The sequence below is a fragment of the Suncus etruscus genome, chromosome 14, assembly GCF_024139225.1.
Source record: "Suncus etruscus isolate mSunEtr1 chromosome 14, mSunEtr1.pri.cur, whole genome shotgun sequence".
NCBI lineage: Eukaryota > Metazoa > Chordata > Mammalia > Eulipotyphla > Soricidae > Suncus > Suncus etruscus.
The window spans coordinates 91,128,829-91,189,776 of NC_064861.1; the positions used below are offsets into that span (position 1 = coordinate 91,128,829).

General features: G+C 53.5%; 3 protein-coding genes and 1 long non-coding RNA gene across 5 annotated transcripts in view; 2 read left to right on the top strand and 2 right to left on the bottom strand.

Annotated features, from left to right (window-relative positions):
• LOC126028593 (C5a anaphylatoxin chemotactic receptor 1-like) overlaps window positions 1-9,175 on the top strand; it is a 334,324-nt gene extending 325,149 nt beyond the window's left edge. The window contains exon 3 of the mRNA XM_049787543.1: window positions 8,276-9,175. Within this exon, the coding sequence (XP_049643500.1) occupies window positions 8,276-8,974 (699 nt within the window). The 3' untranslated portion in view covers window positions 8,975-9,175. The remainder of the gene's footprint in view (window positions 1-8,275) is intronic.
• Window positions 9,176-23,624: 14,449 nt separating this feature from the next.
• On the top strand, window positions 23,625-40,707 carry DHX34 (DExH-box helicase 34). Its single transcript, XM_049787241.1, has 17 exons — window positions 23,625-23,686; window positions 26,092-27,051; window positions 29,049-29,360; window positions 30,169-30,429; window positions 30,700-30,802; window positions 32,683-32,900; window positions 34,169-34,343; window positions 34,767-34,960; window positions 35,462-35,563; window positions 36,642-36,881; window positions 36,984-37,157; window positions 37,391-37,505; window positions 37,854-37,960; window positions 38,848-39,150; window positions 39,872-40,048; window positions 40,178-40,313; window positions 40,545-40,707. Exons 2-17 carry the CDS (start codon window positions 26,341-26,343, stop codon window positions 40,676-40,678), a joined length of 3,462 nt encoding a protein of 1,153 aa, XP_049643198.1. The 5' UTR covers window positions 23,625-23,686; window positions 26,092-26,340; the 3' UTR covers window positions 40,679-40,707.
• A 5,064-nt stretch (window positions 40,708-45,771) lies between these two features.
• Window positions 45,772-60,509, bottom strand: MEIS3 (Meis homeobox 3). 2 transcript variants are annotated; one of them, XM_049787291.1, is made up of 13 exons: window positions 60,214-60,509; window positions 56,314-56,477; window positions 55,761-55,920; window positions 55,609-55,659; window positions 54,294-54,344; window positions 54,036-54,137; window positions 52,168-52,279; window positions 51,887-52,035; window positions 49,128-49,204; window positions 48,934-48,992; window positions 48,732-48,818; window positions 47,734-47,803; window positions 45,772-46,219 (listed from the first exon to the last, which is right to left on the bottom strand). In XM_049787291.1, exons 1-12 carry the CDS (start codon window positions 60,223-60,225, stop codon window positions 47,754-47,756), a joined length of 1,074 nt encoding a protein of 357 aa, XP_049643248.1. In that variant the 5' UTR covers window positions 60,226-60,509; the 3' UTR covers window positions 45,772-46,219; window positions 47,734-47,753. The 2 variants fall into 2 exon arrangements, with proteins under 2 accessions (XP_049643248.1, XP_049643247.1); XM_049787290.1 differs by having other exon boundaries at window positions 54,036-54,188.
• LOC126028292 (uncharacterized) lies at window positions 50,493-51,662 on the bottom strand. The gene is made up of 4 exons (XR_007502414.1): window positions 51,646-51,662; window positions 51,440-51,479; window positions 50,585-50,626; window positions 50,493-50,542 (listed from the first exon to the last, which is right to left on the bottom strand). It is a non-coding gene; the product is annotated as an uncharacterized LOC126028292 (long non-coding RNA).
• Window positions 60,510-60,948: the final 439 nt, after the last annotated feature.

Below are 60,948 nucleotides of genomic sequence, written 5' to 3' on the forward strand. Positions count from 1 at the left end.
GACAGGAGACAAGACGGCAGAAAAGGGTGAGTCCAGGGCTGCATGCTTGGGGGGGGCCTGATGGACCCTTCTCCTCTCACTCTCTCTGTCTCTCTCTCTTTCTCCACACCAGTTGTGCTCAGGGATCACTCCTGGTGGGGCTCAGGGGTCCCTATGGGATGCTGGGGATCAAAGCTGGGTCAGCTGCATGCAATTCCTGGGTCCTCCCCACTGTGCTATGTCTCGTGCTCAGTTCTCTCATTTCTGGGCCCCTTCTGGACCCCTTTTTTCCTCCCCACTCCCCCTCTACTCAAATTCTTCCATCCTCTTTTCCCTGACTAGAGTTATAAACCGCCCAGCTCTGCACCCCTCTCCCCCATGGATCTCAGACATTTTGTGGGGGTTCTTAAACCTTCCCAGAAGACCTGACTCCCTTCCTCAATCAGAGAGAGCCAGAGTGCTCCCCTGGTTTTGGGGGGCCAGAGCCATGGAAGTGGCAGGTAAAACTAGGGTCCATGGAAAAAGACCAGCTGAGGCCAGAGAGTCAGCTCAGTTAAGCGGGGACAAAACTTGCCTTGCTCAAGCCAGAGCTGCAGGGTTTGATTCTGGCACCATACTGTCCCCTGTAACCAGTGCCAGGAGTCATTCCTGAGCACCACCCAGGGTGACAGGGTAGCCCCCAAACCAACATGGATAATATAGGACAGGCAAGTTACTGAACTGGTGGTGGGGTGCTGGGGTCCCTTCTCCAGCTTCTGCCTTGCTTCACCTGGTAAAAGGAAATGGAACCGGAATGGGGGTGATTCCGTTACTTCCTTTCCCAGTTGTGAAAGGTCAAACGTGTGTGTTTGTGTGTGCTTGTGTGTATGTGTATATATAATTGTGTGTGATTATGTTCTGTGCATGTATGTGTGTCTTTGTGTGAGTGTGTGGTTACAGCTGGCTTCAATGTCTTTGTTTCCCTAAAAACAGTCCCAATCAGCAAAGTTTCGGACTCTGGTCAGTGCCAGCAGACGCAATTGTGGGCACAGATTGTGGGCTGTGGGACTTTCCAGAAATAGAAGTCTGGGAACCCATAGGATGAGAAATTGGCTCTGGGGCCATGTTGATATTCTTGCTTGATTTCTGTCTCTTGTGTAATATCTGAGGATACTTTAGTCTCGAGCCCCAGCTCTCTCTGTGCTCCCCAGCAAGTGATCTTTCACACGCAAAAGGAAGGGTCGGAAATGAGTCAAGAGCTGGAACAGATCTTTTGTGCAGGGCCCCGGGTTCAATCCCCAGCTCCTCACACCCTCCAGCCACTGGATATGGACTGAACTAAAATATGGCACAAATGAAGCCATTGGAAAACCCCAACTCCAAGAAATAGCTGCTTTCCACCTGCTTTCAGCCAGAGTCTGGGCTTCCAGAACTGTCAAAGCTGAAGCGAGGCAGGAGCTTTTCACTGTATTTCATTATTTTTGTTATTTTATTTATTGTTTATTTTAATTTGTATTTACTTTATTAAAATTTTAATTAATTAATTTTTATTTGGGGCCACAACCAGTGACTCTCAGGGTTACTCCTGGCTCTACTCTCAGAAATCACTCCTGGCAGGCTGTGAGGGCCATAGGGGATGTCAGGTATCAAACCCAGATCAGCCGAGTGCAATGAAAACTCCCTACCCACTATGCTATTGCCCGGCCAACAATTTTTTAATTTGTTCTTTTAGTTTATTTTTTGGTTTAGATGGGACCTCACAAAGCTGTTTTCCAGAATCACTCCTGGATATGTGGGGTGTCAAAGAATAAACCCTCGTTGGCCATGTGCAAGGCAAGCACCTTACCTATTGTGCTATCTCTCCAGCCTGTTATTATTATTTTTATTAGCATTGTTGTTGTTATTGTTGTTTCCCATACTTAGCCTTGCTTAGTGCTGGCTTGTGCTCTGGGGATCGAACCCAGTTCTTCCCCGTGTCAGAAGAGCACCCTACCGATGCAAGTCTCTCTGGCCCATACCTTATTATTAATATTTTGGGGGACCACCATCAGCAGAACTTGGGGGAAATGGCCTCACCACAGTGCTGGGGATCAAACCCAGGCCTACTGTGTGTAAATCACATGCTCACCCTTTGAGCCATCTCTCCCACCCTTTGCAAAAGATTCAACTTCGGGCCGGGAGGGTGGCGCTACAGGTAAGGTGTTTGCCTTGCAAGCGCTACCATAGGAGGGACCGTGGTTTGATCCCTCGGCGACCCATATGGTCCCCCCAAGCCAGGAGCGACTTCTGAGCGCATAGCCAGGAGTAACCCCTGAGCATCAAACGGGCGTGGCCCAAAAACCAAAAAAAAAAAAGATTCAACTTCTCTGACACTTCAGTTTTCATTTTTCTTTTCATGTGTGAGGGACAACACCCGACAGTGCTCAGGAGTTACTCCTGACTCTGCATTTAGGAATCCCTCCTGGCGGTGCACAGGGGACCATATGGGATGCCAGGGATGGAACCTAGGTCAGCCATGTCCAAGGCAAGCATCTTCCCCATTGTGCTATCACTCGGGCCCCCTCCCCTTCATTCCTTCATCTATGTAGCAGACACTTCCTAGGATGGCTGTGTGGCTTGAAGGAAAGACTCTAGGGAAGGGGCTCAGAGGGAAGAGACCACCTGGGCCCTGCTATACTCCCCACTCCACACCACTGCCCCGCACTCTGGCTTCTGTGTCTGCCCAGGGCACCCACTTGCACCCAGGGTCCATCCCTCATCCTCTTCTTCCCACCTGCACTCCTGGAACTCCTTCTCTAAAGCCCAGAGAATGTGCAAGAATCCGGAAGGAGAAGCCAGTTGGGCTGCCGATTGTTGTGACATCAACATGGGGATTAGGAAATGAGGCCTCCACCCCCCAATCTTTGCTGCACAGACAGTTGCTATGACTACTTTGGTTTTGGCTTTTGTCTTGGGGCCACACCCAGTGATGCTCACAGCTTCCTGTTGGCTCTCCACTCAGGGATCCCTCCTGGTGATGCTCAGGGGACCATACAGGATGGAACCCACCTGCAAAGCAAGCACCCTCTGCAGTGTACTATTGCCCCAGCACCCCAGTGTGTTTGGAAAGGGGCCATGGGGAGCCAGGGATGGAACCTGGAACCCAGAATCTCACACATACAAGGCACAGCTGCTCTGCCTCCGAACTCTAGCCCAGCCCCTTGGTCTTGTGTCTAAGCAAATGCATACAGCATACTTCACACTAGAGAAAAGAGGCTTTTCCGCTGTCCCACCCCCCAAAGGCTGGGCCCACTCATCTTTGCCTTCTCTATTTCACTAGACCTTGCAACTCTTTCCACATCAGCACACCTACAGCTTCCTTTTTTTGGGGGGGGTGGGGAGGGAGACCCCACACCCAGCGATGCTCAGAGTTTCTCCTAATTCTGCATTTAGGAATCACTCCTGTCAGGCTCAGGGGACACAATGGGATGCTGAAGATCAAATTCCAGTAAGCTGCAGCAAGGCAAGGCAGAGCAAATGCCCTTCCTGCTGTCCTGTAGCTCTGGCCTTTCCATTTCCTCCTCCTTTCGAACAGTTATATAGTATTCCCCTCCCTAGCCTGGAATGAGCCTCAGAGTATGTCCAGCCCATTCCTGGCCAGCTGCATTTATGATCATTTGAAGCTTTCCTTACAGAGCCACAACAGCAATGCTTTGCCAGTCTGCTGTCCCCAGGGCCACTCCTAGAAACCTCAAACTGTTTCCTTTGGTTTGGTTCTGGGGGGCCATGTCAGCCAGGCAAAGAGCTAAGGGAGTCCATGGCAGGAAGCGCTGAGGCAACTGTGACTGGAGTCAAAGATGCTGAGTCTTTCCACATCTGATGTGGATGTGACGCGTCCCCACAGCGCTGAGTCACCCGGCCGAGGGTGGGGGCAGTGGAAGCATCAAAGACCCAGGCAAAATCATGACAGTCTGGGGCCCTTCTGCTGCGCTGGATATTAACCATTTAGTGACTGGAGCTGGAGAATTCTTGGTGACAGGGACACGTCCCAGGGAAACTGATGATGAGGCTGGGAGCCTCAGCCCAGCATTGACCAAAGGAAACCTTTCACCCACTTTAACTTTTCTTTTGGGGGGGTCCACGCCACTAAAGGGTCACTCTGGCTCTGTGCTAAGAAATCACTCCTGGCAGGCTCAAGGGACCCTAGGGGATGCTGGGTATCGAATCTGGGTCAGCCACGTACAAGGCGTCACTCCAGCCCCTCACCCACTTTAACTTTCCCTTGAAATTTCTCCTTCTTCTAGAAAAAATGGAGACTAGAGTCTCCCCCACCCCCCGCCATGGGATAGCCATCTCTCCCTCCAAATTTGCTCAGCCTGCCTGTCTATCTGTCTCTTTCTCTGTTCATTGCTCTCATCTACAGGCACCGAGTCACATTTCCAACTCACATGCTTGCTGTGGGACCTTCATAGATGTGGGAGGATTGGGGGGGGGGAGGTGTTAGCAGCTGTTCTGTGGTGGTGGGGTTATGTTTGGGTTGGAATCCCTACCCTGCTAACACGGAAGTACCATGCATGGGCTAGCTTTGGTCTGGTTGCATTAGAGAACTTCTCTGAATTTCCTCAGGAAAGTGGATGCACGAATGGCATATGAAGAAAATGAGAGACCACACAATTCTATGTAGGAGAAACAGCTTTCCATATTTTATTTTTTTGTTATTTGTTTTTGTTTTGGGGTCACACCTCATGATGCTCAGGGGTTATTCCTGGCTGTGCAAGGCAAATGCCCTACTGCTGTGCTTTCGCTCTGGCCCATGTTCTAAAATTTAATGTGCAGAATAAGGGAAATAGATGAGGGATTTAGCCAGTCACAGTTTATTTTATGGCATGAAAAGAATGCTCTCCTATGTTAAATTACAGCATGACTCTGTTATAAAAGGAAAAACAAAAACAGATCACATGCTACTGATGAGTGGATACATTTTAAGTAAGAATCCAGAATTTAAAAGGGAAAATAAGGGACTGGAGAAATAGCATGGAGGTAGGGTGTTTGACTTGCATGCAGAAGGTTGGTGGTTCAAATCTCAGCATCCCATATAGTCCCCTGAGCCTGCCAAGAGTGATTTCTGAGCATAGAGTCAGGAGTAACCCCTGAACGTTGTCCGGTGTGACCCAAAAACAAACGAGAGAGAGAGAGAGAGAGAGAGAGAGAGAGAGAGAGAGAGAGAGAGAGAGAGAGAGAGAGAGAGAGAGAGAGAGAGAGAGAGAGAGAGAGAGAGAGAGAGAATCTGCAAGGAGCTGGGTTTTCCTATTTTCTGAGGGAATAGGTTTTGTTTTAGGGACTAATACAGATAACTGATTTCCTATGGTCTGACTAATAAATAGTTTTTAGGGAAAAAAAAATCAAACTTATCTGAAAAAGATGCATATCTACCTGGTGAAGTTTTTCTCAATAGCTCAATGCTGTTTCCTGGACAAAACTTTGGGTGTAAGTTCTGAAGCAAAAATTAGTTAGCAAATGCTCAAAGTCTTTTAGAGATGTCCAAAAGACAGAACATCCCTTTCGATTTAAAACTGCAAGGGCATATAGAAAACCAAGAGAAATAAAGTTGTTTTTGGTGCTGAGTTTTCCAGGTAAAGAGAAATTTAATCAAGCCTATATTGGCCTGTAGTAATCCTTACGTTAGGAAATAAAATGGTTTTACTATATACATAAGATACAGCATAAGGGAGATTCATATCAAGGCCAAAGAAATGTTTGCTATTAAGCATAAGAAATATCACCTTTCACTAACAAAAATCTTGGTCAGCCATTCACTATGAGGGGAGACGTCTCAGTGGGCCATTTGATGAGATTCATTAGATTATAGTGGTGATACAGAAGGGCGCCTCCACTTCCCGGTGCCTTGGGGGTCCCTAGACTCTCTCTGCACCCGGGTATACAGGGATCAGGGAACTGAGCAGCCTCCTGCACTGGCGCACACATGGATGCTGCTCTGCACATGCGTACTTGTCATCTCCAGGCTCCTATCCCAAGCTGGCTCACCGATTCGCCTGCATATTCGGCAAAGGGATGCTGGCAAATGTCCCGTTAAAAACCATTTTTGGTTGGGGGCGTGCTGGAGGGTCTCACCTTGTGGTGCTCTGGGTCACGTGCAGTATTTGGCTAAACCCAGGACCCAAAGATCTGAAGACCCCTTTGTATTTTATTGTGTGTTTACTTGTGTGTCTTTGTTTGGGGCCACACTCGGTGATGCTCAGAGGTTACTCCTGACTTTGCGCTCAGGATTCAGCCCTAGCTGGACTTGGTGGGGAGGGTTGGGGACCCTATGAGATGTCCTGGGAATGGAAGCCAGGTTGACCACATGCAAGGCAAGCACCCTCCCCTCTGTACTATCTCTCTGGGGGTTCCCCTAATTTTTCTATAACCCTCAGCTGTCTCATCCTTCCATCCCTCCCACAGAAAACCATATTTTCTTTCTTTTCTTTCCTTTTTTCCTTCCTCCCTTCTTCCTTCCTTCCTTCCTTCTTTCCTTCCTTCCTTCTGTCTTTCCTTCCTTCCTCCCTTCTTCCTTCCTTCTTCCTTCATCTTTCCTTCCTTCCTTCCTCCCTTCTTTCTTCCTTCCTTCTTTCCTTCCTTCCTTCCTTTCTTTCTTTCTCTCTCTGTTTTGGGGCCACACCTGATGTCATTCAGGGCTTCCTCCTGGCTCTACACCCAGGGATCACTCTCCAGGTAGCTCAAGGATTCCACTGGGATGCTGGCAATTGAACCCCCATCACCCACATACAAAGAAAACACCCTCCCCAAAGCACTAACCATTGCCCCGGGGACTCCAACCTCTTCCTTGCATGGCCCGAGACCCCACCTTACTCTGCTATCTGCACACTCATTCCCTGGGCATCTCAAAAGCTGTGGGGGCTCCCCTTCCCCAGATATGACTCTCATCCTCTTTCTCTCCTGCCTCTCTCATGGCCATCAGGACTTTCTGAACACCAGAGATATGGACTACCGTGACTACAACAAAGTAAGTGTGGATGGGTCAGTGGACAACCCACCCCACTCCACCCAATCTCAAGGCCCACGAGGTGGAAGCTGGGGTCATCTTCATGGTCTTCTTTGTGGTGAGCGTGTCAAGCAACATGCTGGTCCTGTGGGGTGTAAAATAAAAATTAAATAATATAATTCCACAGGAAGGGTGAGTAAGGCCACCCCAATCACCATGTTTCGAACCCCTCAGGTGAACGGGTCTGATGTAGCAGGGTTGTAGTGGAGAAATAATGCACAGCAGTCAGAAAAGATATTCATTGGAGTCAGCTCACTTCACTCCCCCCCCCTTTACTCTTGATGGCAGTGACCTTTCTCTGCCATGTGCTCCCCTATCTGCTATGTGGTCTCTCTGCAGAGCTCTGTCTCTAGCCCCCAGGCTGATCCTTTCTTTATTATCTAGAACCCCACCCACCAGGATGAGGAAGGTCCTTGTAATCCAGGTGGGATTAACCTATTTTAAGAAGAGTTTAGGGAAAAAGAAAGAAAGTTACTCTCTTTCCTTCCTTCCTTCCTTCCTTCCTTCCTTCCTTCCTTCCTTCCTTCCATCCTTCCTTCCTTCCTTCCTCCTTTGCTCCCTCCCTCCTTCCTTCTTCCTTCCTTCCTTCCTTCCTTCTCTCTCCTTTCCTTTTCACTTTTGGGCCACATGTGGCAGTACTCAAGTTTTTCTCCTAGCTCTGTACCCAGGGATCACTCCCACAGTAGCTCAAGGAACCCACAGGATGCCACAAATCGAATCCACATCAGCCATATAGAGCACCCTCCCACAGCACTAACTCTTTGGCCCTTAGCCCCAGTGATTTTAATCTCTTCCTTGCATGTACTGATACCCCAGATGGCTCTGCCATCTGCACCCTCATTCCCTGGGACATCTCCAAATCCCTAAGACTCCCCCTCCCCACTCTGACACTCATCCTACTTCTCACCTGACTCTTCTTGTGGCCCACAGAACCTCACCTCACCTGATTACAGTCACTATGACAACATGACTTGGGAAGAAGGGCCAGTGGATGGCCCACATTCCCAGCCCAGTCTCAAGGCCCAGCAGGTGGTGGCTGTGGTCATCTACGTGGTCGTCTTTGTGGTGGGTGTGCCGGGCAACCTGCTGGTACTGTGGGTGACTGGCTCAGAGGCCCGGCGGGCCATTAACGCCATCTGGTTCCTCAACCTGGCTGTGGCCGACCTCCTCTCCTGCCTGGCGGTGCCCATCTTCATCGCAAGCATCCTCATGCATGACAACTGGATCTTAAGTGACACGGCCTGTCGCATCCTGCCCTCCCTCGTCCTCTTCAACCTCTACGCCAGCATCCTGCTCCTCACCACCATCAGCGCCGACCGCTTCCTCATTGTCTTCCAACCCATTTGGTGCCAGAACTACCGCGTGGCCCGGCTGGCCTGGCTGGCTAGTGGCGTGGCCTGGATCCTGGCTCTGGTGCTCACCATCCCGTCCTTCAAGTTCCGACGAGTGCATAAGGACATCTCTTCCCCAATGCCCACATGTGTTGTGGACTATGGGGAAAATAGAACGCAGGCCCATAATGCTGTCGCGGTCACACGCCTGGTCCTGAGTTTTGTGGGGCCCCTGGTCACGCTGAGCGTCTGCTACACTTTGCTCCTGCTTCGGACCTGGCGCCGGCGAGCTACACGCTCCACCAAGACTCTCAAGGTGGTGGTGGCCGTGGTGGCCAGCTTCTTCATCTTTTGGCTGCCCTACCAGATTTCTGGCATGGTTTTGGTCTTGTCCACCAGAGGGTCCTCTGCCTACAAGCGCGCCAAGCCCCTGGACGTGCTGTGGGTGGCCCTGGCTTACATCAACTGCTGTATCAACCCCATTATCTATGTGGCCGCTGCCCGGGGCTTCCACACCAGGGTCCTCAAGTCCCTGCCTGCCCGGCTGCATCAACTGCTGACTGAAGACATGGATGCGGAGAGCAAATCCCACTCAATGTCCACGGTAGATTCCATGGTCCATAAGAGCCAGACTCATGTGTGAGGGACACCAAGGCCCTCTGCCCTGTGCCCTGTTCCATACTCTGTCCAGGACACTCTAATCTGTGATTTCTGCTGCCATTGGCCACTTCTGCTCCTGTTCTTCCTTTTCTTTCGTCTCCTTTTACCCCTTCTCCTCCCCCTCCTTTTTCCCCTTCCTTCTCCTTTTCCTCCTCCTCTTCGACCACCTCCTTCTCTTCATCTTCCTCCTTTCTTCTCTTCCTCCTCCTCTTCCTTTTCCTCCTTCTTTGTCCTCCCCTTTGTCCTCCTTCTTCCCACACTGGCAGTGTTCAGGAGTTACAGTATTTGGGGAACCCTATCAGACGGATGCCAGAGATGGAACCCAAAGTCAGTTGTGTGCAAAGCAAGCCTATCTGGCCAATCCTGGTTTCTTCTTTTGCAAAATAGTCTGATTCAGGAAGATGAGAAGTTACACATCTCAGCGCTCCCAAATGTAATGGTTTCTTTTCTTTTCTTTTCTTTCTTTATTTTATTTTATTTTTGGTGGGGTCACACCTGGATGGACTCAGGGCTTACCTCCTGACTCTGTGCTTAGGAATCACTCCTGAATGTGCTTAGGACCATATGGGTAGCTGGGGATTGAACCAGGGTCAGCAAGTGCCCTCCCACTGTACTGTCATCCTGCCTCCACAATGTTAGAACTTTATAAACAAGCCAGAAACAAAAACAAACAAAAAATAACAAAAAAAATATCAAAAAAACAGGAACCTTTGAATGACATCTCCATTGTTCATCCCTATTCCCCTCTGTGGTTGCCTCTTGTGAAATCACATCGCACTGGATGCTGGATGTTGACATCACAAGGAAGAGATGAAGACTCCAGGCCTGTGACCCCTTCCCTGACCTTCCTCCACCCCAGCCTGCTCCCTCTCCCACTGCTGCAACTTAGTTCTTTCTAGAATGTTCCAGATTGGGGGTGGGGGGGTAGCAAGATTGGAAAGGTGCTCATGGTGATGGTAGATGGAAAAGGGACTGGAGGATTCTGAGAAGCTTGTCCAGATGTCAATGCTGAAGGCTGTGGATCAGAGCTAGCTGAGTTGCAAGCCAGCATGCTGTTGCAACCATCATCATGAAAAAAATGTTCTGTCCATGGGATCATGCGGTGTGTGTGCATGTGTGTGTATGTCTACGCATGTAAATATATGTGTGTATTTTGCCACATCCTGCAAAGCACAGTGGTTACTCTTGGCTCTGTGCTCAGGAATCACTCTTGGTGGAGCTCAGAGGACCCTATGGGATGCCGGGGATCGAACCCAGATCAGCTGTGTGTACGGCAAACACCCTTCCCACTGTACTGTTGCTCCTGCCCCATGAATTTACCTTTTAATTTTTATAAACTGACAAAACAAAAGTAGTCTGAGTGTTCTGAGTCCTGAAAATCGAACACAATTTAGTTGGAAATGTGGTCATGGCCTGCAAACTTTGCTGTGCCATGGGGGGGGCGGGGCAAGTGAGTGGGGAAGAGGGATTCATCCCTCACACTGGGCATAGATAAATTCTTTGACACTTTCAGAAGGAAAGAGAGGTTGAAAGATAAAGCAGGACTTGAGCCTGGAGCAATGGTACAGAGGGGCCAGCATTTACTGTATATGTAAGGGACCTGGGTTGAATCCTTGGTATCCCATAGGATCCTCCAGGCCCGCCAGGAGTGATCCTTGAGCACAGAATATACATATGGAGCAAGTGTGAGGCCCAGGTTCAATCTCTGCCACCATGTGGACCCCAAGATGCCTCTGGGTCTCCGCTGGTACCCCTGAGAATCACTATATATAGACCTTGCAAAAATCAAAAGCTAAAGAGGGGCCAAGATGCTGGAGCAGTTTTGTATGTGGAAACCCCAGGTTTGGTCCTCAGAACCTTAAAGCTCACCAGGATGGCTAATTTGATCATTGCTAAATCACTGCAGTTTTCTGGAGCAAGATCGTAGTAATTTACAAGGTTGCCGGGCTTCTGCAGGTTACTGCAATAAGCTGCAAGTCTGCCTGCTGCTCCTCTGCTGCAAGGTTGCAGAGATCCAAGGCTGCCAGAGCCCTGTCCTGCAAGGTGCAAAGGGGTCCAGGAGGCCCAGCTGCTTGGTGGGGCCAGGAGCCCACCCAGGGACGCCAATTTGTAGCACCCACCCATCTGGGACTGAGGGAGGGAGGGAGAGAAGGAGGGAGGAAGAGGCCATAGAGAGAGGAATAGAAATGAAGTCTCAGGCCTGCAGCTGCCACCCTCCTGGAGAGAGAAAGAGAATGGAAGTTAGCCAGCCAGAGGTGGCTGGGTGAGGCCCCTAGTTGTGGGTTCAATAGAGAGAGATAGAGGAATAGGTATAAAGCAAGCAGCATCTCACCACTGCTTTATCTCCAGCCCCCCACAGAGCAGCAAGCACTGCTCTGGTCACTATCCTAGTCCCCCACAATGGTCCTGGCATGACAGGGGGCACTTCCAGGTTCAACTGCCTTTACAGTGGGGATATCCAAGGGGATTGTCCAAGTCTAATTGTCATCACATCAACAGACCAGGCATCCCATAGGGTCCTCTGAGCACAGCCAGGAGTTATCCCTGAGTGCAGAGCCAGAAGTAAACCCCGAGTACTGCCAGGTGTGCACGCCCTGCCCCTTAAATAAAATAAACCTTGGGGTAGAGCAACAGTAAAGGGTTGAATCTCATGCCTGACCTGCAGCATTTCCTGACCCAATGCCTGGCACTGTCTGGTTCCTGAAATTTGTTGAGTACAACCCTGGAGGTTTCTGCATCACCCATAGAAGTAACAAGTCCTTTGCCCTGACATTCAACTCCCACCATATGTGGCCCCAAGACTCTAAGCACCTCTTGAGAGCCCCCTTTGCAAGGTCATCCTTGGCCTTTTGCTACCTTCCTTCAGGATGCATCTGCCTCCAGAAAGTCCTCCTCGGCTGGGACCTTCATTCCTCTCCCACCCTACATTTGTCATTGCTGTGCTCAGCCCAACCTCTTGCTTTCTGATCTGGAGAGTGTACTGCATGCAGTGAGATCTTTCCTATACCCCAAAGAGGGAGAAAGTTAGCGTCCCAAGTTCTTGGGGTAAAAACTATTGAAGGTCAACAAGGGTGGGGTGAGTTGGGTCACTTATTGGAGATGATGATGACCTACCTGGTAGTGTTCTGGCCACCCTGCCCAGAAGGAAGTGGTTGGCAGGGCCAGGCAATTGCCAAATCTGGGGATCTGTATGGTCCCCAAGTCCCCATGCGGAAGTGGTGGGGAAGAGAAGTGAGTGGCCACAGGGTGGCTGAGTCAGCTATGTTCTGAACTATGTTCTGCCACTTCCGGTCCCCACCACCCGTGGGGCCCCCACTCAGACCATGGGGCCAGAATTTCCTTCCCTAAGCCCAAACCATGTCATATTTCCAAGCTCCGCAAACCCTTCCCTGCACAGAGAGGGGTCCTCCTATCCTAGGGGGCTCGAATATGAGCCTCCCAAGACACTGGGTCCTTTGGTCCCAAAAATTTCCACTTACATTCATGAACAAAGCAAGAGGCCCGCGGCAAGAAGCAGGAAACTTGCGTTTCATTCTGCCAGAGAATGCACCTGAACTTGGGCTCAGAACTGGGCTCCGAAGAAGGGCAAGAATATCCCTTTTCGGGGGTGTTCTGGTTATGACTGTAACCCAAATATGATCATGTTACTTAAAAAATATATTTAAAAAAAAAAGAATGAATGAGGGAACTGGAAAACCTGTCTAGAGTACAGGTGGGGGGTGGGATGGAAGGAGATTTGGGACATTGGTGGTGGGAATGTTGCACTGGAGATGGGGGGTGTTCTTTACATGACTGAAACCTAATCACAATCATATTTGTAATCAAGATGTTTAAATAAAGAAAAATATTTAAAAATTAAAAAAAAAAAAAGAATATCCCTTTTCTAGAACATTCCTGGCAGGCGGCTAGCAGGAAAGCACAGAAGCAGAAATTGCCTAGCATGTTATTTTGCAGAGAAGGGGCTGGACTCCCCTCAAGGAGGGAAGCACCTGGGAGAGATGTTTGCAGGTTCCAAGGCCACACAGCAGCATCTCAAGGACATCCCAAGAACATCTGGGATGTGTTCAAGGGTCCCCCCACGTGCCTCAGACTCATGGGCCCTGGACAGTCTCCTATCTCTGCTAGAAATGTGGGCAGAAAAAAAAAAAAGAAAGAAAGAAATGTGGGCAGGGCTCTCCCCACCCTCATCTCTTCTTCCCCTGAAGCTTGTGGAGTTTTTACCATAGCAATAGAGAATGCTTTGTTTTGTTTTGGGCTACACCTAGCAGCCCTCAGGAGTTACTCCTGACTCTGCACTTAGATTTACTTCTGACAGTGCTTAGGGGAGCATACGGAATGCCTGGGATCAAACCTGGGTCAGCTGCATGCAAGGCCAGAGCCCTCCCCACTGTACTATCACTCTAGCCTTGGGGTAGCAAACAAGTTCGACACAAAGAGCCAAAATTTTAAACTGTGAGTCAGAGAGCCACACCACGCAGTGACCTGCCAAAACAAACACACAAAAGCATATAATTTTAACAATTATATATTAAACACATATTGCATTTTGCCATTTTGAGGGAGGGTAAAAATCCTGTTTGCCACCCCTGCTCTAGCCCCAACAGAATATACATTTTTGTTTGTTTGTTTTGAGGCCACATTTGGTGGTGCTCAGGGGTTACTCCTGGCTCTGTACTCAGAAGTCACTCCTGGCATGCTCAGGGGACCATATGGGATGCTGGGGATCAAACCTGGGTCTGTCCTGGGTCAGCTGTGTTCAGGGCAAATGCCCTGCAGCTGTGCTATCACTCCGGCCCTTCCAACAGAGAATATTCTTATGAAATTTCTCTCCCCACATTTTTTGTTTTGTTTTGTTTTGTTTTGTTTCAGGGCCACATGGGTAATGCTCAGGGCTGACCCCTGGCTCTGCCCTCTTGAATCACACCTGGCAGAGCTCAGGGGACCTTTTGATTGCGGGGGGCACCCACTTTACCATCATTCCCTGCTGAACTATCTCTGCAGCCCTGGCACTAAAGTTTTGTTGTTGTTTTCGTTTTGGGGCCACACCCAGCAGCACTCGGGGGTTACTCCTGGCTCTGGGCTCAGAAATCTCTCCTGCTAGGCCTGGGGGACCCTATGGGATACTGAGGATCTAACTTAGGTTGGCCACGTGCAGTGCGAATATCCTCCCTGCGCTGCTATTGCTCTAGCCCCTTGGCAATAAAGTTTTATTGGGACACAGCCTTGTCTGGTCATTATCTCATGCTGCCTGGATGGAACTAGGAAGCTGAGGCAGGGACCATGAGCAAGCTTATCTCAAGCATGAGTAAAAATATTTCCTCCTGGGAAAAGGAGTGGCTTCTCTGTGTAGCTATTCAGAGTACAACATGGGCTTTCATGGCTGTTGAGTTGTGTTGCAAAACTTAAAGAAATCACTGATATTCATTGTAGGTACAAAGAACCCAGAACTCTGGGACTGGAACAATAGTCCAGAGGGTTAGATTCTTGCTTTGCATAAGGCAGAATAGCTGATTTATTCCCTGCAACCACACATGGTCCCCCGAGTAATGCCGAGTGATCCCTGAGCATAGAGGCAGGAGTAAGCCCTGAGTACCACCAGTTATGGTCCTACCCCCCCTCCAAAGATCAGAGTGTTGGAGACACTTTTATCCATCCACCAAATAGCAGCAAACACAGTTTGCTGTGTTAGCACAGTCTGCTAGTTTTAGAACATTTATGTCATCCTCTAAGGAAAGGGGGGGATTGCCATCGTTTACAACCTATTTCCCTTTTCTGCTTCCTGTTCACTGTCCCCGGCAGCTCCTCATTCGCTGTCTCTATAGCTTGACCAAGACCAAAGAAGAAATTTCTAGAATGTTTGCATTCTTTGTTTTCTTCTCAGAGGTGTCAGTGTTCAACATCCCATAGGGACACCCTCAACCTGCTTCACCTCACCATTTAGAATATTTTTAAATTTGGGAACTGGAGCAGTGGCACAGTGGTAGAGCATCTGCCTTGCATGTGTTAACCTAGTACAGACTGTGGTTCGATCCCCTGGCTTCCTATATGGTCCCCAAGCCAGGAGCAATATCTGAGTGCATAGCCCTGAGCATCATTGGTGGCCCAAAAACAAAAGAAAAAAAATGTTATGGTTTGGGGGCCACACCTGGTGGTGCTCAGGGGTTACTCCTGGCTATCTGCTCAGAAATAGCTCCTAGCAGGCACGGGGGACCATATGGGATGCCGGGATTCAAACCAACCACCTTAGGTCCTGGATCAGCTGCTTGCAAGGAAAACGCCACTGTGCTATCTCTCTGGCCCCACAAAGTTTTTTTTTTAAATTTGGAGCCCGAGTGATAGTCATCCCATAGTGTCCCCTGAGCCCACCAGGTGTAATCCCTGAGTGCAGAGCCAGGAGCTCTGTTGGGTGTGTCCCAAAACAAACAAATAATAAAAGCAAAACAAAATTTTATTTTACACACCAAGCTGTCTTCAAGGCTTACTCTAAGCTCTGAGCTCAGGGATCATTCCTGGTGGGGCTGGAGGACCATATGGGATGCTAGGAATCAAACCTTGATCTTGGCTGGCCCAGTAGAAGGTCACATTAAGCCAAGATAGTTAAGCCTCCCACTGGAACTTTCTCTCTAGACCTCCCATTTTTTTTAATTTTGGTTTTTTGTTTTGTTTTGTTTTTGTTTTTGGGTCACACCCTGCAGTGCTCAGGGGTTACTCCTGGCTCTATGCTCAGAAATCGCCCCTGGCAGGCACAGGGGACCATATGGGATGCCAGGATTCGAACCACTGTCCTTCTGCATGAAAGACAAATGCCTTACCTCCATACTATCTCTTCGGCCCCATTTTTTTGTTTTTTGTATTTTTTTTAATTTTGAGAAATACAAATTTCTCTTTTATCTAGGAAAATGAGGGAGTGAGGGAGAGAAAGGAAAGAGAGTGGAGAGAGAAAGACAAGGAAGGAAGGAAGGAAGGAAGGGAGGGAGAAAGGGAAGAAGGAAGGAAGGAAGGAAGGAAGGAAGGAAGGAAGGAAGGAAGGAAGGAAGGAAGGAAGGAAGGAAGGAAGGAAGGAAGGAAGGAAGGAAGGAAGGAAGGAAGAAGAAAAGAAAGGAAGGAGAAAGGAAGGAAGGAAAGGACGGAAGGAAGGAAGGAAAGGAAGGAAGAAAAGGAAGGAGAAGGAAGGAAGGAAGGAAGGAAGGAAGGAAGGAAGGAAGGAAGGGAAGGGAGGGAGGGAGGGAGGAAGGGAGGGAGGAAGGGAGGGGAGGGAGGGGGAGGGAGGGAGGGGACCAGAGTGGGATTGGAGAGATAGCATGGAGGTAAGGCGTTTGCCTTTCTTGCAGAAGGTCAGTGGTTCGAATCCTGGCATCTCATATGGTCCCCTGAGTCTGCCAGGAGCAATTTCTGAGCATAGAGTCAGTTGGTCCCCTGAGCGCTGCCCGGTGTGATCCAAAAACCAAAAAAAAAAAAAAGAAAAAGAAAAAGAAAAAAGAAAAGGGGCCAGAGAGATAGTACAATGGGTAAGGCACTGACCCAAGTTTGATCCTAGTACCCCATATGGTTCCCAAAATGCCACCAGGAGTGATCCCTGACTAGCACCAGATGTGGCCAAAGGTAACAACAACAACAACAACAAACAACAGAGTGTGGGCCCCAAACTCAAAAATAAATAAGGGGCCAGAGAGATAGCATGGAAGTAGGGCATTTGCCTTGCATACAGAAGGACGGTGGTTCGAATCCCAGCATCCTATATGGTCCCCTGAGCCTGCCAGAAGCAATTTCTGAGCATAGAGCCAGGAGTAACCCCTGAGCGCTGCCGGGTGTGACCCAAGAACAAACAAACAAATGAATAAATAAGTAAATAATTAAATAAATAAAATGAAAAATAAAGAAAGAAAAACAGAGGCACCACAGTGTTTGCCTTGCATGCGGCCAACGCAGGACAGACCATGGTTGGAATCCCAGCATCCCATATGGTCCCTCGTGCCTGCCAGGAGCAATTTCTTTTTTTTTTGTTTGTTTTGTTTTGTTTTTGTTTTTGGGGGGGTCACACCCGGTGCTGCTCAGGGGTTACTCCTGGCTGTCTGCTCAGAAATAGCTCCTGGCAGGCACAGGGGACCATATGGGACACCGGGATTCGAACCAACCACCTTAGTTCCTGGATTGGCTGATTGCAAGGCAAACGCCGCTGTGCTATCTCTCCGGGCCCCCAGGAGCAATTTCTGAGCATAGAGCCAGAAGTAACCCCTGAGTGTTGCTGGGCGTGACCCAAAAACCGAAAAAATGACAGGAGAGAGAAGGTGGGGGGAGGGAGGGAGAGAGAGAGGGAGAGGGAAGGAGGGAAAGAGAGACTTAGTGCTCTGTGCTGTGTCCTTATTGTGGGGTTGTGAGACCCCAGAGCCTGAAGCTCTAACTCACCTTAAGGGGCAACAAGCCTGGTCAGCTTATTCACCCCATTCCCCCTCCCTTTTCAAATACTGCTCCTCCTCCATTCCCAGGCCCAAATGGTATCATACTAGATAAGGGGGGGGGGGCGGCAGGAGTTGGGTCATCTGTAAGATGTGAAACACCTGTGTAAGGGATGGACGCAGGGAATGAAAATGAAAATTGAACCAATCATGTAGTTAAACTGTTGGTTTAACAATGAAATACTTAGCCTGCTGAAGCCTGTTAATGCTTAATAAATCGACTTTTAGTTTTCATATGGGGCCTTTGCTTTTATGAGTCTGGCCCCAACTAGCTGGAATAAACGATGGTCTTTGACTCTCAGCATAGTTGGGTTATTTGCTCGGACCCTCATAGGGTATGGGTTGAGGCATGCTGGGTCCCATGCTCAGGATCGTGAGGTTCTATGGTACAAATCTGGGGTCTCATACACTCAGCTCATCCTTGGGACTACCTACCTGTCCCCATATTCATATTTTATCTTTCTACTTCTTTCTGTCCACTCTCCCTCCTCCCCTCCTTTCCTTCCTTCGTTCTTCCCTCCTTCCCTTTCTTCGTTCTTCCTTCCTTCCCTCCCTTATTCCCTCCTTCCTTCCTTCCTTCTTTCTTTCTTTTCTTTCTTCTTTCTTTCCTTCCCCTTTCCTCCACCTTTCTGGTTTTTGCATTGGGCCCCACACCTTGGTGCTCAAGGACAGCATCTGCCTTAGTTCAATGCTAATTCAAAGCAGTGATGGGGACTTACCCCAGGATTCTGATGTGTCACACTCACACTCAGCCTGTTGCTCCATCTCCAATTTTCCCAAGTTAACAATGGGAAATCAAGGCCCTGAGTTGGAACAAGACTCGGATTTGACTGGTGCTGTGCCCTGAGCTGGGCATCCATCATGGAACAGGGACCCTGGGCTGGTGCCCAAAGGAGATGGGCTGGTAAATGGGCACCAGACACAGACCAGCTTCTGTGTGTATGTGGGGAATGGGCAGCAGTGCTGGGCAGGAAGGCCTGGGGGGCCTCTGGAGGGTCAGGGGTGGCCATGGTGAAGGCCAGGTCACATCCTGGTCTGGTTCCAGCTGCTGTCATCATAGACTGGGTTGGAGGCTAGGCTAGTTCCCCATCCTGGGTCACCCCACCCCACCCCAATCTTGGGTGTGTGAGTCATCGGGAAGGTGCAGAGAAAACTTTCTCTGGAGATCACACTAGGTCGAAGGTCAGTCACTTCCAGACTTGCCCTAACACCGCTGGCCATGACCCCCATCTTGCTCTGGAAAGTCTTTGACCAGCCTGGAACCCACTGTCAGCAGGAGACAGTGAAGAGAGAGGGCAGGAGGGCAGGCAGAGGCACAGAGGAGGGAATGAGATAGTCTGCAACCCTGAAACAGCTCCTTTCAAATTTGGGGAGTCCAAGTGACAGCACAGTGGGAAGGGCGCTTGCCTTGTACAGGGCTGATCTGGGTTCGGTCCCCGGCATCCCATAGGGTCCCCTGCCAGGAGTAATCCCTGAGCACTGCTGGGTGTCGCCCCAAAACAACCAACCAACCAACTAACGTCAAAGTGGGATTGGAGAAAGGAATTTGGGCTGACTGCATTGGGGGCCCCAGACTGGGGACAACTGTTGGCAGGAAACTTTCTCCTTTTCCCTCTCCTTCTTTTTCTTCCTTCTTCCCCTTCTTTTTTTTTTTTTTTTTTTTTTTGTGTGTGTGTGTGTGTGTGGTTTTTGGGTCACACCCGGCAGTGCTCAAGGGTTACTCCTGGCTCCATGCTCAGAAATTGCTCCTAGCAGGCAAGGGGGACCATATGGGACGCTGGGATTCGAACCGATGACCTCTTGCATGAAAGGCAAACGCCTTACCTCCATGCTATCTCTCCAGCCCCTCTTCTTCCCCTTCTTCCTTCTCTTGCCATGCCCAGTAGTTGCTCAAAAGCTGGTCCCAGATCTGTGCTCAGGAGAAGTCATTTCTGATGCACAGAGCACCCGGCCATGCCCAGTGTTGGGGCCCCACTTCCTGTTGCAGGGCAGGACGCAGCAGTGCCAGGGAAGATAGATTCTTAGAATTATTGTAAAACAACTGCGATGCTGCTGGAGCTTTATTCAGAGACATTAACAGATATACTTGGTCGCCACTGCCCATATGAACAAGCCAAGAATGACAGCAGGACCACAATTAGGTTAAATGTCCCTGACTCGTTAAGAAGCATAATGGGGGTGTGCCAGAGAGATAGCACAGCAGTAGGGCATTTGCCTTGCATGAGGCCAACCCAGGAGGAACCTGGTTCTATTCTCGGCATTTCATATGGTCCCCCAGAATGCTAGGGATGATTTCTGAGTGTTGAATCAGGAATAATCAACCCCTCAGCACTGCCGGGTGTGGCCCCCAAACCAATTAATAAATAAAGTTTAAAAACAAAGAAACATAATGGGGTTGTTTGAGGGAAAGGTTGGTTCAGGAGAGGCCAGAGCCATAGCCCAGCAGGAAGTCCCAACCCCAGTGTCCCATGGGGTCCCCTGAACCCTGCTAGGAGTAGTTTCTGAGCACGGAGGCTCAACCTCTGAGCACAACTGAGTGTGGTCCCCCAAATAACAATAAATAAATAAACATATAAATAAGTGTTAAAAAGAGGTTTGCTGGGGCCAGAGAGATAGCATGGAGGTAAGGCGTTTGCCTTTCATGCAGAAGGACGGTGGTTCGAATCCCGGCATCTCATATGGTCCCCTGTGCCTGCCAGGGGCAATTTCTGAGCATAGAGCCAGGAGTAACTCCTGAGTGCTGCCGGGTGTGACCCAAAAACCAAAAACCAAAAAAAAAAAAAAAAAAAAAAGGTTTGCTCTTCAAGCCTAGGTTTTCCCTTGAACAGAAAAGAAATCTCACTTGGTTTTTTGCATTTTTTTTTTTTTTTTTTTTTTTTTGGTTTTTGGGTCACACCCAGCAGTGCTCAAAGGTTACTTCTGGCTCTACACTCAGAAATCTCTCCTGGCAGGCTCAAGGGACCATATGGGATGCCGGGATTCGAACATGTAAGGCAAACACCCTAATTCCATGCTATCTTTCCAACCCTTCTTTGCTTTTTATTTATTTATTCTTTTGTTTTTGTTTTTGGGGGGGCCACACCCAGTGATGCTCAGGGGTTACTTTTTAGGACTCCCACTTTTTCATTGCCTTCTTTTTTGAGGCGTAGGCTTAGGCCACACTTGATGGTACTCAGAGCTGACTCCTGACTCTGTGCTCAAGAATTACTCTGGTGGACTCTTGGGGGCTTCCCTAAGCTCCTGCTGGAGGTGAGGCAATAGGAACAGCAAAGGGGAAGTTGGGGGACTCCTTTACCCATCCTCACCCACAGTAACCTCGTCTAGAAGATCAAGTCATTTTCTGTGTGGTCACAAGTGTGTGTGTGTGTGTGTGTGTGTGTGTGTGTGTGTGTGTGTGTGTGTGTGTGTGTGTGTGTGTGTGCTGGGCATATGCAAACCCAGTGAGAAAGTTCCATCAGTATGTGGCTCAGTTGCTCTACTGGGCTAATTCTGACTAAATGGAAAAACAGGGTTTTTTACAAGGGTTGTTACAAGGATGAAATAAGACTTATTTTATTTGGTTTTGAGAACACCTTGTGCCTTTTTGGTTTTAGAGCAACACCTAGTGGCAATCAGGGGTACTCCTGCCTCTGTGTTCAGAGATCACTCTTCGCCAGTTCAGGGGTTCATATGGAGTTCTGGGGATTGAACCTGGGTCAGCCACGTGCAAGGCAAACACCTTACTTACTGTAATACCCCTTAGCCCCTAAATTAAATTTTTTTACTTTATAAGTATCCCCTAGAGAAGCAAACTTTCTCCCCCTCTCTCTTTCTCATCTTTTTATTTATACTTTATTTTTTGATTGATTGGTTGAATATTGGTTTTTGGGTCATCCTGTGGTGCTCAGGGGTTACTCTTGGCTCTACATTCAGAAATCGCCCCTGGCAGGCCAAGGAACCATATGGGATGCCGAGAATCGAACTGGGTTCCTCTCGGGTCGGCCGCATGCAAGGCAAACGCCCTACTGCTGTGCTATCTTTCTGGCTGCTTCTTCTTCTTCTTCTTCTTCTTCTTCTTCTTCTTCTTCTTCTTCTTCTTCTTCTTCTTCTTCTTCTTCTTCTTCTTCTTCTTCTTCTCCCCCTACATGCTTTGGGGGATCACACGTGGGTCTGCAGAGTGCATGGTAAACTCCTTTCTCAATGTGCTACTGCTTCATCCCCTGTTTTCCTTTTCCACCTATGCTCCTGTACACATCTCTCCCTCCTCAGAATTCCCTTGATAAAACTGTTTTTTCTGGGGCCAGAGAGATAGCATGGAGGTAGGGTGTTTTCCTTGCATGCAGAAGGACAGTGGTTCGAATCCCAGCATCCTATATGGTCCCCCAAGCCTGCCAGAAGCTATATCTGAGCATAGAGCCAGGAGTAACCCCTGAGCGCTGCTGGGTGTGACCCAAAAAAACAAACAAACAAACAACTGTTTTACTGCCTTATTTTCTGCTGCTGCTGCTGCTGCTGCTGCTGCTGCTGCTGCTGCTGGATACAGAACAGGCCTGAAACGTAGGTGGAGGTCAGGACTGACATATCCCCTTGCTTGCAAGGAGCCAATTGTTCTCACCTCAGCCCAGCCACGGCTCCGGGAGAATGAGGGTGCTGAGGACCAGGTCCTGCTCTGAGAAGTTCAAGTGGCCTCTGGGACAGTTCCAGGAAAGTGGGCATGTATGCAGCAAACTCTGAGTGTATGCACTCAGGGACCATTTCTGGTGGTGCTCTGGGACCATATGAGATGCTGGAGATCAAACCTGGGTCAGCTGCATGAGAGGTAAACTCTATTTGCAGTGTTTTATTTATCTAATATTTTGTGTGTTGTTTTGTTTTGGGGGGGCACATCTGGCGGTTCCCAGGACCACTCCTGGTGGTCTCAGAGGGCCATATAGGATGCTGAGGATCCAATTATTTCTGCTGCATGCAAGGCAAGCTCCCTCCATGTTGTACTAATCTCTCTTTGGAGTTCCAGGTTTTTTTTGGGGGGGGGGGGATCACACCCGGCATACTCAGGGGTAATTCCTGACTGCACTCAGTAATAACTCCTGGCATGCTCAGTGGCATCCCTCATTAGAGTGTTTTAACCATGTCTGCACCCCAGCCAGCTCCCTCAGGTCCAAGCACCCCTGTGCAGGCCACTATACATCAGTTCAATAGACCAGCGTTTTTCAACCACAGTGCCGCAGCACACTAGTGTGCCGTGAGATATTGTCTGGTGTGCCATGGGAAAAAATTCCAATTTCATCTGTAACATGCGGCTTTGGCTCACAAATAGACCAAACAGGCCCAGTTTTCGCACTGAGTAAGTGAACAGAAAGCTGAACAATTCTAAAATACCTTATTATTTCATAATGAAGTCATTATAAAATAATTTCTTTGTGCTTATTTGATTCCTATTTAGGAAAATTACTTTATATAGCCAATATAGGCACAGAATTAAATGTTTTTTTAACATTTTTAATGGTGGTGTGCCTCGTGATTTTTTTTTCATGTGCCTGGGGCAGGAGAGATAGCATGGAGGTAGGGCGTTTGCCTTGCATGCAGAAGGATGGTGGTTCAAATCCCGGCATCCCATATGGTCCCCCGAGCCTGCCAGGAGAGATTTCTGATTTCTGTTTTTTTGTTTGTTTGTTTGTTTGTTTGTTTTTTGTGTTTTTGTGTTTTTTGGGTCACACCCGGCGGTGCTCAGGGGTTACTCCTGGCCGTCTGCTCAGAAATAGCTCCTGGCAGGCACGGGGGACCATATGGGACACCGGGATTCGAACCAACCACCTTTGGTCCTGGATCGGCTGCTTGCAAGGCAAACGCCGCTGTGCTATCTCTCCGGGCCCGATTTCTGATTTCTGAGCATAGAGCCAGGAGTAATCCCCTGAGCACTGCCGGGTGTAACCCAAAAACAAAAACAAAAAGTGTGCCTTTGCACAAAAAAAAGGTCGAGAAACACTGCTAAATAGACGGTCCTGTCTAAATTTCTCCAGCAGTGCCCTCCGGCCGCTAGAGGGCGCAGCAGCATCACAAAACGTTAGAGCAGCGAGGAGGGGGGACCCTAGTATGCGATGTGCGCAAGCGCACGAGCGGGCCTAGCCATTTGGCTGCAAGGCGGGCGGCGGAGCGGGAGTCGGGCCGTGACGTCGGCGCGCGCAGGCGCAGGAGCGGCTTCGAGCCCCGGAGGCGCGCGGCGGGCCGGAAGTGGATGCGGGGCTGCGGAGCGGGTCGAGGTGGGCCATGGGGCTCTGCGGGAGAAGCTGCGAGAAACTTGGAGAGAAACCGACTTGAGTGTGGAGGCTGATGGGGCGCGAGAGGGGCCACGCGGGGTCGCGTGATCACCCCTGGACCACTTGGGGTGGAGGGGACCTTTGAGTTAGGAGGGAGGGGATGGATGTCAGAGGATGCAAGTGGGGGCGAGGGGACCCCGGCAGGAGAGAAGGAGGAGTGTTGGGACTTTTACTATGCAGGATCCTGCCTTAGAAGATCCCTGCTCCCCAGGGCCCCCAAAAACACTGCCAGGAGGGCCTGGGTCCAGCCCCTACACCCACCTGCATTCTCCCCCAAAGAAGGCTAGGCCTATGGAGAGAGAGTAAAGCACCAAGTTCTGATTTTTTGCATCTTGGAATCCCAGGTCCCCCATTCCTGTATCACTTGGTCCTCTTGGGGGTACATGGGTCTGGCCTAGAGAGGAGAGAGAGAGGAGACAGGATAGAAGGATTGAGGGTCCAGAGAGATGGTAGTGGTAAGGGGCTTGCAGGTTTTCCAAGCATGGCCAGGAGTGATCCCTGAATGCAGAGCCAGGAATAAGCCCTTGTTAATCACCGGGTGTGGGCCCCAATCTCAAAAATAAATAGATTAATTAAGTAAAAGGATAAGAGTTGGTGCTGGAGCCAGCCATAGTACAGCCGGTAAAGTGCTTGCTTTGAACACTGCTGACCCAAGTTGGACTCAGGAGTGATTTCTGAGTGCAGAACGAGGAGCAGCCCGAGTGTCTCCGGGTGTGACCAACCCTCCCCCCAATAAAAAACCAAAAGAAATATAAAGGATCGCATTCTCCGCATGCAGGAGCCCTAACTCGATCCTTGACACACACCAAGCACTGTAGGGTATGTCCCTAAACATTCCCCCAAATTAAAAGGGCTAAGTGGAACCTGAACCCCTTGATTTGCATTGTTCTGCACTGTGTTGTTATTTCACCTGCCCTTGGTAAAGTGGGGTGTGATGGGGCAGGGGATGGCTCAAGGGGCTACACATGGGTTATGTACCCTCAGATACATGACACATGTCCCTTGAACCCCATACTCACCTGTACTGCATTGTGGCTCCTGTTTTGATGCTAGATGGATGGGGTTGGGATGTCTATACTTGGCATCACCTAGTCCCCCTAACACCTGTGGGCATGGCAAAAAAGAAAAAGAGGAGACAGGACCTGGTTCTCCCATCACCCCAGCAGCACTACTGGCTGTGGCTTCACTTTAAAAATAAAAACTGAGGAGCCAGGGCGCTTGCCTTACATATGACTGACCCAGGTTTGATCTCTGGCATCTCAGATAGCTCCCAAAACATCGTTAGGAATGATTCCTGAGTGCAGTCATGAAGGACCCCTGAGCACTGCAGAGTCTGGTCCCAATACCTCCCCCCCCCCCAGTTTTTTTAAAGGGGTTTATAATAACACTGTCAGGGTTGGGAAAAAGTGTGGGCGCCTCATAAAGATGCACGTTGCCTCATAAATATTCATGTAGTCTCATGCATATGCACAAGTGGCTAAGTCAGCTAGGAGGATTTGCTGTTTCCCCAAAGTAGGCTGTTGGGAAAGATGGAAGCTAGTACAGCAGGGAGGGTGCTTGCCTACAATGACTGACCTAGGTTTGACATACCCCCTTCCACTCCCCTGTCTCCCAACATCCCATATGATCCCCAGGGCCCTGTCAAGAGTGATCCCAGAGTGCAGACTAGGTGTGGCCCCAAAACAAAACCAAGTGCCCGAACTGGGTCCCTTACAAGACTAGACAATGATGAAATTTCCTTGGGTCATTTGTCACTAGTCAAACCTTGACCCTTGCCCCACCTTTTAAGGGGCTCTTGCTCCAAAGGGGGTGGGAACCATGTGGACTCAGGAAGACTACTTTTCTAGCAGCAGGGAAGGTGCTTTCCTTGCACACAGCCAACGAAGGTCCTTATCTCTGACACCCCATATGGCTCCCAGAGCCACCCAGGAGTGATCCCTGAGCAGCAGAGCTGCTCATCGTGCGTGGCTCCAAAACAAGGAAAAAGTGGGGATGGGATACAGACAGAATGATACATAGCTGGGAGGGCATTTGCCTTACATGCGGCTGACCTGGGTTTGATCCTTAGCATCCCATATGGTCCCCTGAGCATCTCCAGGAATAATTCCTGAGTGAGAGCCAGTAGTAACCCCTGAGCACTGCTGGGTGTGGCTCCTCCCCCAAAGAAAAGTGGGGAGGTGAATTTGCGGGGGTTTCCTTGGATTATGGGACTGTCGGTGCCTGGCAAAACACTGTCACCTGGACCTGTGACCACCCGGGAGGGCCTGTCTCTCCACCAGCTGTGAATTTGCAGATGTTTCTCAGCACCCCTGAACCCTTCTCTCTCTTCTTCCTTCCCAAACACTCAGGATGAGCCTGCGTGCACCACACACCCCAGTGCTGACATTGTGAGGTCCCCTTCGTGTCACCAACCCCAGCTGGTCCCCAGTCACTTTACTCCGCCATCGCCTGACATGCTCCTATACTCCAGCACCGAGGACAAGCCACTTGAGGAAGAGAAGGTGGTCAGTTCCTTGCAGCCAACTCTGGCCTCTCATTGCAGGAGGTACATGAGAACTTTTGGGCACCTGCTGAGCCCGTGCTGAGCCCCCCGCAGCATGCCTCCTCCCAGTGTACAGGCCAGCAGAGAGCCCCGAACCCGGGGCCGAGCACCCAGGGAGGAGGAAGCATCCTCGGAGCGCTGGGACTGGTCTTGCCCGGAGACTCGCCGGCAGTTCGAGGAGGCCTTCTTCGGCCCGGAGGACTATCTCCGCCAGGGCTCCGAGGACTGCCAGAAATTCTGGGCCTTCTTTGAGCGCCTGCAGCGGTTTCACAGCCTCAAGCCAGCCTGCCAAGAGGAGCGAGACCCGGGGGGACCAACCAAGTCTCACGGCCCAGCATTCGCTGACCTGCCCCTCAAGTATGACGCCCGGTACCGCATCAACCTGTCGGTCCTGGGCCCCGACATCCGGGGCTCTCGGGGTCCAGGGGGGCAGCTGCCCCGTGCCCGGGTGTCGGAGTTCCGCCGGGCCCTGGCACACTACCTGGATTTCGGGCAGAAGCAGGCTTTTGGGCGGCTGGCCAAGCTGCAGCGGGAGCGAGCGGCCCTGCCCATTGCCCAGTATGGCCAGCGCCTCCTGCAGACACTGAGGGAGCACCAGGTGGTGGTGGTGGCAGGGGACACGGGCTGTGGCAAGTCCACGCAGGTGCCTCAGTACCTGCTGGCCGCGGGCTTCAGCCATGTGGCATGCACACAGCCCCGACGGATCGCCTGCATCTCGCTGGCCAAGCGTGTGGGCTTCGAGAGCCTCAGCCAGTATGGCTCCCGGGTGAGTGGCCTGGCCTGGCTTGCCCCCTGACGGGCTCAGTTTCTCTAGGAATCCCTTTGTGGACAGGCTCAAAAATGGTCCAAGTGATAGCTAGTCTCTAGCCTAACTGATAGAATTTTAAATGCTTCATAGGCTTTGTTTCTTTGGGGGGAACAGGCCACAACTCATGTCACTCAGTGACAACTGTTTGCTCGGTGCTTGGCGGTTATTTCTAGCTCGGGACAATGTGATTGTGGGGCATGAAGCCCAGGTTGGGGTCTCCAGCATAAGAGACATAGCTCAGCCTGTTTGAGCTTTTTTTTTTTTTTTTTTTTTTTTTGGTTTTTGGGCCACACCCGGCCGTGCTCAGGGGTGACTCCTGGCTGTCTGCTCAGAAATAGCTCCTGGCAGGCACAGGGGACCATATGGGACACCGGGATTCGAACCAACCACCTTTGGTCCTGGATCGGCTGCTTGCAAGGCAAACACCACTGTGCTATCTCTCCAGGCCCCTGTTTGAGCTTTTATTGGTTTTACTTTTGGGCCACACCCAGCAGTGCTCAGGGGCTGCTCCTGACACCACACTCAGGAACTACTCCTGGCAGTATTCAGGGGACCGTGTAGGATGCCAAGGATTGAACCTGGATTGGCTCCATGCAAGGCAAATTCCCTATTCACTGTACTATTGCTCTGGCCCATTCAGCTCTCTTTTTCTGGCTTTCAGTCTGATTTTTGTTTTTTGGGTCATCCCTGGCAGTGCTCAGGTCTTACTTGTAGTTTGGAACTTGGAAATCATTCCTGGTGTTGCTTGGGGGTCCAGGTGGGGTTCCAGGATTGAACCCAGGCTGGCCATGTACAAGGCAAATGTCCTCTCCACTCTACTCTCCAGTCCTCAATCTGATTCTTTTTTCTTTCTTTTACTTTTGTTTGTGTTTATTTTTGGGCTACACCCTGAGATGCCAATTACTTTTGCTCTGAACTCTGGAAATCACTCCTGGTGGGACTTGGGGGACCCTTTTGGATACTGGGGATCAAAACCAGATTGAGCGAATGCAAGGCAAGCAGTACCATTGCTCCAGCCCCATTAACCTGTTTTTCTTTTTTTGTTTTTGTGTTTGGGTTACACCTGATGTCGCTCAGGGGTTACTCCTGGCTCTGCGCTCAGAAATCCTGGCAGGCTTGGGGGACCATAATGGATGCCAGGAATCAAATCGAGTCCATCCTGGGTTGGCCATGTACAAGGCAAACGCCCCACCACTGTGTTATTGCTCTAGCCCTGTTTATCTTTTTTTTTTTTTTTTGCCACACATGGTGATGCACAGGGTTTACTCCTGGCTCTGCACCCAGGAATCACCCCTGGTGGGACTTTGGGGACCATATGAGATGCTGGAGATTGAACCCTGGTTGGTCGTGTGCAAGGCAAGTGTCCTCCCAAGTGTCATATTGCTCTGGCCCCATCCATCTGTTTTTCTTAAGTAGCCAGACCAGAGAATGAGGCACTTCCTTCCTAATGATTTCGAGATGCTTGCTCTTCCTACTCAAAGTTGCTATGGATTCTTTCTTGGGGCCAGAGAGATAGCACAGCAGTAGGGTGTTTGCCTTGCACACAGCTAACACAGGACAGATCCCGGTTCGATTCCCGGTATCTCATATGGCTCCCGAGCATGCCAGGAGCGATTTGAGCACAGAGCCAGAGGTAACCCCTGAATGACGCTGGGTTGCACACCAGATGAGTTGGGTTCAGTCCCTGCTACCCCATGGCATCTCCCTAGCCTGCCAGGAGTGATCCCTGAGTACAGAGCCAGGAATCTGCCCACAGCACCGCTGGTCATGAGATCTGCCATGGCTGTGCAGGCCGGAGACTGCTTTTGTGGGTCCTGCAAGGGACAACTTCTGCATGGGAATTTGCCAGATGTGGGGCCTCAGGGCCAGAAGTAGAGGCCATTCTGAGGAGTGTGGGTGGGGTGCAGGCCCGGCGCCCTGCCTGAACCTGGCCTCTCAACGCCACATCCCCACAGGTTGGCTACCAGATCCGCTTCGAGAGCTCGCGCTCAGCGGCCACCAAGATCGTCTTCCTGACGGTGGGGCTGTTGTTGCGGCAGCTGCAGCGTGAGCCGGGGCTGCCCCAGTACCAGGCGCTGATCGTGGACGAGGTGCACGAACGTCACCTGCACAGCGACTTCCTGCTGGGCCTGCTGCGGGGGCTGCTGCCACGCAGGCCCGACCTCAAAGTGGTCCTCATGTCAGCCACTATCAACATAGCTCTCTTCACCGGCTACTTCGGGGGTGCCCCTGTGGTGCAGGTGCCCGGCCGGCTCTTCCCCATCACGGTCAGTGCTGCCTCACCCCCACTACTTCCCTTTGGCTTCGAGGTCACATTCCTGTCCCCGCTCGCTCGGGGGACCCTGTACGGGGCTGGGGATGAAACTCAGGTTAAGGGCGTGCAAGGTAGCCGCATTCCCAGCTGAATCTCTTCTCTACTCCCACACCCCGACTTCTGAGCTTTTTTATGAAGACTCTCCTCTCCCTTTTTTGTGGGGAGGCTCAAGGGAGGTCTGGGAGTCACTCCCAGCCGTGCTTATCCCAACTGTGTTGATGTTGTTGGAGGGCTATGAGCTCTGTGATTTGGCCTCTGGTTCTAAGACACACAAAGCATCTCTGGCTGCTGGGTCGTCTGCCCCCCAATTCCATTTTCATGTTTTTGTGGAGGGTTTTTTGTTTTGTTTTTCAGCCACACCTGGTGACACTCAGGGGTTAATCCTGGCTATGCGCTCAGAAATTGCTCCTGGTTTGAGGGACTATCTGGGACACTGGGGGATCTTAGCATGGTCCGTCCTAGGCTAGCGCGCCTTATACCCTGTACCACCACTCCGGCCCCTTCACTTGTTTTTTGTTTGTTTTTGTTTTTTGAGTCACACCCAGCAGTGCTCAGGGGTTACTCCCCTCACCTGGCAATGCTCAGGTGTTCATACAGGATGCCGGGGATCGAACCTGGGGCAGCCACCTGCAAGGCCAGCTCCCTCCCCACTGTGCTCTCGCTCCACCCCGGTTTCAGGTACCCCATGGTGCCCTGTATCTCCATAATTCCCTGTCCGATGAGTTTCCGCCATGGTGACTGGCCATGCTGTCCCCTCACAGGTCATTTACCAGCCACAGGAGACTGAGGCGGCCGCGACCTCATCCAAGACAGAGAAACTGGACCCGCGGCCCTACCTGCGGGTGCTGGAGACCATTGATCACAAATACCCACCAGAAGAGCGAGGTGATCTCCTGGTGTTCCTCAGCGGCCTGGCCGAGATCAGCGCCGTGCTGGAGGCGGTCCAGACCTATGCGGCCCACACGCAGCGCTGGGTGGTTCTGCCTCTGCACAGTACCCTGGCTGTGGCCGATCAGGACAAGGTGGGACAGGCAGGCCCGAGGTGGGAGGGCTGCATGCACAGCACAAAGGCCCTGCATGACCCGCACACGGCCTGCAGGTCCCAAGTGATAGCACAACAGGGAGGGCGTTGGATTTGTCCACCAACGACCCCGGTTCAATCCCCAGCATCCCATAGGGTCCCCTGAGCACACCTGGGAGTGGGTCCCAAGCCTTCTTCCTCCTGGTAAAAGGAAGGGTTCAGTGGAAGATGGATCCTTAGGAGTCCTCAGCGCCTGCTCCCCTGCCCCCAGGTGTTCGACGTGGCACCCCCTGGAGTCCGGAAGTGCATCTTATCCACCAACATTGCCGAGACCTCGGTCACCATCGATGGCATCCGCTTCGTGGTGGATTCTGGTAAGGGCCCCGGCAGCTGCCTCAGAGCCCTGGCATGTAGTGTGGCAGTCATGATGTGGGGGGAGGGGGGACAGAGCAATAGCACAGTGGTAGGGTATTTGCCTTGCACACAGCCAATCCTGGATGGACCCCAGTCGATCCCTGGCAACCCACATCCTCAAGCCTGTCAGGAACATTTCTGAGTCCAGAGTAACACCTGAGCACCGCCGGGTATGACCCCAAAACAAACAAACACTGGGGCCAGCGTGGTGGCGCTAGAGGTAAGGTGTCTGCCTCACCAGCGCTAGCCTAGGACGAACCGCAGTTCGTTCGATCCCCCGGCGTCCCATATGGTCCCCCAAGCCAGGAGCGACTTCTGAGCACATAGCCAGGAGTAACCCCTGAGCATTACCGGGTGTGGCCGAAAAACCAAAAACCAAACAAACAAAAAAGATGTGTGCATGGCGAGGGCCACCCCCAGGCTAGTACAATGTGGGTACTGTGTTGAGTCCATAGCCACGGCCATACCTTAGATACCTGTTGTTTTAATATAAATTAACGAGTCCTAGATTTGGTAGGGGGATGGTGAGGCCTTACTGGACTTGCCCAGCTCCCGCAGCCCCTACGGTCTGGCAGGTCTGAAGGTGGCAGTTTGAGGGTGGAGAGATTCACAGAGCAGTCAGATGAAGTTCCAGGAGTCAGTCAGCTTTATTGCACAGTCCCTTCCGCCATGAACATCCCCTCACATGGCCTCTATACTAAGCGTTTTCCTAGCAGCTACTTCTCTACTCCCTCTGGGTTCTCTCGGCCTCTGTCTTCCTTTCAGCTGCTTTTTCCAGGCTTCCTAACTGGCTTCCGGGCCGACCAACTCCCTCTGGTGATGTCACTGCTGCTACTTCTTTGATGATACTGAATTGCTGATGCGGAATCTGATGCTGTATCTCTGACGATGATGGCTCGCTCTCGCTTCTCTCTCTAACTCTCCTTATCCCCTCTCTCTCCCCACTGCAGACTCTATACCCGCCCATTCCAGGTGTGGGCAGTTCTGAATGCAAGTGGGATAGATGAGTTGGGGGAGGGGATGCCCACAGATGCCCCAGTTTGCCTTTGCTTGAACCATCTCTGCTGAGGCTGCTTTTCTAAAGAGAGCCCCAGGCCCCACTCCCTCTCCTCTGTCCGTGCCTTGTATAAAGGTATCCCCACTCAGGAGGCCCACTGGGGCCCCCTCTCTGATTAGCAAGGTCTCTGAGAAGTGAGAGTCAGTGTTGGGAGTCCCATGAGTTCTCCTGTCCAGAGCACTGAGGCAGGAAAACTGGAGGCTCTTAGATCATGGAAAATGTTAGTCAGCCTTGTGGGGGAATTAGAAACCCCTGGCTTTCTTTGGTGTCCCCAGTGCTTATGCCCAGGCCTGGCCCAGAGTAGCTGCTAAACTCTGTGTTGGAGGCCAGAGCGATAGCACAGCAGGGACATTTATCTTACAGAAGGCTGATCTGGGCTTGATTCCCAGCATCCCATAAGGTCCCCTGAACCTGCCAGGAGTGATTCCAGAGTGCAGAGCCAGGAGTAACCCTTTTATTTATTTATTTATTTTTGTATTTTTGGGTCACACCCAGCAGTGCTCAGGGGTTACTCCTGGCTCTACGCTCAGAAATCGCTTCTGGCAGGCTCAGGGGACCATATTGGGTGCCGGGATTCGAACCACCGTCCTTCTGCATGCAAGGCAAACACCCTACCTTCATGCTATCTCTTCAGCCCCAGGAGTAACCCTTGAAGAGCAAATGAGAGGATGTGAGCGAGACCATCAGGGCCAGTTGGAGTTGCCTGTCAGTCTCTGCCTGGCGCCCCCTGGGCCGAGCGAGTCCCGCCACTTACCCCCCTGCCCACTGCCCTGTGACCTGCAGGGAAGGTGAAGGAGATGAGCTACGACCCGCAGGCCAAGCTGCAGCGGCTGCAGGAGTTCTGGATCAGCCAGGCCAGTGCCGAGCAGCGCAAAGGCCGAGCTGGCCGCACGGGGCCCGGCGTCTGCTTCCGCCTCTACGCTGAGTCCGACTATGACGCCTTCGCACCCTACCCGATCCCCGAGATTCGCAGGGTTGCCCTGGACTCGTTGGTGCTGCAGGTGACGGTGGGCAGAGAGGGACCAGTCTGTGGGCGCTGGTGCCAGGGATGGGTGCTGGGGGCATGGAGATGGAGGTGCCCCAGAGCTGGGGGGGTGTGCTACCAGCTTCTAAATGGTAGGGCCAGAGACCACCCCACTTTTCCCTGGGACACCCTAAACCACAGTGGTTGGGGGGCAGGGGCACGAGATGGAAGCCTCATGCTGGCTGGTCAGGTGCTCTACCACAAAGACCATAAAGTCGTCCCTGGGCCCTGATTTCTCTTTTTTGTTCCTGCCAGTCGGTGATGGTGTTTGAACCTGGGGAGACCCCAAGCAGGCGCTTTCCCTGAAGGTCCTCTGCTGACCTTGCATCCTGTCTGGGTTCGGCAGGTCTCATGTATGCACTGTGGCCTAAATGTCAGCATGGTGGGGTGACCCACCTGAGCATAAAGGCCCTGACTGACCTTGGGGCCCCAGGCAGATGTCAGCCATCACAGTGGGCCTATGGCCAGAACTTCTGGTGCCCTGAGGTCATCTCACATATGGCTCTGCCTGAGCCCCAGGACTCCCTGTGCGTTCGCTTTTCTATCAAAGTCACTGAGCTTCCTGGCCATCCTGGCCTTTACCTACTTCCCCCACATTCGCTCAGCCTCTTTTGGGGTCTCCCAAGTGGTGATTGGGAGTCCCGGGGTCCCTCCTGGCAGTTCACGGCCTACAGGGCCAGCAGTTCTCTGCAAGGCTCGAGAACACGATACAGTTCTGTCCAGGGGCTTTCCAGCCCACCTGCGTGCTGCGGCTAACACAGCTGTATCCCATGGTATTCTGGATTGGCTCTGGGCCGACTCAGCTCTATGTTCGGCCCTACACTGCTGCCTCTGGAGCCGCTCTGAGCACCTTGTTGGGGAGCATACACGCAGGCACCTTAACCCTACTGCTGTGTCTCCTGCCCTTGGAAAGGGGGTTTGGCAAAGCTGGAACCTCCTGGTATGGGAGGGCTTAGGAACAGGCCAGCTGAGCTGTACGAGGCAGCTCTGTGTCCCCATTCAGCCACACCCCACTCACTCGTTCCCATAGGCGGTGGATTGGCTTTGGCCCTCCTGGGCCAGTGCTCGCCCATCAGTTGGTAGGGGCAGGAGCTGAGAAAGAGATGGGAGGGCAGGTGCCGCTGGGGGTGCCAGCAGATGGACAGACGGGTGGGCATTCTGGTAAGGGGGAAAGCAGGTTAGCCTGGAACCCAAGCGTGCCTCATGTATTCCCCATGATGGGGGTATGGCTACTTCTCATTGCAGATGAAGAGCATGAGCGTGGGGGATCCCCGAACCTTCCCTTTCATCGAGCCACCCCCGCAGGCCAGCCTGGAGACGGCAATTCTGTACCTCCGGGACCAGGGTGCTCTGGACAGCTCTGAGGCCCTCACCCCCATTGGGTCCCTGCTGGCCCAGCTGCCCGTGGATGTAGTCATTGGTAAAGATTCCCCGCTAGCAACCAAGCGCACTGGACCCACCTCTTCTGGTCATTGCCCTACCTTTTGGTACTGTCCTCCCCTGCCCATTCATGCCATAGACCCATCCTTCTGTCTGGGCCCCTCCCTGTGCAGACCCGCCTCTTCTTGCTGGCCCCTCCCCTCATGTCATGACCCCGCCTCTTCTTAATGGCCCCTCCCCTTCATGACATGGTCACACCCTTTCATGCTGGCCCCTTGGTGGTCCTTTCCAAGTGCTCTGAGCTTGGGAGCCAGCAGCAGACAGAAGAAAACAGACCTTTACTTGTGCGGGTCCTGTGTGCCCTCTAACTGGGTGGGCCTCTGATCCTCTCCTTCGGAGGGTGGGGTAGGGTAGGGATGCTGTCCTGTGTCCAGGGTGGCCGCTCATTGTGTCCCACCCCCAGGGAAGATGCTCATCCTGGGGTCCCTGTTCAGCCTGGCAGAGCCTGTGCTCACCATCGCCGCTGCCCTCAGCGTCCAGTCCCCCTTCACCCGCAGCGCCCAGAACAACCCCGAGTGTGCAGGTGCTCGGCGGTCCCTGGAGAGCGACCAGGGCGACCCCTTCACACTCTTCAACATCTTCAACGCCTGGGTGCAGGTGAGCAGGAGCACCTGTGGGTCAGGGCCACCCCCGGCTCTGGTCCCCACTCGGGACCATGAGCCTCTGAGGGCCCCTAGCCCCTGTCACCGCTACTGGTAACTGCAGGCTTGGGCCCTTGCATGGCAGAAGCTTTGACAGCCGCAGGAGCCAGGGCGCCATCTAGAACAGGCACCTGGGCCTCTGGGCAGTGCTGGGGGCCCAGTATTGATCCCTCTGCAGTCCAGGGACTCTCAGGCAAGGCAGGGAGAAGGCCCGGCTCTTTCTTAGTGGTCACCACAGGAGCTGATCACTCCTCGGGAATACCCGTCCCAGGGCCTGAGTCTGTCTGGGAGGGCTTCCCAGAGGAGGGGGCAGTGGAGCCCAGTACTGGGAGGAGAAAATGGGCAGGTGTCCTCGTGGTGGCCCTAGTTGGGCCTCTGCTGGGTGCTGGAGCCCGGTCCCCACCCGCCTCGAGGTGCCCAGACCCCAGCAGGGACGTCTGCCCACGCCCACCTCCAGGTGAAATCCGAACGGGGCAGCAACTCTCGCAAGTGGTGCCGCCGGCGAGGCATCGAGGAGCACCGGCTGTACGAGATGGCCAACCTGCGGCGGCAGTTCAAGGTCAGGCGCGGAGCCATCCTGGGAGATAGGGTGGAGTGGGCGTGGCCATCTGGGTTGTGGGCGGGGCCAGCCCGAGGGCAGGCTAGTTGGAGTCATAAATGATACTGTGGTGGGGCCAACCCGAGAGATAGGGATAGTGGGCAGGGCCAGTTGGATGATGGGCTGGGTGGGCGGAACCAGCCTGGGAGACGGTGGGCGGGGCCAGTCTTGCCAGGATGGGCGGGGTCCTGAATAATGGTGTGGGCGGGCCCATCATGGGAGGTGATTGCAAGGTAGGTGGGGCCAGCTGAATGATGGACTGGGGTGGGCGGAGCCAGCCTGGGAGACGGTAGGCAGGGCCCTCTCAGGCAGGGTGGGCGGAGTTATGAATAATTACATGGGCGGGGCCAACTGGATGATGGGCTGGGTGAGCTAGCCGAGTCAGCCTGGGAGGCGGTGGACGGGGCCGGTTTGAGGGAAGGATGGGCGGGGTCATGAATAACGATGTGGGTGGGGCCAGCTGGCTGATGAGGGTGTGGGCGGAGCCATCCTGAGAGTGGGTGGACCATGGCGCCAGCTAGATGATGGGCTGGTGGGCGGGGCCAGCCCGAGGGCAGAATGGGCGGAGTCATCATGAAGAATTATGTGGGTGGGTCCGTGTAGGTGTGGGCGGGGCCAACCCGGTTAAATGGTGGCGGGTAGTGGGCATGGCCAATTGGAAGCTGGACCAGGCCTGCAGGCGGGCCAGGAGCTTGGGTCCCATCCAGATCCGGACACCAACACCCCCAAGTTCTGGCCACTCTAAGGCCGGGCTGGGCCTTCCCAAGTTCCACTGATCCCTGGTGCCCTTTCGAGGTCCTCCGGGTGCTGGTGCCATTCGGGGGCATCCCAGAGCCAGGCAGGAGCCTCCGAGGGATGAGTTTGGGGGCCTGCCTCAGACCCCCCTGTTGCATCGCTGTTCGGCCCAGCCCGTGCAGCCCCTCAGCCCTGGTGGCCCCCTCTTCCCCAGCTCCTATTTCCCTGGGTGGAAACTGGCTCAGCGGGGAGCGGGTCCAGAACTAGGCCGGGCCTCGCCTCTCACTGAGCTGCCCGACCCCAGGAGCTGCTGGAGGACCACGGGCTGCTGGCAGGGGTGCGGGTCCCAGCGCCGGGGGACAGCCACAGCCGCCTGCGGGCTCGCCAGGAGCGCCGGGCCCTGCACCAACTGCGGCGGCAGCACGAGGAGGGCGCGGGCCGGCGGCGGAAGGTGCTGCGGCTGGAGGAGGGCCTGGCGGGCTCCAGCGACGAGGACCCGGACGGCAGCCCCGGCCCGGGCACCCGCCGCAGCGTGGACATCCAGGTGGGCAGCCGGGGCTTGGGTGCACCTCGGGGACCGCCGATCGCGCGGGGTGGGGTCCCTCAGAGCGCCCCTTTCCCATCCACCCACCCTGTCCCCACCCAGGACGTGAAGTTCAAGCTGCGACACAACCTGGAGCAGCTGCAGGCGGCCGCCAGCTCGGCCGAGACGCTGACAAGGGAACAGCTGGCCCTGCTGAAGCTGGTGCTGGCCCGAGGCCTCTACCCACAGCTGGCCGTCCCCGACCCCCTCAACAGCGGCCGGAAAGACTCGGATCAGGTGAGCCTAGCACGCGTGACCCCTCGCTTGACCCACCTAGGCACACGGGGCCCAGTGTCCAGTGAGATGACTGTTTGGCATGGAGATGACGGAGCCCATTGGCTCCAGCCTGGAGGGCTTCCCAGAGAAGGTAGCTTCTTAGTCCAGACTCAGGCCGGAAACCTGGCCCAATAGGTAGGGGAAGATCAGGCGCAGGCGCCCGCTCACTGGCCATCTCTGTCTCCCTTCCCCAGATCTTCCACACGCACGCCAAGCAGGGTACCGTGCTGCACCCCACCTGTGTCTTTGCCAACAGCCCTGAGGTGCTGCACCCCCGGGAGCCGGAAACTGTGGCCGAGGGGAGCCGAGGTACAGGGAGCCCGTGGGTGGGTGGGTGGGGGGACTGTGTGATCCCCCACTCCCTAGGGGCTTGGGCTCCATGTCTCAGCCAGGGGCACGCCAATCAGTCAGCTTGGATGGAGACATTGAGGGACCCTGGGACAGGGGGTTGGGGGGTCACAGTCTCTCCTGCTGGACTTGCAGGCCACAGTCTAGTCTGATGTGCCCATGGGTGGAGCCTCCGGGGGGCCCAGTGGGCAGGCTGTGGGGGTTTGCAGCAGCCAGAACCAGGAGACTCCACCTTCTTCTCCCCTTTGGGGGCCAAGGCCCCTCCCCACACACATGTGCTCTACTCATTGACCCCCACCTGTTCCGCAGACGACAGGGCGAGGCTTCGCCTCGGGCACCAGCTCGTGGCCTTTGTGTCCCTGCTGGAGACCACCAAGCCGTACCTGGTCAACTGCGTTCGAGTACCCGCACTGCAGGTGGGTCTGGGGCTGCTGTGCTGGGCAGGGAGGGGCTGGCACAGACCCTGGGAGCCTGGCTGGAGGGGCTGAGCCTCCTGGAGGGGCTAAGCCGTGGAGGCTCAGAGGCAGAATGGGGGAACGTGGGGCAGGTTGCCAAGTGGGGACCTGTTACCCCATCTCCCATCTTCTACATTATTTTGCATTAGGGTAAGACCTGCCCTTTTCTGGGAGGGGTCTTTGGGAGGGGTGGAGAGAGATTTTGGAGGATGGATGGAGAGAGAAAGTCAGCAAGGGAGAGCTGGCAGGATGGAGGTAGAAGAAACCTTTAAGATGACAAGACCAATAATGGAAATGAAAGGTTATGATAGGCCACACATGTTGTGGCTAGGACCCTGAATAAAGCTGATGTCTCCTGGAGCCTGGCTGCCTGTGAGTTTTCTCCCCACCGCTATCCTGAACCTGCAGACCCGCCGGCTGTAGGGGGTTGCAGACGCATGGCCCAAGCTGAAGGAAACAGGCCTCATCCTCCCTCCATCCACCTCCATCCAGCCCCATTCAAGGGCTTTTATTCTACAGGGACCCACTTCCAGTTCTGCATAGGTGGCTGGGCTGGGGAGGGGGGGCAGAAGGGTTGAGGTACCCTCAGGGCTGAGCTAATGGGGCGAGAATGAGGCCCTCACAGAGCCTGGGGGGCTGTTGGTGTGTGTTGCTACATGTGCGTGTATGTATCGGGTATGTGAGCAGGTGTCTCCATACCTTGCCCCCCATGTTTCTAGACCCCCGACTTTCAACCTCTGTGAGTTGGCAGATGGATGGAGGGATAGAGGAGGATGGAGAGTGGATGGGCAGATGGAGGAGGGACAGTGCATAGCAGCCGGGTCAGCCCTCACTTCTTTGTCCCCTAGTCCCTCCTGCTGTTCAGCCGCTCCCTGGACACCAATGGCGACTGCTCCCGCCTGGTGGCTGATGGCTGGTTGCAGCTGCAGCTCCCAGACCCCGAAAGCGCCGTTCGGCTCCTGGCAGCCTCCCTGCGACTCCGGGATCACTGGGAAAAGGCCCTGAACCGGCAGCTGGTCCGCCAGGCCCGGGGTCGGCGGCGGTATAAGGACTCCAGCGACGAGGATGAAGAGGATGACGAAGAGGGGCCCGTGAACCGCAGGGAGGTGGCGGCCCTGAGCCGGGAGCTGCTGCAGTTCGTGGCCTCCAAGGTACCTGCACAGAGGAGGTGTTACCAGGACCAGGACCAAGGAGACCCACTTTGGTTCTGCATAGGACACATGTGGGGCTTCAAAGCCCAGGTTGGGGCCAGAGTGAGAGCACAGCGGACAGGGCGCTTGTCTTGCATGTAGCTGACTCTGGGTTTGATCCCTGGCATCCTAGGTACTGCCAGGAGTACCCCTGAGTACTGCCAGGAGTGGTTTCTGAGCAGAGCCAGGAAACAGCCTTGAGCACTGCCTATGTGGCCAGAAATCCAAAACAAAGCCCAGGACAGAGCTGGCAGGTGGAGCCTGATCTGCCGGCCAAGGAGGGCAGTTACAGCTGGAGGGGAGGAGAGGGCCAGGTGGCAGATCTAAAATCAAACCCCCATCTCATCTTAAGACTGACTCCTGCTCCTACCATTTGAAGGCGCAGTCCAGGATGGCTGCCTGGAGGAGGGGAGACCCAATGAAGGGGTGGCAAACTGGGAGGAAGAGAGCAAGGTTGCTAGACTAACAGTCTGGAGATAGGAGTGCGGGTAGCAGGGCCCAAGGAGGCAACTGAGGTAGAGGACGGACAATGGGGTGGGCATGAGACCAGCCTCTGGCCTGAGGGTCTGAAGCCAGCTTGTAGTTGGCTTAAGTGCCATGCCAGTGCAGGGCGGTGGGTGGCGTTCAGGCCTGGGTAGCTCCAGGTGCTGACACTGTCCCTGTCTCTTGTCTCCCTTCTCAGGTTCCCTACAGCCTCCGTCGGCTCACAGGGCTGGAAGCCCAGAACCTATACGTGGGGCCCCAGACCATCACAACGGCCCCGAGTCTCCCCAGCCTGTTCGGCAGCTCCCCCCTGACCCCCCACCCCACCAAAGGGGGCTACGTGGTTACGGACTTTCTCACCTACAACTGCCTGGCAGTGAGTATGGCCCCCCCAGCTGGGGTTTGGGGGACCTCCCCAGCCTGTCCCCACTCCATCCAGGACCACAGCTTCCCTTGGTGGAGTGGTGGGGGCAGGCCCTGCCCACCTGACCTGTCTACACTGCAGAGCGACACGGACCTGTATAGCGACTGTCTCCGCACCTTCTGGACCTGCCCGCACTGCTCCCTGCACGCACCCCTCACACCGCTGGAGCGCATGGCCCATGAGAACAGCTGCCCTGCCATGCCCACAGACACCCAAGGTGAGACCCCACCCCAAAGCTGTCTGTCTCCCTCCCTCTTTCTGACTCTTCCCCCAGGACACAGTGAAGACCTCCTCTGTGAGTTTGAGTGTGTGCTGTATATCAAGGGAGGCTTCTTGAAGGAAGCAGAGCTGGGTTCTCAAAGGCAGGGAGAATGCTGGCACCCCACCGTCCGGAATCTGGACAGGAGGGCCCCTCCTCCCTCATGGCCTCCCTTTCGCCCTTCCCTAGACGCTGAGGAGGCGACCCCCGAGCCCCCACAGAAGACATCTGCTCTGCAGAGGCCCTTCCACTGTGATATCTGCCAGCAGCATTTCCTGTTCTCGCCCACTGAGGCCCTGAAGCATCGCCGGCAGCACCAGTGACCTGCAGGGTCGGGGCTTCTGTGCCCCCCCCAGGGGGGAACCATGATGGCGAGTCTCCGGCTGCTCCCACCGAGCCTGTGCTCCCAGCACCAGGCTGCCGAACAGCATGGATGGTCAGGCTGGGGAACTCCATTCCTGGGGGGCCGTGTGCTCACGGCTCAACTGTTCACCGGATACTGTGCACAGCCCCACTCATTCACCGGGTCACAGGCCTGTTTATTCCCACTATGGGGCCGAGGGCTCTAGCTGTGGCCTCCTCTTCCCTCCCTTCCACTCCCTGGGGTCCAGCCAAGGCCCTGTTTCCTGCCACCTCCTGCCTCACCTCCCAAACCAGGCACCATCCGGCCCCTCATCCCTGCACTGAGCCCCATCCCTATGACCATGTCCAGCTGCTCCTCCTGCCTCTGGCCCTTCTCAGTGATGTTTATTTTCTTTTGGGGTCACACCCATCAGTGCTCAGGGATCACTCCTGGCAGGACCCGGGGGACCATGTGCAAGGCCAGCACCCTCCCCACTGTGCCCAATAAATCTATTTGAATCAAAGCACCCTTCTTTGTTTTGTTTTGTTTTGTTCTGGGCCACACCCGGCAGTGCTCAGTGGTTACTCCTGGCTCTACACTCAGGAATCTCTCCTGGCAGGCTCAGGGGTGCCAGGGATTGAACCTGGGTCAACAATGTACAAGGAAAGCACCCTACCCATTGGACTATCTCTCTGGCCCTTCAATGCATCCATTATCCCCCCACTTTTTTCTGTCCCCCCAAATCCCTCCCATATTGAGACTGAGCTTGACTGGCTCTGAAGTCCAGGTCACTTTTAGCCCCTCTTTCCTCCGTGGCAGGCAGGTCCACTCTGTCATCTTGGCCTCCCTCCTTTCCTGCTCACCCCCAAACTGCCATGAGGCCCAATGGCTCCCAGCACCTGGGTGGGATCCAGCACTTCCTGTCCAGCCCCCGTTTCCATGTCTGCCTCCTGGGAGTCAGTTTCCCACCAAAGTTCCACAAGTCACAGCCTGTTGGTCACAGGCCTGTCTCCCAGTGGATGAGGTCCCAGTGCCCACGCTGCCCCACCCCACTGCACCCCCAACCCCTTTGGCTCATACTGGTGCCTGCAGTCCTCCAGTGCTGGCAGAGCCTCGCCTGTGCCCATTGTGCCTGAACCCGGCCTGACTTAGTCTGTCAGGGCATCAGCTCAGACAAGCCCAAGGGTGGGCCAGAGAGTGGCTGGGTCACTTGGTCCGCATGAGGAGTCTGGGGGGACCCGGGCACAGAACCCACTTCCTAGGTTGGCCCCTCCCTCCCTGCCCCTCAATTTCCTCTTTGTCAGAGGCCTCAGAACACACATAAGGGGCCTCTCTGACTCAGGTTTGTTTTGGTTTGGTTTGGTTTTGGTTTTGGGGCCACACCCATTTGACACTCAGGGGTTACTCCTGGCTATGCGCTCAGAAATTGCCCCTGGCTTGGGGGGACCATATGGGACACCGGGGGATCAAACCACAGTTCATCCTACGCTAGCGCTTGCAAGGCAGACACCTTACCTCTAGCGCCACCTTCCCGGCCCCTGACTTTTTTTTAAGTTTTTGTTATTTTCTTTCTTTTTTTTGGGGGGGGGGGGCACACCTTGTAGCGCTCAGGGGTTCTTCCTGGCTCTGTGCTCAAAAATTGCTCCTGGCAGGCTCGGGGACCCTATGGGATGCCAGGAATCAAGTCCGGGCCCGTCCTGGGTTGGCAGCGTGCAAGGCAAACGCCTTACCACTGTCACTCTATCACTCTGGTCCCCATATTTGTTATTTTCTTTGTTTTTTTTTGGGGGGGGGCACACCCAATGATGCTCAGGGATCACTCCTGGCTCTGTGTTCAGAAATCGCTCCTGGCTTGGGGCCATATGGGACACCAGGGGATCGAACCACGGTCCGTCCTAGGTCAACCACATATAAGGCAAATGCCCTATCACTGTGCCACCACTTTGGCCCCTTTGTCATTTTCTTAAATTATTTTGGGGACCAGAAAGATAGCACAGCAAGAATGGCGTTTGCCTTGCAGATGGGTGACTGGGTTTGATCCCCAGCATCCCATATGTTCCTGAGCCCGCTAGGAATGATTCCTGAGCACCACCCAATATGGCTCCAAATCAAGAACCAACCAAACTGCACAACACAATGCAGCGAATTTTGAGTCCTGCGCCACAAGCTCTTGCAATTCTTAAGTTTTATATTTTGGGGAGATGCGGGGCTTAAGTTGGCTCAGGATTGACTCCAGGACGGCTCAAAGGATCCTGTGAGATTGGACCCTGGTGGTCCTATGCAAGGCAAGTGCCCTCCCCATCTGCTATAGCTCCAGTCCTCAGCCACAATTCTACACTGTGTGTGTGGAACTTTCTTTTTCTTTCTAACATATTTTATTTGTTTGTTTTGCCACACCAGCAGTGCTTAAGGCTTACTCTGCACTCAGGAATGACTCCTGCCAGTGCTCGGGGGACCATATGAGATGGGCAAGAGACTGGGCAAAAGAGGGTGTGCTTTACCCCAGAGTTCCGTGGGGGTCCCACCTGTCCCGGGTCTGCACAGACACTCTGGGGGCTGCAGCAGTAACATCCTGGGAGTCATCGTTTCCCCCAGAGGAAGCGAGGGAGGGTGAGACATTTCTCCTGGTTCTGAGCTCAGGAATCACTCCTGGCAGAGTCCGGGGGACCAGCTGCCAGAATCGAACCCCGATCATCGGTGTGCAAGGCAATCATCCGCTCTTAATGCAATTTCAATTGCATTACCATGATGACTTATGATGGCAAGTGCCTTCTCGCAGCCTTTATGGATCATTTACCTCCTTTCTGCAGTTTCTAGCAGATGTTTTGTTTTGTCATGTTTTGGCATCTTGTCGGAATGGTCGTTGTATTGATTTATATGACAGAGTTAATAAGACAGAGTATCATTTCCTCAAAAAAAAATATGGATAATGAATGTCTTCTCCGAGTCCTTTTCCTGGAGGGCACTGAACCCACGGTCTTACCTGCATGGAATCACTTGTGGGATGGCGAAGGGGAACTTGGTGGGTGAACCTGCCCATAAGACAGACCCCAGCTCATGGAAGTGACTTCTGAGAGTGCAGATCGTGGGTTCCCCTGATGGGGGAACAGAACCCCAAGACTCCCAAGATATGAGGGCAGACATTGTGCAGATGCGCCGACTTCATCCATAGCCCACCATGACCTCCATAGGCACGCAGCCTCTGTTGGGGTCACCCTCAGCCCAGATGGTTGGGGGGGACAATAGGAGGCCACATTCGGGCCCACCCCAGACATTCACACCAACACCCAAATCAGAGCCACAGCACACACAGTCATGCAAACCCCAAACCCTCCTTGCTGGCTTGCCCCCTCCGCCTGTGGGGCTCCTCAGTATTGCACAGGCATCCCCTGAACTCAGGATCCCATTCCTCACCCCAGGGTTGTGGAGACACTTGGCTTATTTGTTTTGGGGGGTTTTTTATTTTGGCCCAACCAGGCGGTGCTCAGGGCTGACTCCTGGCTCTGCTCAAGGATCACTCCTGGTGGTGCTTGGAGGATCCTATGGGGTCCCAAACACCCTCCCAGCTGTGATTTCATTTAAGCTCTCTTTTTTTCATATTGTAGGACTGTACTTGGAGGTAGTGCTGGGAAGGGGCTGGCTTGCTCTGGAACAGATGGAGAAGGGGGTGGAAGATCCTTAAACTGGGGTGAACCTCCTTACATGCCCCTTCTTGCAGCTCCAGGGATCTGAGTCTGCCTGTGGCAGGGCTCCACCTGACCTCCCGTCCCCTGGATCCAAGTAGCACAGGGAGCAGGGTGACACAGAACACAGCAGACAGTAGACGGGAGCTCCCGACAGCCAGCTGATCACTCCTATGGCCTCTGCTGGCCCTCAGAAGGGAGCCCTGACTCCCATGTGGGCCACAACCTCAGAGTCCTGTAGAAACCATGACATTGTCTGCTACAGTGGGGATGAGGGAGGGATGGGAGATGGGAAAAAGGGGATTGATGGGGGCTTAGGGACTGGAGCCAGAGACAGCGGGGACAGAGTTTGCTTTATATGCAGTAGACATGGGTTCAATCCCCAGCATCCCATATGGTCCGCTGAGCACTGCTAGGAGAAAACCTGAATGCAGAACCAGGAGCAAGCTCTGAGCATCACCAAGTCTGTTCCCAACACCAAAATAATAATAACAACAACAATAATTAATCCCTTATGGCTGGAGCCTTAATTACAGCAGGGAGGGTATTTGCATTACATGAAACTAACCCAGGTTTGGGCCAAAGCAATAGCACAGTGAGTAGGGTATTTGCCTTGCATGCGGTTGACCTGAGTTCAAATCCCAGCATCTCATAGGGTTCTCCGAGCCTGCCAGGAGTGATTTCTGAGCACAGAGTCAGAAGGAACCCCTGAACACCACTGAGTATAGCCCCCCATCCAAAAAAATAAAATACATGGACCTGGAGAGGTAGCACAGCGGCGTTTGCCTTGCAAGCAGCCGATCCAGGACCAAAGGTGGTTGGTTCGAATCTCGGTGTCCCATATGGTCCCCCGTGCCTGCCAGGAGCTATTTCTGAGCAGACAGCCAGGAGTAACCCCTGAGCACCGCCGGGTGTGACCCAAAAACCAATAAATAAATAAATAAATAAATAAAATACAGTGCAGAGCCAAAAGTGACCCCTGCGTATCACCAAGTGTGGCTCCAAAATGAAAATAAATAAACAAACAAATAAATAAAATACTTTGCCAGAGGGTGAGGGTGTTGGCCTGGTAGGCTGAGCACAGGTTTTGCACATGGGGGGCTACAGGCAGGGGGGAGGCTTTTGTTCTGTCTACAGCACCATAAGATCTTTTAGCACCATAAGATCTTTTAGCACCAATGTGATTCTCCAAGTCCCAAGTTCCCCACACAGAGCACCACCAGGTGTGACCCCAGACAGGAAACAGAGAGTGATTCGTGGAAGCAGAAGTGGAAGGAAAAGGTGGAAAGGACTGGTACCTTCTGGTCACCTGCTGATCAACACATGCAAAATGGATGCAAAATGGAGCACGACCAGGAGAGCCAAGGGACCAGGCGGGCAGAGACACATCTTTTCTTCCTAAGACTTTATCCTTACAAAAAAGCTCAAAGCCATCAAAGACAGGAGGTAGGGAGAGCACAGGGGGTGGGCCAGCAGGACCAAGGGACCGTCGCCCAAGTGCCAGGACCCTCCTTGCTTGGTGGCACCAGCCCACCCCCGACCCTGTCTCTGTCCTGGAAGCAGCGTCCCAGCCACCAACTTCCTGGAGACCCAGGGCCCAGGGTCTTTCCTGGCACGTTCAGGAGTGAGGGCAGAATTGGGGTGCAGGACCTGGAGGCCTGGTCTTTGTCCTTGAGCACCCTCCAGAGGGCGCTCAGCACCCCCCCCCCATCCAGGCAAGACCCCAGGGAGGTAGGTTCTGAGTATCGGGGACCTTCAGAGGCAGGGCCCGGATGCCAGAGGGAAGGTTGGGGACACAATCCACGTGGGGCCTGGTGGTCAGAGTCCATGGCTGGGGTCTGTGGAGAACAGGAGAGGGCAGTCAGTGGAGGGAGAGAAAGAGGGGGGTTTTGAGCAGGGAGAGGGACAGTATAGACATAGAAGGGGGCTTCATGCAGTTTGATCCCCAACACTGAGAGCCATGGCCATCCCAGTGGTTCCCAGCTTCTCAGGCCTGAGTAGTTCTGTGTGGTCATTCTGGAACATCTAACTATCAGGTAGTTGCACTGAGCTCAGTATTGCCTGGAGTGGCCGCCAAGCTCCCAAGTGTTGCTGGGAAACCTCCCCTTCATCTCTTCAAAGGACGGAGAAAAAGGATGTTGAGAGTGTGGGACAGAGGAGAGTGACTCAGAGAAACTGGAGAAAGGACCTGTCAGCAAAAGACCAGGAAAGGTGACAAAAGGGAAGAGAATGGGGATGGATGGTAGATGAATGGACAGATGGATGGGTGGATGGTGGGTGGTGAGTGGATGGTGAGTGGATGGGTAGATGATGGATGGATTGATGGATGAATGAATGGGGTGGGTGGATGAATAGGTAGATGGTTGTGTGTGGATGGATGAATGCATATGGACAGATAGGATAATAGGTGGGTGGATGGATGGGTGTGTGTATGGATGGATGGGTGGATGGTGGATAGATTGATGAGTGAATGGATGGTATGTGGATGTATGAAAGGCTGACAAGGGGATGGATGGAAAGTTGAGTGGATAGATAGATGGATGGGTAGGTGGATGGATAGTGGATGAGTGAATGAATGGATGAATGGTAGGTAGATGGATGGATGGATGAATGGGTGGGTGGTGGATGGATGGATGGATGGGTGTGTGGATGGATGGGTGGGTGGGTGGTGGATGGATGAGTGAATAGATATATTGGTGGAAGGATGATGGATAATGGGTAGAGGTAGATGGGTGGATGGTGTGTAGATGGAAGGAAAGCTGATAAGGGAATGGATGGAAAGATGGGTGAATGGAAGGAAGGACAGATGGATGATGTCGAAAGGATGAAGGATGTGCGGATGCAGGCAAGCATATGTTGGGACACAAACAGGGAGATAAGGGGTCGGGAGATAATACAGAAGTTGAGGCACACATCTAACCTGTGCCCAATCTATGGGGAACTCCTGACATCACTTGATCCCCCTGATGGGATGGACTTGAGATTTGAGCATTACAGGGTCCCTGAGCCCTTCCATTTATTCTCTGGTCCTACTGGCCCTGTGGACTCCAGACCTCCTAAGTAATTCTCGGGAGCCCCGCAAATATTGGTGAGTGCATGTAGGGGAATGTGGGTGGGTGGATCAGCACAGTAGTAGGGCAATGCCAGGGTAGGAGGCATGAGTGAGTTGGTGAATATATGGGTGGATATCCAGTGGGTTACCAGTGGTCAATCTCTGGATGGAAAGACAGTGAGAGTGGACACTGGACAGGCAAATGGATAACCTCCTCACCAAGCCCTGGGGAGCCAGGCTGGAGGGCAAAGGCCTTTGAGAGTCACAGAACCCCCACACCCCCAGATGGTATTCACTCACACATGTCCTGAATCCAGCCCCTACAGGTAGTGCCACTCCCCTTCCACGTTCAGACTCATGCCCATGGATCCTGAGAGATGGAGGAGATTAGTGGGTCCTTACTGGACACTTCCCTCCCAGAAGTCCAATCAGCCCCTATTTTCCACCCAGGACCCCTATATCAGGACAGACTGAGTGGTATTTTAAGAAGATAACACAACAAAGTAAGATTATCAGGAGGGCTTAAGGCAAATAAAAAGAAGGTGACAGTTTTGGGGTTTGTTTTTGTTTTGTTCCTGAGCCACAGCCAGCAGTGCTAAGGATTTACTCCTGGCTCTGTGCTCAGGAATCACTCCTGGCAGTGCTTGGGGAACCTGACAGGATGCTGGGGATGAAACTCAGCTAGGCACTGTGCTAGGCAAAGCCCTCCCGCTATGTTATTGATCTGGCCTAGGTGCCCGTTTATCTGTTTGTTTTTTGTAAGTTATGTTTGTTGGGGGCCACACCCAGTGACACTCAGGGCTTATCTCAGGCTCAGATATCACTCCTGGCAGGTTCTGTGCCAAGGATGAAATCCAGATCAGCCTTGTTTGTGCAAGGCAAACGCTCTACCTGCTGTTCGATGGCTCCAACCCCCCAAGTGGCAATTTCTAGAGAAAGTGGGGTCTCCCAGTCGGGGAAGGAAGCCTGGAGCGTGGGAACTGGGACCCTGGACATTCCTGGATTAAGTCATTGAGGAGTTGAGACACTCTCCCAGGGGGTGTGGCCTGACACAGTGGGCGTGGCCTTAGAGTCAGGGGTGTGGCTTGAAAGCTGGGGCGGGACTGACAGGCTGAGGGCGTGGTCCAGAAGACTGGGGTGTGGTCTGGCAGGATAGACGTGTCAAGGGGTGTGGCCTGACAGCTGGGGCATGTCCTGGCAGGTTGAGGGCGTGGCCTCATAGGTAAGGGGTGTGGCCTGACAGGCTGGGTGTGCCCTGAAATGGGGCGTGGCCTGATCAGCTGTGGACGTGGTCTTACCAGGCGGCCTGATGGACACATGTGGCGGCTGAGTATCAGTGTAGCCTCCCATGGGCTGGCTCTCAGGGCTGAAGCTGGCACTCTGCCCTGCGAGGTGAATGGAAGGGGCTGAGGAGTGCTGGCTGAGTCTCCAGGGTGCAGGGGTCCCTGCTGTGACACTTCTCCAGAGACCCTGGGCCCACCTCCGCCCACCTTGGCCTACCTGTGCGGTTGGACTGATCAATCATGGGCTGCACGATGCGTCTCCGGGCATTGATGAACCTGGGGGAACGTCAAGGAAGCCGGAGATTGTGGAAGGAGCATGAGGGGTGGGAGAGAGACATTGGGGAGCATGAAGAGGTGAAGGGAGGAAGAATGGCATGGCCACGACGCCCACCTGCCTCACCCGCATCTCACCAGTTGTTCACTTGCAGAATGGTGAGTCCCGTGTCCTGTGCCAGCTGCTTCTTCTGCTCCTCCGACGGGTACGGGTGCTGCGGCCATGAGGAGCAAGACTCACCCTGCCTGTCTGGGCCCATGGAGCCCTTGGGTCCGAGCCCGCAGCCTCAGGGAGCAGAACCCAGCCTGGGGTATACAGCAACTTTCCAGGGAACCCATAAGCCGCCTCTTCCAGCACTGCTGTATGTTGTTTTCTCTCTATCTCACCCAATATCTCTCTCACTTTTACTTTATTATTATTATTATTATTATTATTATTTTGTTTTGGGGCCTAATGTTCAGGGTTTATTCCTGACTCTGCACTCCGGAATTACTCTTGGCGGTGCTTGGGGACCTATAAGATGCTGGAATGGAACTTAGGTAGGCAGTGTGCAAGGCAAGAGACCTCCTCACTATGCTATTGATCTGGGCTCAGGTGCCAGTTTTTGTTTTATTTTATTTTATTTGTTTGAGCCAGCTCAACTCCTGGCTCTGCGCTCAGAAATCACCCGTCAGGTACGAGGGATCATATGGGATGCCGGGATTTGAACCTTCTGCATGGAAGGCCTACTTCCATGCTATCTCTCCAGCCTCTATTTTATTTATTTTATTTTATTTTATTTTTTAAGTTCTTATGGTTTTGGGTTTTGTTTTTGGTTTTGTTTTTGGTTTTGTTTTTTTGCAACACCCAGTGATGCTCAGGGCTAGGAATCACTCCTGGCTGGGGTTCAGGGACCATATGTGATGCCAGGAATTGAACCCTGGTCGGTAACTGCAGAGCAAGTGCCTAACTTGCTGTACTCTCTCCCACCTTGACACACACACACGCCCCATTTCATTGCCTCTGTCTTGTGAGAAGACATCTCTCCGTGGGGGCATTCTGGTGCAATTCTGGCCAGCCCACCTGTATCTGACACCACATCTAGTGGGGACCCCTCTGAGCTGTCATCTCCTCCCCTATGACATGAAAAACAGTCAGTTTTTGCATGGGGGTGGGGACCCAAAGTTCTTTCCCTGACACCCCGTGGCCCCTTCACAACCCCTGAGCACTGCTGGTGTGGGGACCCCCAAAAGTCTCTTTCCCCTGGAGTGTTTGACTGGCTAGAGGGCTGGTGGAGTAAAGGACCAAAGAGCTGCCAGCAAGGGCTGAGAAGTCTCAAAGAGCGAGTGCAGCATTGCACGTGAGATGCCTGGCTGCTGGGTGCCAGGGCACCACCAAGAGTAGTGAGTACCAAGCTAAGAGTAGCCCCTGAACATGACCAGGTGTAGCCTCCTAACGCCCTCCAAAAAAATCCCTCACCTGGCACCCATAGGGGAAAACAGGGTCCTTGCTATGCTGCTCTAAACAGTGCCACCTAGGGGGATCTGTGCTATGTCGCTTTCAATAGCGCCACCTGCTGGGGGAGTCTGAGCTATTGCCCTCTCAACAGCGCCACCTGCTGGGGGAGTCTGAGTTATGGTCCTCTCAACAGCGCCACCTGCTGGGGGGTCTAAGCCATGTTTCTATCAAAAGCACCATCTGCTGGGGGGGGTTCTGAGTCATGGTCCTCTCAACAGCGCCACCTGCTGGGAGATCTGCGCTATAGCATTCTCAACAGCGCCACCTGCTGGAAAGTCTGAGCCATGTTCCTTTTAACAGCGCTACCTGCTGGGGGATCTGCGTTATATCACTTTCAAAACTGCCACTCGCTGGGGGATCTACGATATATCACTCTCAATAGCGCCACCTCCTGGGGGATCTGTACTCTATCAGTCTCAACAGCGCCACCTGCTGGGAGATCTGCGCTATAGCACTCTTAACAGCGCCAAAGATCTGCGCTATAGCACTCAACAGCGCCACCTGCTGGGAGATCTGTGCTGCATCTCTTTCAACAGCGCCACCTGCTGGAGGGTCTGAGTCATGTTCTTCTCAACAGCGCCACCTGCAGGGGGATCTGCGCTATAGCACTCTCAACAGCACCATCTGCTGGGGGGGGTCTGAGTCATGTTCCTCTCAACACTGCCACCTGCTGGGAAATTTGCACTATAGCACACTAAACAGCGCCATCTGCTGGGGGAATCTGCACTACAGCACTTTCAACAGTGCCACCTGCTGGATGGTCTGAGCCATGGTCCTCTCAACAGCGCCACCTGCTGGGGGATCTGCACTATATCACTCTAAACAGCTAAACCTGCTGGAGGTCTGAGCTATTTTCCTCTCAATAGCGCATCCTGCTGGGCGGTCTGAGCCATGTTCCTCTCAACAGCGCCACCTGCTGGGGGATCTGCGCTATATCACTAAACAGTTATACCTGCTGGGGGTCTGAGCTATTTTCCTTTCAACAGCGTCACCTGCTGGGGAGTCTGAGCCATGTTCTTCTCAACAGCGCCACCTGCTGGGGGAATCTAAGCTATGCTCCTCCTAACAGCGCCACCTGTTGGGAGGTCTGAGCTATGTTCCTCTCAATAGCCCCTCCTGCTGGGGGTGTCTGAGCCATGGTCCTCTCAACAGCGCCACCTGCTGGGGTGTCTAAGCTATGCTCATCTCAAAAGCACCTCCTGCTGGGGAGTCTGAGCCATGTTTTTATTAACAGTGCCACCTGCTGGGGGGTCTGAGCCATGTTCCTCTCGACAGCGCCACCTGCTAGGGCAGGTCTAAGCTATGATTTCTCAACAGCACCACCTGCTGGAGATTCGCAGCCACTCTGTAGTTGGGTCTCATTGGGGCCAACTACAGGCACTGCCACCCGGGTTCTCACCGACAGATGCTGAAACAACCAGGCCCTCATGATGTTGGTGGCCACCTTCGGGAAGATCCCCCTCTTCTTGTTCCGCCGCCGCTCCTGGTCTGGATCCTCATCTTCTCCTCCAGAGCTGGGGGAGGCCACACTGGCATCCAGCCCATCTCCTGGGGAGAAGGTGGAGAAAATGCAGGACTATGGACGGCAGAGGGATGCGAGTGGCCAAGACACTCACCTAAGATAACACCTACCTGTGAGCTATTTCACTCCTCTGGCTCCCTCCCTCTTTCATGTCTCACCTTGGTCACTGCTGTTATCCCCACTTTGAGAAGCCAGGCCCCCACTGGAGGGACCGGGGGTCCCCAAATTTGCAGATCCGCTGTCCTCATGGTCTCTGATCCACGTGTTATTCTGGAAATCAAATGTTGGTGTCAGCCTCTCCCAGGCAGAGCGGGCAGGATGAGGGGTGGGGCCAGTGAGAACCATGACCAGTTCTGCTGTCTTGGCTGTGTGATCTCGGGGAAATTGCTTCACATCTCTGTGCCTCTCGGTGCCTCTTGTGGTTAGCTCCTGCTCCTGAGAGTTTATTTTACTGTCAAGTCATGGAATGGGGGCTCATAAAAGCTGATCTCTCTGGCCTTGCAGCTGAGCTCCAGGGGTGGGGTAGGGGACAGCTGCAGGGCTTTAGAACTCAGAACTTTTGCACCCCATCTCTAGTGAGCACAGAAGCATGCTCACCAAACACAGACACATACACACACATCCCTAGTGGGGACATGGCCCAGGCACGGGGCTTATTAACATTTCTGCCACCAACTGGATCAATACCTAAGTGGCATAAGTAAAGATTAGAATGGTTTCCTCATTAGTTCAGGTTGGGTTGTATTGCCAAATGAGTCTGCACTACTCTCAAGAAAGGCTTTCTGGACCAGAGAATTAACACAACAGGGAGGGCGATTATCTTGCATGTGACTGACCCAGGTTCAATCCCTGGCATCCCATAAAGTCCCCCAAACCTTCCAGGAGTGATTTCTTAGCTTCAAGCCAGCAATAACCCCTGAGCACCACCGAGTATGAACCCCTTCCAAAAAATAAAGTCCATTTTCACAGATCCAGGGGTGGTAGATGGACCCACCACAGCTTGTAGGGCTCCCTGATTTGAACTGACACACACAGAGGCACTGACATTGTGTGAGGTGGAGAGATAGCAGAGGGCCTCAGGCATTACCTTGCATGTGACCTACTCCAATTCAACCATCAGCACCCTATATGGTGCCCAAGCCCCATCTGGAGTGGCCCCTGAGCACAAAGCCAGGAGGAATCTCCAATTACCACTCTCACTGCACACACTTCCCAGGCGATGGGCTTGAGACAGGCTCGGAGACCCCACAGTGGGTGATCCTGTAGGTGCTTGCTTGAACCCATCTTGGGGAAAGGGGGAGGCCTTCTGTGGGCCTCTCAGATGCCCTCGTATCCCAGTCCCACATAGCCTGGGTACTCAGGTGGTGAGATAGGGCTACTGGGGTTCACTCAGCTGCAAGAGGCATCTTTCCCCACATCTTTCCCATCTGGTTCCCAACAATCAAAACTAAACCTTAAGGCAAAAGAGAAGGAGCTCCCAGGGTCACTGTGATGGCTGAGCCTCCTGATCACCCCAGGACCCACCCAACAGGCATCTGGGTGCCCATCTCTGTCCTGCAAAGACACCATTTTCTTTTTTTTTTTTTTTTTTTTTTTTTTTTGGTTTTTGGGCCACACCCGGTGACGCTCAGGGGTTACTCCTGACTATGCGCTCAGAAGTTGCTCCTGGCTTGGGGGACCATATGGGACACCGGGGGATCGAACCACGGTCCGTCCTAGGCTAGCGCAGGCAAGGCAGGCACCTTACCTCTAGCGCCACCGCCCGGCCCCAAAGACACCATTTTCAACAGTGAGTCTAGAGCACTCCGGTCTGTGTGACATGGGGTCTGATGCATATGTGGGCAGGTGTGGATAAATGTGGGTGTATGTGTTCCTGTGTGTTTGTATGTAAATGTGGGGTGCATGTATGTATATATCTGGGTGCTATTTCCCACTGTGGTTTTGGGCTCTTGCAAAGCTAATACCCCGAGATCCGGCCACACTGCCTGTGGCCAAGGTAGCAGCAGATGCCTGGCGGGAAGCCCACCTGCTCGGGGAGGCCGGGGCAGGCCACAGGGTAGTCATCCAGGTCGTCCCTGTAGGCGCCGCCATCCCTGTCCTCGATGACCAGGTCGATGGGCATCTTTCCCTTGAGGCAGGTGATGTAGCGGTGACAGAAGTTGTCGCACAGGTCGTGGACCTGAGGGGGCACCGGGGTACTGGGGGGGCCACCCAGGGGAGGGGCCAGGGCTGGGGAGGTGGCGGGGCAGAGGGGAGCGCCCGAGACCAGGGGGACAGCACTCACCTTCTCCAGCTCCAGGAGGTGAAACCTGAGCACCTGAATGGCCTGGATCATCTGAGCAGGAGGTGGCAGGAGCAGGCAGGTGGGGAGACCAGGACGGTTCCCAGAAAGTGGGAGAGGAGAGGCAGAAGCAGCGAGGAGACCCGGAGAAATAAGGAAAGCAAACGAGTCGGACTGAGGGTCAGAGAGACAAGAGGCGCAAAAGGCAGAACAGCAGCCAAGCTGATAGGAGGGAACCCAGCGGACCTTAAGGTTTGCAAGAACTACCACCCTACCTGTCACCTGAAAACTACATTTCCCAGAAGCCTTTGACACCGATTTGGCCAATGGGAAGGCGCGGGAGGCCGGAGCTCCCGGGAGGGAAGGGGCCTGGCCTTCCTCCCTTTCCTCCTGGTCCTACCTAAGTCATCTCAGTGTTCTCCTGGAATCCAGCTCTACCCAACAGCTCTACCCCCCCCCATCACGGGGGAGAGGGGGTGTTTAGTCTGAAAGAAGCGGGTTGGGGGGGCGACCTTGCACACTGCTATCCTGGGTTCGGAGATTCCCTGCATCCCATATGGATCCTGATGTTGGCCTGGCGTGAGCCATGAGCACAGAGCCAGGAGTACTCCCCGAGCACTGCTGGGTGTGGCCCAATCAACCAAACACAAATAAACCAGAAAGACGGGAGAGGGACCTGGGTCGCCTTTTGCCTTGATTCTCATAAGGAACCAAGTGGGATCTAGAATCAGACCCCGGATTCCAGTTCTCAAACTTGTCTACACTGCAGTCCCAAGGGCTGTCCTCACCCCAGTGTGCTGTGTAGACACGGAAGGTTCCAGTTTAGGGGATTCTTTTTTCCCCCAGAACACCCAAATCCATCCAGATCCAAAGGGCATTTTTTGTTTTTGCTTTTAATTTTTTTTTTTTTAGTACAATCTGGAGCCCCCAGCAGAGCAAAGACAGAATTTTTCTCTGCTCAACCCACTAACCCAGTGATTCCTTTCTCTTGCTTGTTGCTTGAGAATCTCTCTTTGAGATTCTCTCATTATGGGGTGGAGACATAGAGCCCACTTTTAAGAATGTGAACCACTCCTGGGTTTGATTCTCATGTAGAGACCTATATGGTCTCTCAAGCCTACCAGGAGCAATTTCTGAGCACAGAGTCAGGAATAACTCTTGAGTGCTGCTGGGTGTGACCAGCAAAATAAATAAATAAATAAATAAATAAATAAATGTTTAAAAAAAAAGAATTGGACTGCCCCAATAACCCCCACCCTCAGCTACAGAGGCCAGGGATAAGAAATGGCAGGGGATAGAGCTGGGGGTCAGATCTCACCAGATTGTCCAGCTCTGGGTTGGAGGAGAAGAGGGGTCTCTCGGAGCGGACCTGAGGGGAGGGCAGACAGTCAAGAAGAAGACACATGTAGGTACCAGCATGGCCCTTTTGGGGGTTCTCTTGACCCAGCAGGATGCATGAGGGGCATATACCTGCTTGGCAAAGGCGGCAATGTCCTCATTGAAGGAATCCGAGGAACAGACATCGCTGCCCAGTGGTGCGCCCAGCCCAGCGCTGGCCCCATCCCGGGGGGAGCACGTGGCCAGTTCACACTTCTCGAAGACTAGGGCCAGCAGTGGGAAGAGGGGGTGTCTGGGTAGGTGGGGGGGGCAGGAGAAGAGAGAGTTCTTGAAGGAAGGATGCGGTGGGGTGCTACTAAGAGGGAGATGGGGGAGCGAAAGAGAAATAGAGAAAGGGACCCTCTGGGGGAGCCCCAGGGCCTCAGAGGTTCTGACCTGGCATGTTGGAGCCCTGAGTTTGAGCCTCGACACCACACGTTGCCCTGGGCCCGAGTTAGCACTGCACCCCACCCAGCATTGACCCACCCAGCCCCAAAATCCAAGAGTCATGGTGAGTGGAGCCCCCTAGAGCACTACCTGGAAGTCCCTTCCCTGTCCCCAAAAATACAAAAGATGGAGACAGAGAGGGGACAGAGAGAAGGTAGGAGGCTGGTCTTGAGACAGAGGGGATTCTGCTTTCACTCACCCATAAATTTCATCCTTCTCCCTCTTCAGGCCGTCGCTATCCAAGCTGGGGTGTGGGGGTGGCCGGCGGGGGCCATAAGGCCCGGGGCCCCCAGGTACCTCTGAGAAGCTGGCCACGGTTGGGGTGCCATCCACAATGCCTGAGTACTGGGGCAGCTCATCGTACTGGGGAAGGAGGAACCCAGATATTCAGTGGAGAATCAGAGATGCCAAACCCACACCCCAGGAATTCTTTATTTGTTTGGGGTTTTGGAGGTCACACCCAGCGGCACTCAGGAGTTACTCCTAGCTCTGCACTCAAAATTCGCTCCTGGCAGGCACGGGGGACCGACCATATAGGATGCTGGGATTCAAACTACTGTCTGTCCTGGATCGGCTGCGTGCAAGGCTAACACCCTATCGCTGTGCTACCTCTCTGATCAAGCACCCCAGAAATTCACTTGGACCCCCTGAACCTCCAGGTTTCCCATGTATAGGCTGTCGGGGGAACAGAAGGTCATGTCCTCTGACCTCCTTCTTGCACCTCTAGACCCATCAGTTGTCCCCGATGTGTGTGAAGAGGGTCCAGGGAAGAAAGGCCAACTGTGGTCTTAGATCCAGGGGTAGTGAGAATGAGAGTTCCAGGGTAACTTGAAGTGGGGAGAAGTTTCAGAACAATGGAGATATTTGAGGAGGAGAGAGGAGGGAGACTTGGGGAGTAGATGGAGGAAAGAGAAAAAAATAAAGAACAGAGAGGGAGGGCCGGAGAGATAGCATGTGTGGGTGTACCCATTTGAGACCCTAAACCCTCCCATTTCTGGGAGGGGTCTTGGGAACCGGATAGTAGGTGTAACTTTACCTGCAAGCCCCTCCCATTCCTGGGAGGGGTTTGGAAATAGGTAGATAAGGCATGGACCAAGGGAATTCGGCCCTTTTGGCTCTTTGCCCTTTGGCCGTTCCTCTCTTGGCCCGGCTCGGGTCCCTGGCTTTTGGATCTTGGGGCCGCATGGAGCCCAAAGGAAAGATGGCTGAAAGGAGTTTAGATGCAGGGCCAAGAATAACTAGTGCTTAAATGGTTATGAGATAGGCCACACACACGTGGTGGCTAAGGCTTGAATAAAGATGATTCTTCCTGAAGCCTGCCTTTGAGTGAGTTTTGATTACGCCGATTACCTGGGCCTGGAATTCGCCAGCTTGATGGGGATGAAACCACGTGGCTGGGGCCTAAGCACAAAGGCCTCCATCCATCGCCATTCAGCCCCATCGTTAATTATTTCATGCTACAGCATGGAGGTATGGCGTTTGCCTTTCATGCAGAAGGTCATTGGTTCGAATCCTGGTGTCCCATATGGTCCCCTGTGTCTGCCAGGAGCAATTTCTTTTTTTTGTTTTGTTTTGTTTTTGGGCCACACCTGATAACGCTCAGGGGTTACTCCTGGCTATGCGCTCAGAAGTCGCTCCTGGCTTGGGGGACCATATGGGACACCGGGGGATCGAACCTGGTCCGTCCAAAGCTAGCGCAGGCAAGGCAGGCACCTTACCTTTAGCGCCACCGCCCGGCCCCCAGGAGCAATTTCTTTTTTTTTTTTTTTTTTTTTTTTTTTGGTTTTTGGGTCACACCCGGCAGTGCTCAGGGGTTATTCCTGGCTCCAGACTCAGAAATTGCTCCTGGCAGGCACGGGGGACCATATGGGATGCCGGGATTCGAACCGATGACCTCCTGCATGAAAGGCAAACACCTTACCTCCATGCTATCTCTCCGGCCCCCCCAGGAGCAATTTCTAAGCATGGAGCCAGGAGTAACCCCTGAGCACTGCCGGGTGTGATCCAAAAATCACAAATAAGTAAAGAAAGAAAGAAAGAAAGAAAGAAAGAAAGAAAGAAAGAAAGAAAGAAAGAAAGAAAGAAAGAAAGAAAGAAAGAAAGAAAGAAAGAAAGAACAGAGAGGGAGAAAGAAAGAGAGCGAGAGAGAGAGAGGGAGGGAGAGAGAGACACTTCTGAACTCATTCCCTGAAAACTGGATCATTCATATACAAATGCTCACATTCCGTCTCCCCAGATGTGACTTCTCACAGTTGTCAGAAAAGATTCACACTTCTGAGTTTTTGTGACCAGTCACACCCACACTGCACAGGGCTCCCCGTTCACACACATGCATGTCCCTACACATGCTCTCACGCACACATATACACCCAAAAAGAGCCAAATGCAGCCCAGATAGGAAGAACGCAAGTCCCTGTAAGAATGAGTGGATGAGGGCCGGGCGGTGGCGCTGGAGGTAAGGTGCCTGCCTTGCCTGCACTAGCCTAGGACGGACCGCGGTTTGATCCCCCGGCGTCCCATATGGTCCCCCAAGAAGCCAGGAGCAACTTCTGAGCGCATAGCCAGGAGTAACCCCTGAGCGTCACAGGGTGTGGCCCAAAAACCAAAAAAAAAAAAAAAAAAAGAATGAGTGGATGAGTAAGTGAATGAATACATGAGTGAGTGAGTGAGTGAAAAGTGAATGAGTGAATGAATTAATGAGTGAATTAATGAGTGAATGAGTGAGTGAATCAATGAGTGAGTGAATCAATGAGTGGATGAGTAAGTGAATGAATGAGTAAATAAGTGAATGAGTGAGTGAATGAGTAAGTGAATGAGTGAGTGAATGGAAGTGAATTAATGAGTGAATGAGTGAGTGGTTGAGTGAGTGAGAGAATGAATGATTGAGTGAATGAATGAGTGAGTGGATGAGTGAGTAGATGAGTGAATGAGTGAATAAATTAGTGAGTGAATGAGTGGATGAGTGAGTGAATGAATGAGTGAATGAGTCAATGAGTGAGTGAATTAGTGAGTGAATGAGTAGATCAGTAAGTGAATGAGAGAGTGAATGGGTGAGTAAATCAATGAGTGGATAAATGACTGGATGAATGAGTGAGTGAGAGAATGAGTGAATGAATGAGTGAGTGGATGAGTGAATGAGTGAATAAATTAATGAGTGAATGAGTGGATAAGTGAGTGAATTTGTGAGTGAATGAGTAGATCAGTAAGCGAATGAGAGTGAATGGGTGAGTGAATCAATGAGTGGGTGAATGAATGAGTGAGTGAATGAGAGAATGAATGAGTAAATGAGTGGATGAGTGAATGAGTGCATGAATGAATGAGGTAACGAGTGAGTGAATTAACGAGTGGATAAATGAATGAATGAGTGAATGAATGAGTGGATGAATGAATGGATGAGTGAGTGGACGAGTGAGCGGGCAGGGGTCCCACACCGAGCGGCGGGCATCTACAGGGGTGGGCGGGAGTCGCACCTGCCCAAGGCACAGACCCTCGCACCTCCCACCAGGCTCGAAGGGGCACAGGAGTGTCTATGTCTCCGCCCTCCAACTTCTCCCAACTTGGCCAGCCCCGGGCCCCCATCCGCCCCGGGGGCCCCTCCACCCGCACCTCCTCACCCCACCCCTCTCTCCCACCACAGCCACGGAGACCCTCTCCCCAAGCCCTGGCCGGGAGCCCCTCGCCCCAAGCGCCCCAGCCCTGCCCTCGGAAGGATCTGGAACAAAAGTGGCCGGGGAGGGGAGAGAGGCTGGGGCGGGGGGCGAGGGTCCGCGAAGGACGGGGACAGGCGGGGACGGAGGGACCAGGGGAGAGTGGGGGACAAAGAGGGGTGCCGGCTGGGAGAGCTGGGGTCAGAGGGGGGCCCTGAGCCAAATGGGGGAGCCGGGGACAGAGAAGGGGCTGGAAGGAGAGAGAGAGAAGGGGGAACGGGGAGCAGGGGGGAGAGCTCAGGAGCAGAGGAGAAAGGGCCGGGCGGGAGGGCGGAGGAGCAGAGGGCGCGGGGCTCGGGCTGGGCCGGGCGCCCAGGGTGCCCCGGACAGACAGACCGACAGACGGACAGACAGGCGGGCAGACGGACAGACGGACGGACGGACCGACCTACCCTCCGGGCCATGGGCTGCAGCTCCGGGGTCCGTCCGGGGGCAGGAGGCCGGGGTCCTGGTCCCCCACCCCAGCGCCGTCAGCGGCAGGCCCGGGGCAGCCGGGGGTGTCGGAGCATGGACCCCCGGGCTCTCCCCACGCGGGGGTCACGGCGAGGGGCGCATGCCTGCAGGGGCTCGAGCGCAGGCGGGGAGAGGCGCCCGAGGCGGAGCCCCCCGGCCCGGGCCCGCGATTCCCGGGGTGCGCGGGGCGCGCGGGGCCCGGCCACTGCCTCTGCGCGCTCCCCGGCCGGCTCGGTGCTCGCCGGCGGAAGTGGCTCGGCTCGGCCCGGCCCGGCCCAGATGCTGGAGCCTCGGTCGGCGGCGGGGAGCCCCGCCCCGCGGCTCCCCACTCCCCCACCCCCTCCGCCGCCCGCCCCGGGGTCCCCCCACTCGCCCGCCTGCCTCCTCCCTCCTCTGGGGAGACCAGGGCTCCGGGCTGATGGCCTGTGAGTGTGTGTGTGTGTGTGTGCGTGTGTGTCTGTGTGTGGCTCTAGGTATCAAGGCCGGCTTCGATTCTGGGGGGCTCTGTCTGTCTGTCCTTCCGTCTGTCCATCTGTCTGCCTGGTTGGCACAGCCCCCTGGGCATCAGTGCGTGCAGGGGTGGACGGCGGGGGGCGGGGGGCCTTGGAGAAGATGCTTGATCTCCACCCATTTCATCAGCTCTCAGGGAGTTTTGGGGTGTTCTGGGTGAGAGC

Coding starts and splice junctions, on each gene's coding strand:
- DHX34 (XM_049787241.1), top strand. CDS start 26,341: ATGCCTCCTCCCAGTGTACAGGCCAGCAGAGAGCCCCGAACCCGGGGC. Junction 30,430..30,699: donor CTGTGGCCGATCAGGACAAG/GTGGGACAGGCA, acceptor CCCTGCCCCCAG/GTGTTCGACGTGGCACCCCC. Junction 35,564..36,641: donor ACCTGCGGCGGCAGTTCAAG/GTCAGGCGCGGA, acceptor GCCCGACCCCAG/GAGCTGCTGGAGGACCACGG.
- MEIS3 (XM_049787290.1), bottom strand. Junction 49,205..51,886: donor GGTTGTTTCAGCATCTGTCG/GTGAGAACCCGG, acceptor TCATGGCCGCAG/CACCCGTACCCGTCGGAGGA. Junction 48,993..49,127: donor ATTCTGCAAGTGAACAACTG/GTGAGATGCGGG, acceptor ACGTTCCCCCAG/GTTCATCAATGCCCGGAGAC.